The sequence below is a fragment of the Homalodisca vitripennis genome, chromosome 5 (assembly GCF_021130785.1).
Source record: "Homalodisca vitripennis isolate AUS2020 chromosome 5, UT_GWSS_2.1, whole genome shotgun sequence".
Taxonomy (NCBI): Eukaryota; Metazoa; Arthropoda; class Insecta; order Hemiptera; family Cicadellidae; genus Homalodisca; species Homalodisca vitripennis.
Window position 1 is genome coordinate 112,350,279 of NC_060211.1, and position 52,226 is coordinate 112,402,504.

At 34.2% G+C, this 52,226-nt stretch overlaps 1 protein-coding gene across 2 annotated transcripts; it reads right to left on the minus strand.

The window, feature by feature from the left end:
• Positions 1-6,905: 6,905 nt before the first annotated feature.
• On the minus strand, positions 6,906-51,955 carry LOC124362716 (translocating chain-associated membrane protein 1). 2 transcript variants are annotated; one of them, XM_046817433.1, is made up of 8 exons: positions 51,661-51,955; positions 34,581-34,763; positions 30,332-30,447; positions 20,195-20,410; positions 16,563-16,672; positions 14,613-14,915; positions 11,956-12,012; positions 6,906-7,201 (listed from the first exon to the last, which is right to left on the minus strand). In XM_046817433.1, exons 1-8 carry the CDS (start codon positions 51,787-51,789, stop codon positions 7,104-7,106), a joined length of 1,212 nt encoding a protein of 403 aa, XP_046673389.1. In that variant the 5' UTR covers positions 51,790-51,955; the 3' UTR covers positions 6,906-7,103. The 2 variants fall into 2 exon arrangements, with proteins under 2 accessions (XP_046673389.1, XP_046673390.1); XM_046817434.1 differs by lacking the exon at positions 11,956-12,012 and having other exon boundaries at positions 51,661-51,953.
• Positions 51,956-52,226: the final 271 nt, after the last annotated feature.

Consider the following 52,226-nt stretch of genomic DNA (forward strand, 5'->3'; position numbering starts at 1 on the left):
CAATGACGTTGTGACAATTGGATCAACGTTTTGTGGTGCCTTGCCGATGGAAAAACCATTCAAAGGTATGACAGAAAAGAAAAGCAATATATTGTGATACAATGCCCCAAAATTGTCAAAATCTACAACAAGCACATGGGAGGTGTGGACCTGATGGACCTCGCATATAGGGAGGCACCACATAAAAATTAAGAGTAAAAAGTGGTACTTTCGCCTCTTTTTACCATATGAATTGATATGGCCGTTGTGAACTCGTGGATACTACATAAAACTGTATCAAATACTTCTCTTAGCCAAAAAGAGTTCAGAACTCAGGTAGCATTGGCTCTAATGCAACTGGGAAAGAATGATACTCCAAAACGTGGAAGACCATTCAACACTCCACAACCAGAGGAAAAAAAGACCGAAGAAATCAGCTGCGGTAAGACCACCTCACATAGTTTACAAAAGACAAAACTGATCATTGGCCATGTGTGGGAGGAGAAGAGGAATCGGCGCAAAGTGGAAAACTGCAAGGGAAAACTAACGTTGTTTGCAGCAAATGTAAACTGAACTTATGCTTCCATGCAACAAAAAATTTGTTTCAGACTATTTCACATATGAAAAGTGTGTTTTTAAATTTACCATTCACTTATTTTGTTAGTTTTAAAAAAATATATCCTTAGAGAATTGTTTTAAATGTATTCAGTGTGCTTTTTAAATACAACTTGAAATTAAGTACAGAATGTGTTACTTTATTTCATAATGTCACCCAACTGGAACATACAATATTTTGTATATTTAGCCTATAAACGCATGATGTCACTCAAAAGGGACATTTAACAAAAATTAACTATTTAGGGATTAAAGTGAATTATGATTTTTTTTAATTATTTTTCCATGTCTTTGTACTAATGTTTTACAACATTTAAAATTTTTCTGGCCTAAAAGAAAAAGTCATGCATAAAAGGGTTAAAAGAAAGTTATAAAAATCAAATAAAGCAGAACTTTCAAATACAGAGAGAAATTTACATTTTAGAATTTAAATTTGTATCAAACATATAAATAAGAAGCTCAAAAAACCTCACAAGAAGCTCATTTGTAATAAATTACAAGATAGTTCATAGGCAAATCATTATGAGCTGTCAGTGAAACTGTTTTCTTGTTCTCGTATTCTCTATTACGCTTTGAAACTTGAAGACATTGATGAGGTGGGTCATGTTATTCAGAGGTTAAAATCCATGTAACCAAGCTAATCGGTCATTATTCTTTTGAGAGGTATTTTTTTATTATCTCTAAAAAAAAAAAACAAAAGTGATTCTCTTTAAAACATCTAATTACAAAAAAATTATACAAATCTTCCATCAAACGTACAATTTTTTAACAAATTTCTGTTTCTAAATTCAGAATAATTTGGATAAAAAAAAAACAAACCAATTACTGCTGCAATTGTCAATCATGTTGATTTTGTTTGTGGATTTCAGAATGAGAGCATGTGCTCTGCATATTTCTTAATCTCTCTAAAGCTGTGATTGCACCTAAAGTTGGTAACATAAGTTGAGAGCAAATGTTGGCAACTATCAAAGGTTTGTGTTTGTTGACATTTTAGCTCCCTTTTTGCACACTTCGACAGTTATTTCCAAGTTGCCAACATTGTAGGAGCGTGCGTTGGCAGCAGCAACAATTGTAGGATTTGTGTAATTGTAGGAAAGAAGAGATGACCTAGATTTGGTTAGGGCCTTCTCTTAGGCAAATATATATCATTCCATCCAGCTCTTTAGGTTTTTATTATGTAAATCAGGGTCAATGAGGTTCCAGAGAACATGCTTCTCACAATACAAATTGCTCAAAACGTTATGCATATTCATTAACAAACTAAACTACACTTCAATACTTAAAACAGCAATTAATTTTCAAATACACTACAATAAATTTCTGATTTTTGAAGCATAAATCGTTTTGTGTTCACATCATTAATCACCAATGAGGACACTTCACACATAACAACAAATCCACACAACTGTATGCACAGTAGAATGACCTGACTATGTGGACACTGTCTAGATTAAGTTGGTTGGGTTGGTAGCACTGTGAGAATGGGAACAGCCTATTGTAGCCACCAATAACTGTAATAACGCTCTTTTATGAATAAAAGATGTCCATTGGTTCAATGTACTTATAAAATAACAACAATCGACCGCTAAGGTCTGCTACTGGGAATAAAAGCAGTCTTACAGTACACTTTAATTGATCTAAGTGCACTTTGGAGCTGGATTTTGAAATTCATCAAAATAAGACTAGGGCAACTAGAGTTCAGTGACATAATTACTAGCTTCTGAAGATTTAGTTTCATAGGCTGGTGCCAAACTGATGATTAGTCTTCCTGGAGGCATAAAGCTAACAGATAACTCTTTCCCATTAGTGTCCTGACTAACCTATGTGAGCAATACATGGAGCAATACATGTGGAGAATACAAGTTATGTATTCTCTATCAGAATTCACTGAAGATGTTTTTAGCCAAACACAACATTCCTGTCTTAGACCATCCACCGTACTCACATGACATAGCCCCCCTGGTATTTATTTTATTCCCTAAAGTCAATTTAGCTTTAACAGAAACTAAATTTGACACTGTAAACTAGTAAAAAAAATGTGCTGGAAGTCATGAATGGACTTCTGCAAAATGATCTGCAACATTGCAAACACATAGTGGAAAATTCACATAAACCAGTGTAGAGACTGAGGAGAGGAGTATATTGAAGAGGATAACATAAAATTGTAAATATTTGTAATTGAATTTGTTTTTGGCCCAGTCCGGTTTTGTTTAGACACACCATGTATGTGTTGACAGGCCTGTGTCAATATTTAATAAACTACGTTGTTGTATAGTTGTTCTATTTATTAAATGTGCAGTACTTTTATTTTTTCTAATGTGTTATATTTCAATTCACCTGATGATGCCTACTGATTAATGTAATGAACATACTGATTGTAATGTAGTTGCATTGAAATATGTCCTGAGCAAACAAATTTAAATGAGCTGAACAGCAGTCAGTAAGTAATCTAGTTTTATATATCAGCCCAATGACTACCTATTCAAATTCAAATATTGTTACCCTCAGGCACCAAATTAATTTTTGATTTATAATGTAAATTGTAAGGTGGGGTTTTTTTTTCTCTAGGACAAGCTCAGAAAATTGCACCTAGTCCAGTGCGCTGCTTCCGGAGTTATAGGATATTTTGGATGGGTAAGGTTGGGAGTAGGGGCCACCTCCTGTCGAGATTCATGAGGAAAAGTTTAGGGCGCTAATCTCAAGTAACGTCCCCTAGGAAAAAGGAGAAGCCAGCTCTGAAACAGCCTCTCCTGTCAAAGCAGGCAGGGGAGGCACACTCTTATATCTAGACTGGCAAGAACCTTTGACCCTTCGGGAACAAACCCCACCAATTCCAACAGTCATCTCCCGCAGTAGACTAGACCTATCGAATTACCCTTCCGCCCCAGAATCTCAACATTTGCTGTTAGTGATGTGCCACTCGTGGACGTCAATTAGTCTACCCAGATTTAAGTAACACATCGGTTTAATGGGTTCAACTGGAAGGTATAAACCAGCCAGAAGTGAACCCTCCTGGGGAAGGGTGGGGGCTTCAGATCAATTAACCTTTTAACCACTGTAGACGAGTATACACGCAAGCAGAGCACTTGCCATCACGCTTCTGTCGAGTATTCTTGCAATGCACTCTGGCAGAGTCACGTGAAGTATCTTGCCATGCCAGATAGCTGTATGATGTGTGTTCTAATTGGAAGAGAGTCGGATCGAGATCTTATACAGTGTGGGGGGGGGGGGGTTGAATTGCAGGGAAGAGTTGTTGGCTGGAGGAGCAGGAATAATTTGTTATTAGAAATGTTGTTTTAGCCCAAGTTTTATCCCGCCAACCGAAAAATGTAAACACAACATGTCACGTCTGTAGCACAAACATAAGGCGAGAAAACGAAATGTGAATCTCGATACATGTGTGAGTTTTACAACGTCACTTTAAGAATTATTTCATGCTTTTCAGAATACCATGAACTTTTAGAATTATATGCTAAAATTGCCATATAATAAACCAAATGTAGAATAAACCGTCTTAATTATATCCTGATAAAAACAGGCCAATACACTTCAAATTATTTCTTTAGGGGTATAATTTAAATACAATAGAAAATAACAAACAAAAGTAAAAAAATGTTATATATAACATATAAGTATCAAAGGTAAATTAAAAGTCCTCAGCACCGTGGCCGTCTCTGCCATGTGCAGGTTCGGCTAAGAAAAACTCAGTGGCACTGTCACGGCCGGCTGAACAATCTACAGTGGTCAAAGGGTTACAATTATTAAACATCCATATGACATTAACCCTAGAACTGGCAATGGTGTCACTCTGTACTGGCGGCTCTATTTTAACAGCCTCGCAGACGTTTCTTATAATGTATCACATTTCATAACTGTTAGTCCAAATATAAACTATTATATGTCAATGTATTCACAACTATATGGAGAGCATTATAATAACAATATCTTATTGTTTCCATGGAAACATATTTTTTTTTTACAAAATATAATAAAACTTTTTTTTGACATTATTTTTGTAAATATTCAGTTGTGTAACTGCTTAGCAATAAGCTTTACATCAAAACTGTAAATGTATAACCTATTCAAAATTTTGTCCTGATTCCAAAAAATATATAATTATTGTAACTTTTACCTCAAAACGTATGTGGTACAGGGCTTTGTATGAAAAATCACGCGTATTTACTTATTTTCAAAAATGCGTAGATTTCTAAATAAATATTATTTTTCGTGGGTAAACATAATCTCATCACTGCATTTTTACTTATATAAGTATGACAGATAAAACAAAAATAAAGTAAAATAATAAATTTTAATCTTACCTTATTTACATATGTACAATATATACAAAGTTTCATTTTTCACTCAGCGTCACTAGATTTATCGGTCTCTAAAGTTTTCACCCATACTAAAACTATAACCTAAGAAAGCTAAAAAACAATAATAACAACACTAAAACACTATAAAATACAATTTCCACAAATACTATTGGATTCGTAACCTCAAAACACAAAACCCGCCACTTGTTTACAGTTTCACAACAATGTGGTTGATCCGTACTACGTTCACGTCAGCTGTCCATAGAAAACAATGTTTTACGGTAAACAAAGAAGACAATAATCAAAGTAAGAACAGTAAATCAGTACTATAGTTAGTGCTGTTCCAGAATATACCAAATAAAAATCATTTATATGACCTTAATTGCCTAAATTCTCAGTAACTGTACATGTCTACTTTGGCGACGAATATCCGTCGTTGCCAAATCGGACGGGCCTTTGGCGACGAAAATTCGTTTCATACCAGCTGGAGGGTTAAAATTGTATTTTACTACCTTGTACTTTAAGTATTTAGTTACCCAGCAACAATCAGATTTATACCAGATCCACCCCTAAAAATAAAATTATGTGGCCATTTGCTTGCTTTGTCCACTACCAAGTTTGAAGGTTAGGCCTTGTCACATATTTTCTTCAATTTCTTCATTGCAACTTTCACTAAAAATATCATCATCAAAGTTACTATCACTCACTATTTTCAATATTTAATTTCAATTATTATATTATATCATTCAATATTTTCTATACAAAGTTATTGAAATTCTTGGAAAAGCGTGATTTCGCTGATAGCAACAATCAATCAACAGATGTAACAGTAAACAACAATCAATTTTGAGGGAATTGAACATGCTATATTTTAACAGACCATCAATATAATATTATAGACAAATGTCAAAATATCAATATAAGAAATATTTTTCAATTCCAAAATTATGAACTTATGATCTACGGTAATTACGCTGACGCTAACTGATGTCAGGCAATATATGTAATTGATAGCCAATAGGTTAACACTTTAACTACACTAGCTGTAGTATACAATATGGCGACTGAGTGACACATTCTCTGTCATACACATCACACTGCTACAATGCTACTTTAACCTTAGGGAATGAATGTGTTAAAAATAATAACTCATAGTTATTTTTGTATTATTAATTTGGCCAAGATAACATACAAAAGTTTAACACTAATCTTAGAGTATTTTTATTTACTTTATTAGCTCTTGTGCATTGTGGTTTCCTATTTGTACTCCATTAGGTTTTTTTAAACGTTTTGTGCATTTTCCCAAATATTATGTATGACTTTAATATGTACGAAAATTAAAATAGTATTTAAATCAGTGGTAACCTAGGTACTTTTTGAAGATATGTATCATCATAAGGATTTTTGTAGATGTGTAGCTTAGCACTTGTCTCAAACGACCCAAACAGTTTTTTTTTTTCCAAAAAAGTAGATTACACTCAGATGGGATTTTACCACAGAAAGCATAGATACTAGCTTAATACATAACCAAAACATGTGCACTTAAACAACTGCTAATTTTACTACAAGTTTAAATGAATCCAACCTTCTCATCTTGATCCTTTGGATTTTAATTTCTTGTACCCTTAAGCTAGTTTTATCTTTAATAGAGGTATTCAAACACCTTTATCAGCTTGATTCCTTATTCAGTTGTGCTCTCTACTCTATACTCAGCTGAAAAACATAAATTTCAGTTGAAAGTGAGAAGAAAAGTGCCATTGGTTTAATCATTGTTCATATAGACTAACTAAACATCACTCTTGATACCACTTTGAAAATAAAAATTATTTCACACCAAGATTTTTCAATTTACCCATGGTACTTTTCCAGCCTAATATTTAAATCACACCTAAAAATATTTTATTGAATATATTTCTCAAAAAAAGTTTATGATTGATAAAAGACAAAACTATTTAATGTAGGGAAGGGAATTTTGTTAAACTTAATAACACAAACTTTATCCGCCTCACACGCCAATCCTTTATTTACCTGAAAATGTTTCTAAATATTACATAACCACAATAAATTAATTTGTTAATATAAAATGTAAAAAAATCTATTAAAAATAAATTAAGTAATTTATAACAAAATTTGAATGTAAAACAATGAACATTTATGCATCTGACAGCATTCATTGTGCATATACTGCAGTCTTTATTTTGTTTTATTGGCTCGGGATCTGAGAGACTTCTTAGTATTCTGGTCAACCTCGGGCAACTCATTCACATCGTCGTCAGCACTGGACTTCTTGCCTGCAACAAAAAGAATTAAATGAGTACTATAAAACAATCCAGGAAATACAACGCACATCCAAAGGTTTGTTTTGACCCTATCAAAGTATTAATGTAGTCACTTTGTGCATGTGCACTAGTTTCATTGCTTCACTAACAATTCACTGATCTCATAACAAATTATTTCATGAGTTTTTCTAATTCCTATGACTCACCCGGCTGTGAGATTTGTTATTAGGTTTTGGAACATTTTGGAAACTAGATAAAATGTATCATCAAGTTCAAAATATTTACAGTACAAATGGTGCAAAACTTTGGGGAAGAATTAAAATAAAAGAAGAGGAGTTACTAATTCATTAAAGTTTATTGTTGCATGATGATGTTCAGCCACATGCTGTTTGTTGATGACATTCAAAGCTTAATTCAACAGTTCAATTGAATCCAGTTTTATTATCCATTGTAAGGCTCAAATGTGGCACTGTATGCCTACATATGTTCCTGCACATGAAGTGTAATCGTGGTGATGAGCATTTTTTCAACAGTTTATTCAAAATACTATGTTGGCGTGTACATATTTGAATGAAAGATTAAATGAAATAGATAGAAAATTGTCTAATTATTTAATTCCATTATATTTAATGATTTTTTTTATGTGTCAGAAAAAAAAGTACTATAATTTTATAGTACTTTCTTTCTTATACTTTTATAGTACTCCATATCAATAAAAAATAAAAAAAATGCTGACACTGAAAAAGTGAATCTCTGAAAATTTCAGTAAAAACAAAAATATGTGTTATGACTTTTGTTATTTACATTAGGCATATCATTAGGATTTTTGTGGTTTAATCATAATGATACAAACATTTTGAGGAAATATTAAAAAAAAAATCATTTTTAAAATAATCGAAAGAACATTTATTTACAGTAATTTTATAGTCACAGTAAACTTAGTACAACAAGGCATAAACATAAACGTTTTCAAAGTAATTGGATATGTGTGTATATATAACTACAACAGAGTGTACCTATGAATATGTGTTCTTTGAAACAAACAGATGTCCGGTGTGAATAGTGAATACAATCAGTTGCACATTGATCCTTGATGGAAAGGAGAGAGGAGGTTAAAAGTGGTGGAATATTTTCTTGAAAAGGTTTAAATAAGTTGGTCACTTGGGATGATAATAGAACTAGAGAGAAAAAATTGCTCTCTAAGGTCTGTTGTTGCAGCCAAAATTCAAATTAGCTTAAAAGTTTGTTTTCTTTTCAAGCGTTAGTTTTCAAACCTTATAATATGCTCCAAACATTGCCCTGATTATTTTTTTCACCATACATACATATATTATTTTGTTTAAAAAATACTTAATACATGTAGTTATTTTCAAACAATTATCACTAAACCATATCTATAACAACAAAGAATACCAGCCATAGATAGACTAAAGAGATGGTAAGCATGCCACCAATAAAAAAAGAGTGATTTTGCTAAACCTAAGTGATCAAAATTTTCCAACCAAACATATAGCGTGAAGAATTTTATATATTTGCACCAGCTGGAGCAATGTTTTATTAATTTATTTCTTTTTCCTGACAAATCCCAAGACATATTTTCTCTTTATAAAAGAGAGCCGGCTTTTAATAGTTAGATTAAAATTTCACTACATATGTTTCTAGCATTGTCTAATTGTTTAATCTTTTTTTATTGTGATATTTCTCTTACAGTGATCAATAAAATTAATAAAACTTATTTTGATAAAATATGTGGTATGGAGGGTTAAGAAGGATCAATTCAGACCAATCCAAGTGGGTGAGCAATTTTATTCTTCAACTATAATAGACTTTAAAAGTATTCCTAGCAACCTGACTTATAACTTTCAGTCAACATTGGTACCTTTACAATGTGCGGCTACAGAACTACCTGACCGTGTTACCTGTTACGATCTTACTCACCTTTCTTCCTACTCACAGCTGTCAGATAGTCATGTAGTCATGTTTAATAATAAATTGTTCAAGAATAGAACAAATACAGTGTTTGTAAGCAAAACAATATTATTTTTTATTGTGACTCATTATTCAATTTTGATACATTATATCAACACAGCCAATTGATTATTTTTGTATCTAAATAAATGACAATTTTCTTGAGGTGATGGTTGTTGAAATCAACAGAAATCCTGCTCAAGTACTAAGACAAATTAGGCGAAATAGCAATAGCACCCTTTAAAGTAGCTAAAGGTATGAATTACTACTTTCTGAAAGTTGTGATCAAGAGTCTTATTTTAACAGGAATGCTTCTGAAATGTGTGAAATAAGAATTCACACATTCCTGGTGATTAAAGAATGTTTTATATATCTTTATTTTTATAAAATATTAAAAATAAACTAAAATAAAGAGAGGGTCAGTCTTATTTTACTATAGTATTCAATATAAAACAATGTGTAATGTAATTTATAACATAATGAAAGAATCAAGAATCTTTATTTCCAAAGTACATTACAATCATTTGCTCACACACAAAAATTACATAAAAAAGTAGATAAAAGTACAAATGGATAGGCACCTCTGAGCTATTAGCTGAGTTGAGGTTTCCAACAACCCAACTAATGCAAATCTTTAGTTTAATATTTTAGGATAATGATACACAAAAAAAACATATATGACATTATAAATTTCGCTTCTACATAGTGTAATGTACAAAAATTAAAATATTTTTCTTAAAAAACTGTCATCTGATTAAAATTTAACACTTGACATCACTTTAAGGTATTAGCACTAAGCTATAAATACCTAAACTTCAATGTTTTCTTTATGATCAATTATATCTATATAGACAAAGACATTTATTTGCCCCTAAAGACAATCCAATGCTAACAGTGGCAATAAAGTTTACTGATATGATAATAACTGGTCAAATTTGCAGAATACAACGAAAATATCACTGGTCTGGTAGGGTAGGCATGGTAACATACGAGGGTAAACTAAATATAAACAATAATTTTGCTATTGTTCTTAGAATGCAGGGAATGCAGGTCCTAATTGGTTAATGCTGTGTGGAGTAGATGTTTAGTTTATGAGGAGTGGGAGAATCATTCTGGTTAGTGTTCAATTCGGCATTGCCGTCAGTACAGCCATGACCGAGCAAGAAGTTTCTTTGTCTGTTGCACAACGAATTATCATAAGTTTTTAACCAATGAAGGCGTTAAACCATCTGAAATTTGAACTCATTTGCAGGCACAGTTTGGGGACAGTACACTGTCTCAGAATTGTGTGTTTACATGAGCTAGAGAATTTAAGGGTGGACGAGAACGGCTTGAAAACGAAAATAATGACTGACGCCCAAAAATATGCCTTACAGATGGCAATATTCATGCTGCCTGCCGAGCTTATTGAACATGATCGCTGGTTAACCGTAGAAGAAATTTCATCAGAAGTGCATATCAGCTATGGATGTATTCAATCCATAATTATTGATGAGCTCGATTTCAGAATAATTAGTGCTCCATGACCTGGACCAGAGTTGACAATTTCTTAGCAGTTGCTAACCTCAAAGGTAAGAAGTTTCTTAAATCACTTCGTTTACAAGCAGTAACAAAGGCGTCTGGAACAACTAGACCTATAGGCCTAGTTGAGCAAACCTATTTTAATCTCACCAATCTTAACAGTTGTTTTAACACATTGACTGCGGCGTAGTTTCACCCCGCTCTAGCAAGTGACTACACCACACTGAAACGGTAAACAAGCGGTAGAGCACGGGGTCGCCGGCGACCCCCGCCGGTACCCAGTGACGCCACGCGGCGGTCACCGGTGACCGCGCCGCACCGAATGTTGACCTTAGTCCTAATACTAGGTTTTATTCACTTCATCCAGTACATCCAGTGTTAGAGAGGGCTTCTTAGCCCTAACTTCGCCTGGTAAAATAAGACATTCTTTACTTTTTTTTTACATCACTATAAAAATCCCATCATTAATTTTTATTTCCAGAAAGGATCTTGTGTTGTGTTACCTTGTCAAACCAGATCAAGACAAGAAGATTGCCAGAAAAACAAATCCTCAGGAGCTCACCTTGCTTAATTTTCTACTAGCAAGTAAAAAAGTGAAAATCATTCTGTTCAGTGAAAATCCAAATATACCACTAAAATCACTACTTCTTTAATATGAAATACAGAATGGCTTCTTATCAAACATATAGTGATTGTACTGGTAGTTTTATGTTAATCATCATAATTAATTAATTAAAAATAGTTTTTACTTCATTTTCTGAATAATGAGATATATTTAAAGAAAAACATGGATTGGAATATGAAGACAAATCGTGATTGCAAAACGTTATTAACAATTAAAAATTAACAATCTTAACATGGCAAAGTAAAGGAGATTTCAGTCGGATTATTGCCTATACCAAATTATTATTTGTAGAGTAACTGACATAAATTTAATGAATCAGTTTTTGTAACAAGGTATATTAATTTATTCCTGTTGATTTCTTAACAACTCAACATGAACTTTTTATAACTTGATAAAGAAGCCATATCTACAAAGTCCCACATTCAGAAAAGATGAAGTTACAACTAGTACTTTTTCTAGAAATGTACAATTCTCACCATGACACACTGTATAAACAGTGAACCCATGAAACCAAGCAATGTGCAAAAAAACAAAAATACAAACCCCGAATAGAATATGAACTTGACTGTGAAAAAACACAAAAACAGTGCACATTCATAAAATATATGTAGAGGGTGAAATTTTTAGCTAATCCCATTGAAATTTTTCAAACCTTTAGGTTTAGGTCCAAAAATATTTGTCCATATAGTTGTCAGCAAAGTCCGAGAACCTAAAAAAGTTTTGGAATATTATTCTACATAATTTCTACATAATATATTCAGAGAAATGTATTTTAATTTGATGTACACCAAAAATAATGTAACTGTATTAACCCTGGAACTGGCAGTCAAATTTCTATCAGTGACGGAATGGTTCTGGTAACTTTTACATTGACCCAATACTTGTTATCATATGTATGGTATAAAATGAATATGTCATGTTATATATAATCATTGTATTCAGTACTTCTTAGAAACAGTTTTCCTACAAGAAAATAAAAACATCATATTTTTTTTATTTACAAACAAAAATTATTATTAAAAATTTGTAATTTTAAGTTGTTGTACCCAATTTAACACATTCGAGTCTACGCTCGAGCCAGACTCGAGCACCGTTGTTTAATCACCCGGCTGGCGCTCGAGCGTGACTCGAGCACAGCTTTGCCGATTGATATACGGAGTTGCCCGAGTGATATTCGAGTGCCGTCTGCTGCATTAAAAAGCCAGCTTTGTTGGTTAGTTCAGAAAAATTCCGCTAGGCGCTACTACGTCATACCCGCTTGAGGCTTTTGTTTATCGACTGACGTGGCCTGGCGCGTCGTCAGTCTGTCCATGACAACAATAATTTTTTTAGCATTTGGAATTTTTTTGGCAAATAAAATAATTATTTGTAAATATGTATATAGTAAATGCCTTTAAAAAAATTGAAATTACTTATATTATTTATTCAAAAGTTAATTTTCAAGTAATACAAGACATGCGGGAGTTTTTATTTTTCTTCAAAAAATGTAAGTTTTGAAATTTTTTAAAAAATTTATTACATTTTATAGGAATAAAGTTTTACATATCAATTTAAAGAGGAAAGATAGAACTTTCAAGAAAATATAATATCATATACATAATATTTAACAGTTTTCTAAAGAAAAAATCTGAAAACCCAATAATTTGTGCAGACCAGGCTATTAAAACAGCAAATAGCGAGCCAGACTCCAATGTGTTAATAATAGTAGTATACAATAACTAGAAGATGAAAAATTTAAAGAGTTAATTAAGTTAATTTTGTGTGAAAAATATACAGTTTAGAATGGTTTATACAAGTTGAAAATGCAACAATATAACATAGAGGTTTTTTAAAAATTTTTAAAAATTTTAAAAATTTCACCTCAGCTTAGAGTAAAAACTTCTAGCGTCACGAGCTTATAAGTACATAAAAACATTTAGTAGGCTACAGCAGTTCACAAATAAAGTCATTAAAATTATGAAATATATCAGATCTATCCTGATTTTCTTTTGCTAGTTAGTGTTATAAAAAGAAACAAATATGTAAACAATCCCAAGAACACAAAGTTATTCATACTGCATAACACAAACATATTGGTTTTTATTGGATTGTACAATCTTGTTCTAACACCGATTCACTTTCTGTAATGTCTCACGAAGTGTTCTCTTCATTTTAAATTATTACAGTCTTCTTGTAACAGCTCTTTTTAATTTTTAGAACATCTTTAATCCATTTTTAAGAAAAGCTATTACATAATAAAAAAATCACAAAATACAATACAGTAAATAAAGTGGATGCTACAGTAACTAATGTGGAAAACTTAAGACAGTTGTTCAAGTAATATTTGGTACACTTCCAGCCAGAAACACTACAAAATAAAGCTGTAGTAAGTATAACTAAACACATAATTCACTTAACCCTTTGCATGCCACTAAAGAATTCAATAATTTTCCTTTAACGCCAAGACAACTGTAAAATATATTTTTCTTTAAGTTCAAAGCTAACTATTATTATAAGTATGATATAAGAGATAAACATAAAAAACTCAAAATAACTATTTACAAAACTGTTAATTTGATCTGAATTCAAATTCATGGTACAATCCAATAAAACTGAAAAATTATATAAACTACAGTACTAAATTATCAGAGCATTTTCTAAGGTTTCTTAGATAAGATCTATCATTTTATCCATTTCATCACATAATCAAATTCTACTCATAAAATAAAATACACTTCATCGCCACTACAAAACAAGATAAAAAATGTAAAGAAATCACAACCCTATCACACGATGAAGAAAAGTAACGAGATATGTAGTAGACACATTCATGATAGCCAACAAAACAGTAATGCACGCCAACGGATATATTTGTTTATGGTTCTGTAGGACGCTCAAGGCAGACAAGCAGGTGGATGGAGCTAGACAAAGGGTGTCCCTTTCCCCTTGCTGTGGAATGTAGGTCATCTAAAAATACTCCCTAGTCAATTACGATAACTGCAGCTAAAACACTCAATATCAGGCATTTACCAGTTCCAGGATTAAGATACAGAGTTTTCATAACAACATGTTCAAATAAAATTTAATAGGGCTGTTGACTTGCAAACCACAAAATATTTACCAACGTGTACTGTTTTGAATTGGTTGCAACACACATTCAATAAACAAAATGAGTCAATTCTCTCACTGCGCAAATAAAGTTGTGTAAACGTAAATTCAATTTTTTACTTCCAAGGTTAGGTTATAACACATTTTAAATGTGAACAAGACTTCTGTTAAATTTTTTACAGTGATTTATTTAATGTAAAAAAATTTTGAATTAATACTCACTGTCTTCCTTCTTCTTTTTCGGAACAGCCTTCTTAACCGGTAATTTTCTAGGCTGAATCTGCGGTGCCTGCTCACGCAGTTGTCTCAGCTTGTCGGTGATGAAGTGGAACATGAGATATGCCTGGAGTAGCGATACAGCAGCCAGAGCAAATAGTCGGACGGCAGGAATGTTGAAGTTGCCAGAAGGCAGATCCAGACCCTGAGTGTCACTAAGAGAGAGCCCATACCAGAAAGTCAACACTGACAGGATGATGGAGGCCAGACGAGCAAGCACAAAGACAACGTCTGACACTAGGTAACCTGCTGCAATGACATCACACAATTAAAAATTTATAAATATGTCATGGCAAGTTATTTTTCAACTCCTTCACTAAAACTACAGTCTAATGGAGCATAATGTTTTCACATGTATTATTAGATACACTACTTCACAGACCAAGCAAGCAAAAAGACAACGTCTGACACTAGGCAACCTGCTGCAATGACATCACACAATAAAAAATTTTAAAATATGTCATGGCAAGATATTTTTCAACTCCTTCACTAAAACTACAGTCTTATGGAGCATAATGTTTCCACATGTATTATTAGAGACACTACTTCACAGACCAAGCAAGCACAAAGACAACGTCTAACACTAGGTAACCTGCTGCAATGACATCACACAATTAAAAATTTAAAAATATGTCATGGCAAATTATTTTTCAACTCCTTCACTAAAACTATAGTCTTATGGAGCATAATGTTTTCACATGTATTATTAGAGACACTACTTCACAGATAAAGTAAATCTTCCTAATATCTTCCTCCTCTTCCCATAATGAAAAGTCTACTGCTATTTTATAATTTAAAGACACCAATGGACACCTATACCAGATTTTGTGATGATAAGTTTATCAATGTTAAATTAAAAATTTACATATATCAAACCTAGGAGATTAATGGTAGTAAAAAAGTAGCTGCTCAAAATAAATTAGGGATACATGCAATTATTATGATTGCTTATATTTATATAGTCTGTGATACACGGATTGTCCAAGTTTTTAGTTATGTTACTTCACTTGTTAGGTTATATTTAGCAAATAAAACTCTATTTAACACTTTCACAATGACGGCTTACTTTTAGACTTTTTATTTCTGGTCGAATTTTCCAATAACAGTAAAAACCGTATTTTTTTTGTTAAACACCTATTTATAACGAAAAATGTATGTAAACTTCGTAATTTTAAACAAAATTAATTTTAATGTTTTTTTCCATTTTTTCCCATATACTCCAAGGGATGCTTAAAAAATTTATAATTTACCTTAAAAATTAAGCAATTGTGTGAACAACGGGTTACATGATAATTTGATATATTTATTTAAGCGTGGGATCAAATTTAACAAACCACCAAGAGAGGCAAACAATAAAAAAGCAATAAGGAAATGCACAGCAACGTGCACCCTATTGGACGCACAACGCGCTTTATTAAAGCCCAGTGTATAACCAATTGGGTACACAATGGTAGTTGTGTAAGATAGCGTGTACCCGACGGAGTATAGGTTGTCATGAATGTGTTGTAACACTAAAATATCTAATTAATATGAGTTTTCAGGTTTATATTTGTGATATTTAGTACTATTTGCTATTGGAGTTTTCATGTATTGGCAATAGTTTTCAAATCAAAATGTTCTCTCAGATCTGATGGCCGGGAGTTTTGGCCACCGCCATTCCTTCACCAGCTGTTTGGCCAGCAGTGCTGGCCCTCAGACCTGAGAGGATAATTATTGAAATGGTGATGAGACTGCAAATGATTAAGAATAATGTACAATTGTTACGACAATACATTTTTGTTGCAAGAATTTCCTAATGTTAATTTTAATGTTACTTCTGTACACATCAACAGACATAGTGACTAATAAGAGCCATAAGCGTATCACCCAGGATTTCAGGTGGTAATAAAAACTTACCTTTGCTTCCTTTCTCCTCCTTGTCAACAAAATCTATCAATCTGGCAACGTGAAAGAGTGCTTCTGAGAGGTAATGAATCACCAAAAGGCAAATAGCGACACGATTGAAACTAAAACATAATGCATTCATATTATTTTAAATTACTAATATATGTAAAAAGCATAGAATTTTACTTAAGAAGTAGTAAGTATACAATAATATAAATATATATTTGATTTATATATGATCAGTTTCTACGTTTGAATAAGAAAAAACAGACTTTCAAGAGTGTTGGCATACTGGTAATCCTTTTTAACAAATTACTGCCAAATGTACAGTTAATGTCTTTAAATATTTCTTTCATATCTGACTTCTAATTCCTCACATTGCATACAAGTAGCAATTTTATCAATGGTTGATCTCAGATGGTTAACCTTATTTTTCTCGTAAGACTCAGATCAACTTGTTCTACTTTATCAACTTAGATGATAAGTGCTGGTCTCTAGCAGTGATATACTGAATTGCAACAAATAGTTGGTGTGTATATATATAGAATTTTAAAATATATATAGTATTTTAACCCTTTTAGGACCAACTAACGATATATCGTTAGTTTGTCTTTTAGGCTAAAAATACTAACTAATGATTTATCAGTAGTTTGCTTTTATGGGTATAAGAAAATAATTAATAACTTTGATTCAACCAAATTTTGACTCCACATCTATTGATAGTTTCTACATTCAAAATCGTCTTTGAATTTAGTAAAATTTTAATCCACGGAGGAGTGGGAAATGGTAAATTGCGCAGTTGGTAGCGCTAGCTCTCAGCCGCGACCAACACGCGATCGCCAGCGCCAGCTGACTGACGCGGCCTGCCGAGTTTGTTTACGTTTTGTTCATTGTGTTTAGACGATTATCGTGCTTCAAAATGACTAAAAGACATTTGAACGAGGATAGTATTGAAGATTTATTACGTAGTGATGCCGATCTAAGTGAAAGACCAGAAAATTTGACAGACTCTTCTGACTTTGTCGTGAGTAGTGAAAGTGACGAGTTTGTTGATGATAGTGATGCCGATCATGATTTCAATCCCGATCAACCCTCCACCTCACATGGTAGAAGGTTTTCACCATCAAGAATTATTAGTTCATCGTCATCGGAAACAGACTATAACGAGCCACCTAGACGAAAATCCAAAGGTAGGCCCATGGTAAATAAGGTTAGAGGACGAGGCCGAGGTAGGCCTAGAGTTGTAACAAGGCCTGTGCCAATGAACATAGAGGCTGAAATGTCCGATTCTGATGATGGCAATGATATGAATGACTTAGTTTGGAAAGAAATATATGAAAACTCAGATTCTCCACCCAGTCACCTATTTTCTTTCAGTGAACTTCCAGGTCCCAAACATTGTCCGCCTCCAAATGCTAGGCCTATTGATTATTTTTGCTTGTTCTTTACCACAGCCTTTTTGCAAACTATTGTGAAAGAGACAAACAGATATGCCCAGCAGTACACAAATGACAATGAAATCAGTATTACCAATAAAATAAGAAACTGGACGAATGTTACTGTTGGTGAAATCAAAGCATTTATTGCAGTTTTACTAAACACGGGACTGATCAACAAACCAACACTGAAATCTTACTGGAGTACTGATATGACCAAAATACACCCTGGTTTGGTCAAATGTTTAGTAGGAACCTGTTTGAATGCCATTCATATGTTTTTTCATTTGACAGGACAACAGTAAAATTGGCCAAAAAACACTGATGCTGATTATGACCCACAGCAAAATTCCAACCAGCTATAAACTCTTGCCAACAATGTTTCACGGCATCACTATATTCCTAACAAACAATTATCAATTGATGAAAGTTTGGTTGGGACAAAAAACTACACTACATTACTACAGTACCTACCAAACAAACACCATCACAAATGGGGTATCAAATTGTGGGTAATTTGTGACTCCATTACAAATTATTGTTTGGGGGTTTACATGTTATAAAGGGGCTTCATTTTCTGATGATCGAGAAGAAATTAAAAAGTACGGCTTAGGGCTACTATGTTGTCATGAAAACTTATGCAAATGGGAAAACTATTTGAATAAAGGCTTCCATTTATTTGTTGACAACTTTTACACCAGCTTTGGACTTATACAAGACCTGTACAGAAAACAAACCTTCCTCACTGGTTACCATAAGAAGAAACCGGAAGAACTTACCCAATGATGTCAAAAGAAAATTTGCTGTTGGAGAAAAGAAATATTATAGGAGTGACTATGTTTTAACTCTAGCTTATCGTTGAAAAATCATCACAGTCAACGACCAGTAATACTTGTCTCATCTGATTCACAAGCCATAGATGTTCAGACCAGGCGCACAAAATTTGGTTTTGAAAGAATAAAAAAATAAACCAAAAAGTCATTGATGAATATAACAGATACATGGGTGGAATTGATACAAACGACATGATGCTGTATGCTTATCTGGAATGAGAGGCGTACAGTCAAATTTCTGGAAAAAAGTTGTATTCAACGTTTTTGGACGAATGGTTCTAAATTCGTATATTCTGTACAAACTAAATTGTTTAGGTAAGCCTATGACTAGATATCAGTTTGTTGTGTCAATTATTAGAGACATAATGAGGAATGGCTACGGATGAAGACTCCCAGTGGTACTGGTGGTGGCGGTGATGCTCCCAGACAACCAGCCGGCTGCCAGCTCTTCTACTCAAACTTATGGAATATTCAAGTTACCAGGGAAACAACAAGAAAAAATGTTGTGCTGTATGCAGTAAAATTAGTCTTCAAAGTGGTGGTAAAATGAAGAGATCCAGAAACTGCCTGTGTCAAATGTAATTAATAGCTTACATGGAGTGTGCCTCACCAAACATGTTTGTTAGACTTGTCAGCAGTTCTGTAACATTTCTTCTGTGTGCAAAATAATTTATTTTTAGTTTTTTAGTATGAGTAAGTTTTAGAACAGTTCTCATGAACTTTCAAACTTAATAAGACCATGAAATAACTGAGTTAGAGACAAAATATTGTTTCATTTACTGCTTAAATTGGCTTGTTCTCTGTCGTTAAGTTATCTTTTTCTGCTTCTATCTATTTTCTAATTTTTTACCATTATTATTATTTTTTCCTCGTATCAGCCATTTATTGAAGAAAAGTATTGAAATAAGTTGCAATCTCCTAAGCAATAACTTGTAAATTACATGTATCTATATGTGTGGACTGTTCTATTTTTTTTAGATTACACAAAATTCCTGTAAACCAAAAAAAATTTTTTTTTTTCAAAAAAACTTTTTTTATTTATAGGTGTTAACAAACCTTTTTTGATTTGCACAAAGTATAACCTATTTTCTTATTGTTAGTCACTTCATGCAGAAAAAATTGTTGAAAAAATTATTGAAATATCTCCCACTACTTTAGAATATACAATTTTTTCCCCAAAACCCTTACACTTTTTAAAAATACAAGGCGGTCTTTTAGGCATAGAAAATCTGAAAACGCGCGGTCCTAAAAGGGTTAAGACATCTATTAAATTTATTAAAATCACATTTATTTATCCAATTGATTACAACAATGAATACTCGGATACAATACAATTATACATGTTTAATAGAACAAATACTTGACAAGAACTCACTTGAGTAAGTAGCCTGCCGCAACATACACCAAACCAACAGTTGCGTAACGAACCCTTGCGGCCATTTCTTCACGCTTTGTCCTCTGGAAATAGAGTTCTGGGTAGCAGTGTAGCCAATAAGACATCTGAATTATGAAGAAAAACTTAAACATGAAAGTCATCTCTGTATGTGGATATCCTTCCCATAGTGATGAGATGTTCAACACAAGATTTTCTCTGTAACAATCGATCATTAGTAAAAACATGCTACTGTACATATTTAATAAAATAAAATAATTAATTACAAACATGTCTTATTCTTCACTGCAGTCAACTTTAAAAAAAATGTAAAGCACACATAAAAAAATATACAATGAGCTGAAAAATAAAAATGTTTCTGTAGTCCGATCAGTATTGATTTAACATAACAGAATTTATGACATTTTAATATTATTTTCATCACCTTTATAAATGACACTGGAATTGTTAAAACATTAACTCTTGAATTATTCTTGGATATAGAAACCAACTGAATAGTATTTATACAAACTTTTTTTATGTAGCTCTAGCTATGCAGTCAGCTCTAATATAAAGAGAGCAAAATTGATATGAGGGGGTATCCAAAAAAAAAACCGGAATTGTATTGCTGGCAGCCGGCAGCGTGTAGTACACATTCCTGCCGCTAGGCGTGTGTCGCACAACCCATTGCGAGCTCAGTGACCCCAGTTCCGTTGTCCTAGTGCATTCTGTTCGTTCGTAGTGACTGTTTTCGCTAACCCTGTTTTGTTCTTGTTTCGTTTTTTGTCATGGCAAGTTTAAGTGAACAACGTGCAGCTGTGAAATTTTGTTTTTTTACTTGGTAAAAATGCTGCAGAAACTATTTTAATGTTCAATACAGCTTACAAAGATGATGCTATGGGGAAAACTCAGGTCTACGAGTGGTTCGCTCAATTTAAAAATGGCGACATGTCGATTGAAGACAAACCTCGTTCTGGACGTCCATCAACCTCTCGAACGGACGAAAATGTTGAGAAAATTCGTGAACTTGTGCTCACCGACCGTCGACAGACAATTGAGGAACTATCAGAGAGTAGTGGGTTAACTTGGAAGCTCGGTTCAGCAAAAAGTTCGCCAGAAAAGACCCGATTTGTGGCAGACTGGAGACTGGTTCTTACACCACGACAACGCACTGGCACACACAGCCGTCTCAGTTAGGCAGCTTTTAGCCAAAAACGGCATGGTTCCGCTGCCCCACGCACCTTACTCACCTGACCTCGCTCCATGCAACTTTTTTTTATTTCCACACATGAAAAGAGGCTTGAAAGGTCAACGATTTGACAGCGTTGAAGAGGTTAAGAAAAAACGAAGCTCGAGCTTGCAGCCATTTCTAAAGATGACTACAAAAAATGTTTTGATCAATGGAAATACCGTTGGGACAAGTGTATTAGTTATAATGGAGATTATTTTTGAAGGAGATAAGGTCGTATTGTAAAAAAATTTGATAATATATAATTTTTATAAAATAATTCCGGTTTTTTTTTGGGTACCCCCTCGTACATATATTCATCAGTGGTAAAATTTCACAAAAGAACAATTTACATCATACATAAAAATAAAAGAAAGCAGTTTTCTCACAAAAGCTATTACTTAAATAATTTGTAGTCCTTAGCAATAGACAATAGACAAATTCTTTATTAACATAACATCGAGAAATGCAATGGCGTCAATTTTATATAGGTTTTTTTCTTTCAGTGGATGTGTTTCTTCATTCTTCCTCCAGTACAGGAACTCGTCAATGGAGTAAAATGGTCGGTCGATGAGCCAGTTGGTCAGGGCTGTCTTCAACTTCTTCACGTTCAGCATCTTTTAGATCTTCTGGTAGGAGGTTAAAGAGTTTCCTCCCCATGTAGGATGGTTTCCTCTCATATGTTGCAGTGTGATGTAGAGGGAGGTGAAAGTTTGATGCATGACGAGTATTGTGTGTGTGTATATCAAGGCCTCGTTGAAGCTGTTCGATCGTTACATACAATATGACTTCTTTTATGTATAGGCCGATGATAGTTAAGACATTTGTAGTTTTTGAAGACCTTTCTGCAGCTCTCCCTTGGGCCAAGGCTGGCCATAATCCTGATTGCTCTCTTCTGTAGAAGTAGAATTCGATTAAGGTTTCCTGCTGTTGTACCTCCCCAAACTGCAAGGCCATATCGTAAGTGAGACTTGAACAATGCATGGTAGGCAGTTTTTGTTGTGGCATCGTCACTGACGAGGTTTACTCTTTTTAAAATGTACAAGCAGGAGTTCAATTTTTTGGAGAGTGTGTCAACATGATTGTTCCAGGATAGTGCATGTTGATAGTCATTCCTAGGAATTTTGGTCTGGCTTTCCATTGATACTTCTGGTAGTTCTGGGGACTTCCTCCTGTCTTCTCCCAAAAGCTAATTGTTTGGTTTTTTCAGCATTTACAACTAAGCCGTTTTCATGACAGTATTGATATGCCTTATTTAGTGCAATGTAAGAGTTGATGGCCACATTGTTTGGTGATGACTCGGAGACTAGAGAGTGTCGTATCATCAGCGTACATTAGGGGAGTACAGTGCATTTCTAGATATTTGTGGCATGTCATTTGTCAGGAGAATGAATAGGGCTGGTCCCAATACCGAACCCTGAGGTACACCCCTTGTAATGGGTAAAGGGTCAGATCTTACTTCTTGGCATATGTTTTTTTGTGTCTTGAATCTCAACAACCTGACTTCTTCCTTCCAAATAACTCTTGAACCATGTGTAGGCTTGGCCTTTCACACCAAGCTGTTCAAGTTTGTTGAGGATCAGTTCGTGTCCCAAGCAATCAAAAGCTTTGCTGAAAATCCAGCATAATTCCAGTAATCAGATTTTTTTTCTTCCAAGCTATCAATGATGAATTCCGCAAGTTTGATTATGGCAGATGTTGTGGATCTTCCCTTGATGAAGCCATGTTGGCTTTCTGTTAACAGGCTGTTATGTTCACAGTGATCCATTAATCTTTTTAAAACTATTTTCTCAATTACTTTGGAGAAGGTTGAGATTAATCATATGGGTCTGTAGTTTTTGGCTTCAGTTTGGTTTCCACTTTTTAGCTTGGGGTATACTTTACTTTGTTTAAGTGCGGTTGGAAAGTGGCCATGAGCGAGGGATAAGTTTGTTACTTTTGACTAGTGGTGGAGTTAAAGCTTTCTTACAGTGTTTCAGCATCTTTGCTGAAATTTCATCTAATCCTGACGAGGTTTTGGGTTTAAGGTTATCGATGATCTCTTCAATTTCTTGTTCATTAGTGAAAGGTAGCTGTGTTAAATCATTACCTGAGGTTTGTGGAGGTGCAGGTTGTTTTGTGACTTTTGGCTGGTTTTTTAGAGTGATTTCTGCATATTGGTGAAAAACTGGTTTAAAGTGATTAGCAATTGTGTGGGGGTTAGTGATGATTTCCTGTCCTATAGCAATTTGTGGTTGTGTTATTTTTTGGTTGATTGTTCTTTCTCTCACTCTTTTTATGACCTGCCACAATGCCTTTGATTTTATTTGCAGCATTTGCTATGTGATCAGCTGATGCTTGGCGCTTTACTGATTTTCAGCCTCATATCATAATCTTTCTTTGCCTTGCTCATTTTATTTTTATCTGATAGCGCTCCAGTTAGTTCATATTTTCGAAGACATTGTAAATAGTTTTGCTTCAGGCAATTTGTTTTCTTCGTCAGCAAAAACCATCGCCTTCCTCCTCTAGGGCGGACATTTTTTCTAGGGCAAGTTGAGTTCAGGTTGATTACCACTGTTGACAGAAGATTTTTGTATGCTGTTTCTGCTGAGTCCGTGTTGTGTATATTTCGCCAGTCTTCATTTTCCAAACTGAACCTTTAGTAAGTTAAGGTTTCTTTGGTTTAATATTCTGCGCATTTGTAACGAGGGTCTTCCAGAAAGTAAAGAACGTTTTGTTATAAGTCAATAAAAACAAAAGATAAGAGCATGAAAATTTATTTATAAATACTTATAAACTTACTCTATTTTTCTACAAAAATCGCCGGAACTGTCAAGGCACTTGTTGTAGCGTGGCACCAGTTTTTCTTTATACCGACGTTATACTGTTCTGCCGCCAAGGAATGAAGCCACGTTTTTACTCCTTCTTTGAGGTCTTCGTCACCCAAAAAGTTTTTTCCTCCTAAAAACACTTTCAACTTTGGAAACAAGTGATAGTCACTCGGAGCCAGATCTGGACTATACGGAGGGTGTCCGAAGATTTGCCATTTGAAAGAATTGAGTTCTGCTTTGGTTCGTGCACTGCAATGAGGCCAAGCATTGTCGTGGATCAGCACCACTTTCGACGACAGCATTCCGCGTCGTTTGTTCTGAATAGCGCGCGGCGAAGCCGATGCAAGGTCTCGATGTAGGCCTCTGAGTTGATTGTTTTCGCCTCTCGGCATGAACTCCACATGGATTAGGCCTTTTCACGGTCCCAAAAAACTGTTGCCATCAATTTCCTGGTGTTCAAATTTGTTTGGTTTTTTCTTTCCTGTTTTTTGTTGGTGAATTCGAGTGATGCCATTCCATTGACTGGAGCTTTGTTTCCGGGGGTTCGATAGGAAACCCAAGTTTCGTCACCCGTTACGATGCGGTCAAGAAAACGCATCACCCTTCTTCGTCATACTGAGTCAAAAACTCAAGAGCTGCTCCCATCCGTTTAGTCTTGTGGACATCAGTAAGAATCTTAGGCACCCAACGAGCACACATTTTCTGATAACCAAGACGTTCAGTCACTATTTTCGTGCAAAAGCGACCTTGAAATTTGTGGAAAAAATTCCACTAGACCACTCAAAGTGAAACGACGGTTTTGTTGAATTTTTTCCATCAACTTTCGCTGCCCAACTCGGTCAGTAACGAGTGTGACGGCCTTCCACTTCGTTTCCTCGTCGTGCACATTAGTTCGACCTTCCTTAAATATTGAATGCACCATTTTCTCACTGATGACTCGTTCATCGCATTGTCACCGTAAACTGCCTTAATTTGCCTATAAATTTCAATAGGTCGAACATTCTGTGCATTCAGAAACCGTATCATACTACGCAGTTCACACTTGGCGGGATTTTCAATTAACGCCGCCATTTTAAACTTTCACAGGAGACGCAAACGTGACCTCCACGGTACCGCTACTCAGCTCACACTGAGCAGAAGGTGTGGCTAACGAACAAGCTATCTACCGCGGTGGTGGGGGAACTGCGCCGCCCGTGATGCGCAATCGTTCTTTACTTTCTGGAAGACCCTCGTACTTTGTTGTTTTGTAGAGTTGTTGTGTGTGTTATTTCACAGATTGAGCTGAGTGGTCAGAAATTCCAGCATGGATCACGTTAGTAGTTATTTCATCCGTGACCATATTTGTACAGATGAAATCTATAGATGTCTTGGATGTTGGGGTAACTCGTGTTGGAGGGAGTGGTAGTCTAGTGATGTTGTGGCTGCTTAGGGTGTCATTAAGCATTTCATTCTCCCTGTATTTTTTTCAGACTATTGACATTTATGTCTCCATAACAAGAATCGGGTGATTCTCGGCCCTCGTTTCTTCAATTGTCGCTGAGAGTAAGGTTAAAGCTTCTTCAAGTTGTCCTGCTGGGGTTCTGTAGACACCTAAGATGTATAGCTGCCTTTTACCTAGCGATATTTTGATCATGCCCATGTCAGCTCTTTGTTGTATTCTATGATTATGGGTTGCGCAGCTGTTGCTAGTTCATCTTTGACAAAAATAGCAACACCTCCTTTCTATGGTCTTCACGGCTGAAATGTGTTTTTTAGGCAGTACTTTGGCAGTCTGGTGTTTTCCATTTGATCCTTTTTAACCCCGTGCTTGCTAATTATGATTACGTCGGGTTGGTTTCTTCTATAAGGTGATTTAGCCGGTTTGATTTTTTACTTAATTCCCTCTACATTTTGGTGTAAGACGGAAAGTTTATTTGGGACATTTTTTTATACTTTGAGTTTTTGTTTTTCCCTGTTTTTGTTTGGTTAGGGATGTAAGATTTTCACTTTGGCATTGTCTAAAAAAGTAAGTGAGCAGTCAGGATGTACTGTCTTGAGTGTTCTGTAAAAATCAATGTGTTTGAGGAAGAAATCATAGTAGCTTTCATCCTCTGCTTTTAGCTTAGCATGTAGCGGGGGTCCATGAACTTAGTTTCATCGTGGATTTTTTTTTAGCCACTTTAGCAGGTGAGGATATTTCAGGTTTCTTAAGTTTCTCTTGGGCTTTTGCGACTTGTAAAGAGATGCTTTGGAATGTTTTCCCTTGATTTTTTTAAGGGTTCTTTTGTGCTGGTCTCTGTCCACACATTTTTAAGATTTTTTGTGCATGTTTGGATGTTTTCTGCAGTCTGTGCTTTCTTTGAATTGCCATTAGTCAGAGAGGTGTTCGGTTTTTTAGAGCAGGTTTGGCTATTTTCTGTGAGCATAATTTTGTCAGAGTCAGTCAAAAGGTCATTTGTGTGCTGTAGCCCAGATAACTTGTTGTTGTTTTAAAGAATGGTTTCAATTTGGGCTGTCATCGTTTTAATTAGAGTTTTCCATGCATCTCTGTTTTGTTTTTAGCTGTACAACTTCATTTAGAAGGGATGGCGGAGTTTGAAGCTGGTTGTGATTGTTGGTTTACGTTGGTGCTACTGTTTGTACAGAGACATTAGCAGTCCTAATATTGGAAAGAGTTGTTTCATCACTGTTCCCTACTTTACTTTTTAGGAGCTTTGGTCTCTTTTTCCAGGTCTTTTATTTTCTTAGTGTACTCATTTATGGCTTGGCCAAGTTTCCTATCATTTTTCTTCGTAAATGGTTTGTGATTCTAGTGTGAACTGTTTTTCCCTCTCCAGTTGACTTTAAGTTTGCTCCAGTTGTTGAAGTAAATTTTCAATTTTGGTGATACGAGTTTCCTCTGTTTTTTCTAACTCTTCAATTTTTTGCTTCAAAACTCGTTAATTTAGCTTCTAACCTTAGGTTCTGTTCTTTCAGGATCTTATTTTCTTCAAGCAGTGCAGAGCCTATTTTAGCGGCTAGTTCTAATTTGTCATGTTCATTCTCTGTGTCTTCAAAGTAGTTGTTTTCAAACCAGGCTGTTTTCAAGCTCTTTAATTGTAAGCCTTAAACGTGGTTGGTGCTGTCATGTTTAAGATAGATAACTCTGCTTAAGTAAAGTTTTTCAGCTTCAAAGAGAGCTTCATTGAGTTTCTTGTTTCTAAAATTATCAGTCTTTGTCTTCCCAAGGGTTAGTTTAGTATTTTCGTTGTAAGGGTACAGATCACATTCCTTCACGATGGCTGTTTTTTTCCATCGCCAAAGAAGGTGACATTGTGCTTGATAGGTTTCCCGCTTTCATCTGAAATTAATTCTTTAATTTCGGCTGGCCAATAAGGATAGCCCTTAAGTTTGGCAAAGACCATGTCTCCACTGTTGAACATTGTAAGGATTAGCCTCTTCGTTAATAGATGTGGATTGTCAAAGATGAAACTGTTTTTTATAGTGAGGTTTGTCAGACTCCTCTGTGTTAAAAATTACTGGTAATCCTTTGTGGTAATCCAAAATCCTTAGTGTAAATGGTTGGTGTCAAATATAAAAATAGGTTCAGTGATTTTTTAAAAGGATTTGACTGAATTCCTTTGTGTCAAATGGTTGGTGTCAAAAATTAAAATGAAGTTCAGTGCTTGTCAGTATTGTATAAGAATGTTTGGTTGACTGACAACCAAATGTCGTGTCAATGGTAGCCTACACAATACAGGCAGCTGATGAGAGAGACGTAACGTGTAAGGTGCTGATAGTTGAGGCAGGCTCTGTAGGTATGCATGCCAGTGCACAGCACAGTCACAAAATACTCTAGCGTTAATGACACAATTAGCATCATCACCATTAACAATCACTCCAAAATGTAATTGTTAATAAAATTATAATAAAATATGATGCACACTGTAAAATCTATGTACAATAATAATATTACAAAAATAAATTAATTTTCATTAATAAGATCCCATAATATAATTTAGTGGCACATATCTGTTTATGATGTTAAAAACTTGCATAAAGTATATTACTGGTTGTGGTTTTGAAACTGAAGACCCTCAGGTTATGAGTCTGTTATTCAACCAGGTAAGCCACAAAGAACTCTGACAACAGAAGTTAATTTCATTCAATCAAAGTTTCCCCACTGATTGCAAGATAACAGATTGACTGTTTGATATTGGGTTGGGTTGTTAGCAAGTCCAAGGGTCAGTTGTCTCTGATAAGAAGGTAGACATTTCTTATCTATAAAGTTGCAAAACACAGGAAATTATCACAACTGTTTTTTTTTTAAGTTCTTTGAGATTTTACAATTAAAAAAGAGTCAAACGTCAAAAACAGCACCTTCCAATTGTAGCACCTTAAAAACTACACAACTTTACCTGAAAATTTTCACACAAAAACACTTTTTAAATCACTGTAAAATCATAAGTTTTGTGGAGCCAAATTAATACACAACCTGTCTCATACACTCCTCTCAAAGAGCCTCTACTTTTGTACACATTACTGAATGAACTGAGCTTTTATAGCTCTACTACTTTGTCATATATCCAATAGATATTCATACAGTATGCTGTGAATTCATTCTAAGGTACAGTTTTAAAACTATACCTTACTATATACATTATGCAACAGGTCAGTTTAATTCAAATTAAATTTTCAAATAGTTTGTGGCAAGATCAGTAAACAGAAATAAAATTGTCTATTACAAATACCTGATTACATGTAAGATTAAAATAATTAATAACAAAAAGCATGTCAACTTTACATTGGAATAAATTTCAATTATTTAATTGCAAAAGCTACTAAAGAAATTCATAATCTATGAGTGGTATTTTCAAACATTAAACTCAAACATAGTAGATTGGGTTGGAGGCTAAACTCACGACTTCTGATCTGGTCAACCTGATCCCTGAGAAAGATTGCACTACCTCTTTCTTAACTTGGCCATTATAATAGAAAAACGTGAGTCGCTCTTCTTACGAAAGAGCACATGTTTAAGTTGAATTCAAACATATATTCAAATTTTTTAATTAGTGATTTAAAGTTACAAACTGTGTACAGATATTAATACATGAATTCTATTTGTGATAAATGCCAACTCTGTGAAAATATGAAAAACTGATGCGTTTAACTACATGTGTCTATAATTTGTGCGTGAATAAATCTTATGTAAACTAAAGTGTGAATAACTTTTTAAAATACCCAAAGTATGTATTGATGGTGGTGAGTGTACTAGAATATTGAGACTGTGCTGGGCCTGTATGGATTGACAAATCCACATGTGCAGCTTTAAAAGTGAACTACATATTATAACATGTACAAATTTGGTCAGTTAAATTTAACCAATACATCTGAACCTAGTTTACATGACCATGTGGGGTTATTATTCTCACAACCCAGGACTTTCTACATATAACGATTAACCTTGGAGGTATTAAATGAATGATATGATCTACTTCCGATACATCCGCACTTGAGTTACCACGTAAGGCACCACCATCGTGAGATAATTTATTAGTCCGACATCTGAACATCTATATATCACACCACCAACATGGGGCTGTTAATCCAACCCTGACATTCTGAACTTTATTAACTAATACATCTGTGCTGACTTAGTAAATTTTGCAAATTAGATGGGTGATAGTTGCCAGTAACTTTCTTTAATATAATGGTTACTTATTTGCTATTACAATATTTATAATTTTTTAACTGTTATTTAAATATGTGCATTATGTGTGCAAATATGTGTTATTTAGAAACACATTCCTTCTGCATCAATACACTTAAGTTGAGGATACAGCAAATCAAAAAGTATCGGGACTGGTTTGCTGTATCCTCAACTTAAGTCTATCAATGCAAAAGGAATGTATTTGAAATATTATTAAGTAATTGTAATGATACTTGCAATAAATTTTGATTTTGGGAAATGGTGCCAACATTTATTGAACAGACCCTGTATGTTGCTCCCCATTGTTCATTGTGTTGCTTTGAAGAACATAGTTAGAATAGATATAAGTATATCATACATTAAATTGTACACTACACTGTTTACTATACAAAGTGTTCAAAATTTTTAGTAATGTAGTAACAAATAAAACTTACTTCAGAATGGCATCTCCTCCCCAAAGAACAGACATTATGTAGAACACCAATAGCTGTCCAGACTCATTAAACTTGCTGTGTTTCACTTTGGATAGATGTAGTTTTCTGCTAATTTTCTAAAAAGAACGTCCATACAATAACTAAAAACAATATATAATTTATTTTACATTTACTATGTTACGATAACGAAATGACGATATCTTGTACAAGCTTTTATTATTATTTTTATGTCCAGTTTTGTATTCTATATAATATTATAATACTGACTGGCAATTCATTTTTAAAGTTACTTTGTGGGAGCTGTGAGCCGTATTAAGGGGGATGATACAACTGAAACTCACAAATTATTATACGAATATGTAAGATAACAGTATTTTACTACATTGTTATTTTAATAGTACAATATTATTAGGTTTATAAAATCACTTCAGTTAAATACACCTTAAAAATTCTATATACTATATACTTTTAAATATATAAAAAAGTATGTTATTCCATCGACCAATTTTTTATTAACTTAATTCGATTTGTCCTTACAATGAACAATATTAAATTTAACGACAAAAATTATCCACAAATTTCTAGTACAGTATGGGCACCAGGATTGCTACCTCATGTGCTAACCTATTCATGGACGAATTTAAAAAGAAATTTCTAGCCTCACAAAATCTCCAACCACTAAAATGGGTATGTTTCATCGATGATATATTTTCATATGGCATTATGGGATGGAATCTTTGCAAGAGTTTTTGAAAAATCTTCTAGAGTTCTCTTCTTTCAAATTTACAAGGAACGATTGTGATGTAATGATCACTTTTTTTAGATTTAGACATTTTTTCGAATCAGACTACATAAAAACAAAACTACATGTTAAAACAACAAACACAATGAACTATCTAAATTTTTCAAGTTGCCATCCAATGTACATAAAAAAAATCTATTAAAAAAAGTTTATCTATACAAGCCAAGAAGCTATGCAGCAACTATATAGACTTCTTTAATTACATTGAAAAATTAAGCAACACTTTTAAATATTTAAATTTTTTAAAATCAAATAAACAAACCAAAACATACTTTTAAATAAATTTGTCTCTGATGATTGTTTGCTATGTCTCTCTGAATTAATAACTTGCCACAACGCTTTAGGTTTGTTTGTGACATCCACCAAGTGGCTTTAATTATACAATATAACCAAAGTTTATTACACAATTTTTCCTGGACTACACAAAATTAACAGTATTATGAAAATTGCCCATAGTGTTTTACTTTCCTCTCCAGATACCCAAAATTTTTATGGCTAAAGCACCTAGAGTAATATTTCGCAAACCTCCAAATTTGAAAAACAAACTTGTCCAACCTAAACTGTCAAAAGTATACCAACCCGTTAATGGATGTGAACCGTGCAACAAACCACATTGCGGTTCTTGCAAAATTATGATAAAATTTAGGGATTCAAAAGTAGCATAACTGGTTTAACATATCCCATCATTGGTAAAGTAAACTGTGACTCTAAGAATGAAATTGATCAAATTGTAAATTTTGTCACAAACAGTAAAGTTTGTTAAAGTGTGTGTTTGTTTATGTACAAACAGTACATTAGGCAAACATTTAACCACCTTAGAGTCAGAATAACAGGGGACAGATTTGATATTTTTCATAAAGACAAGAAGCCATTAGCCAAACATGCTGCTGAGCACAAAAAAAAACAAAATTGAAGAGTGTTATGATCTTAAAGGGTTATGATTAATAAGGTCTTCCCTCGTAATGAAGAAAATTGAAATAGGTTAAAATTTAAAACTATCGAACAAGCTCACCAGTTACTTCTAAAATTTAAATACCCAAATGGTTTAAATTTAAGATAAAAGTAACTTTTCCAAATTTCCTTCTGTGCCATTAATGATAAAACAGCTGGGTCTTATGTTTTAGTTGTGTATTTACATTTTCGGTTATTTTCTTCTTGTGTAAAATCATGTTTCAAAAAACTAACATTACCTTTAATTTTGTACACTTTAGAGTAGTTCCAAATATGTACTCATTTTTGTATAGTCTACGTATTCTGAGTTATACGTTATACAAATTATGTCATAGTATAAATAGAATATATAAGTTTATTGGACACAAAATATTTCAAGCAAATACAAAGGCAATTAGTAAAAGTCATGTTAAAAATTATTTATTACCAGTTTAAAAATGTATATTTAGTTCATTGGCTCAATATAAAAACTCTTTACAGAATAAAGTGCATTACTTAGCAAGAAATCCTATAGTTTTTATTTAGAAGAACAATCACTTAATGTTTTAATTTTAATTGTCAACTTATTTATTAACCTAGATGCAATATGCAGAGGGTTTTTCACTTCTGATTTGTTGAGGAAAATTTATAAAATGTAAGTGGATTTCATTTTTGAGCATCGTTCTGTTTTCATTATTTCAAAGGTACAGCAAACATTGCATTATATAAAAACAAGGCAGGGTGAGAATCTTATGACATCTAAAGATATCCCTACAATGGGCAATAACATGGACAGCCTTTTTCTGCATTATAAATACTTCTTTGGCATGGGGGGCTTCACCCCATTCAACTAGACCATAGGTAATATGTGCTTGGAAGTTACCAAAATAGGCTGTGAGGATGCCGTTCTGCTCCAATTCACCACAAAGGCGTTTTAGAGCATAAATGCTTCGACTGAGTCTACTTTTGAGACCAATTATATCCTGATGTCAACAGAGTGTTAGTGTCAAGGGTGGTCAACATAGATAAATGTCAGTGTATCTGTAGTACACATGATATTATGTAACTTGTTGTTTGTAGCTGGTTTTTGTTAATTCATTTCATTTCTGACAGATTCCCAAAAGTAAAAATCCAGCAAATTTGGTATTCCACAGCATCAAGTACAGCCTGACATCTTCAATCTTTTTGAAAGTGCCAAACATTTCATTGCCATTCAAAGCTTGCATGGCAGATCCTTTTCAAGGTATGAGTGGCAAGTTACTGTATCCTCACAGAAGAAGGGGCAGTCAAACTATGTGATGAGAGGTTTCACCAAACAGTAAGCCCCGTTAGATTCACTGCTTGGTCTACATGGACATGAGGATTATGATAGTTTAAGAAATATTCCTCATCTCTGTGAACCGTATGCTCGAAAATTGCTCAATCCTTACACATAGATCGTCTTCATTCATCATGTGAAGTAGTCATAGAATGTCACTTTACTTAAGAATGCGTTTTACATCCAAACAGCTCATCACACCTTCAACAATCCTGATATGTTGATTTTTGAGGCAATCAGGTAAATAATTGCTACACTACAACACTGAACACTGGTCTTGTAGATGTTCATGGTCAGCTAGATCTTAATTTGTGTACATCATTCTTTGTTGTACATCATTGCCTGTCAGCTTCGAACTTACACGAATACAGGCAATTGAATGATGTGTTGCTAAAGATGTTCCAAACTCATTCTGCCACTGTCTTTGTATCTCTTGAACGTTGTGGGATTGCACATCTCGTCTGAATCAAAATTCCAATACCAATTCCATACAGCCTTGCATCCAGCATGTCACAACTGTACCGTAGACATTACTTCATTGCATCTGTCGTTCACTTTTCTTGGTTACAACCACTCGCGCATGCGCGGGTATTTACCAGCGTTGCTAACCTATGACAAACGTAACAGCTAAATTATACCAAGTTAATTCATAAAATTATTGAGTTATGGTAAGTACATATTTCTGAACTACCCTGTATATGCAAATCATTTCACATTAGTATTTTCCGTACTGTGTTGAAAAAATTATGTATTAATTATAATCATTCATAATTATTGGTACAATAAATTATTTATTATTAAAAAGCCTCTTTAGAACCCAGAACAGCGTATAATTTAAAGTGAAATGATTGCCACTATTAAAATTCATAACCACAACAAGATTTGACTGAATAGTGTTGAAAGAAACAAACGGTATGTAAAAAAATCCAACCTAGGCTGTAAAGTACCGGCTTTTGGTTTACTTATGGAAATTAAAACCAAGTAGGCTATAGTATAAATAATTAGAACTAAGTATTTAATTAACCATAGGTTTTTAATTTTGATACATTTTCCAAGTCCAGAAACTTGTCTTAAAAACAGATATCATTGTCATTTCAGTAATTCATTAAGAGACGTGTTTGGTTTTCTCCTCCGTAAGATATTTTATTTAAAGTTACTCCCTAACAACTTACTATACAACAAAAATTAATCATACTTACATCCAGCACATATTCTTGGATAATAGCATGCATAACAATGCAAATCAGGAAATAAAAGAAGACAGCACAAAGATCTTTGTAGCCATAGGTGTAGCGAGTTACATCAGGAACAGCTTGTGACGGTTGCTCAGAGGTCACGTTGTGATGGACAGCAATGAACATGTAAGCCAGAGGTGAAGTTACCTGAAATTGACACAAGAATATAATTCAGTTAGATTATCATTCATATTTCTTTTACTCTAATCTAATTTGTTTTCACAATTAATGATTAGTATTTTTTTTTAATTATGGGGTGTTTTTAATAGAATGGCTGCATGATCACCGTATCTGTGCGACATTCAAGTTTTAATACAATAAAACAACATTGAAATATAATTGACTAAATATAATATCATATATTACACTTCCAGTATATTGAATAATATCAGCATATCAAGCAAAAGTAAAGACCAAATACCAAGTATCCGTATGTGTGATCAACCAGGTCAATTTTTTAGGGGTTACTCTAGACAGTAACCGTTCATGGACAGAGAATGTAAAAAAATCTGAAAAAAGATCAAGTTTGGTATTTATGTGTTATGTATGAATATTCTTTGTATCATTATCTAGTAAGTTTAGATATATTTGCAACATGTGCACCTCACCCCATATGGACGTAATGTGTCGGCTGTTTTAAATCGTATGATTTTGAATAAACGGCATTGGCTACTCGAGATCACCTGACCCCCCTCTCCTTTGTTGGTCACTGCCTCGTCCGAGCATTCCTTGAGTTGGTAGTGAGTAAACTCCCAGTCTCGCTGGCCACACCACCCCTCGTGTGGCCGTGTTTTAAGAAATGTAAAAGTGTTCTTTATATCGATTCACCCGCCCCCGGCATATAAGTACTGTTATTTAGAACAAACATAACAAATGGCGACGAGGTCGGTTAAAATTTACATAACGGGCAATGCAACTGTTCGATTGTGCCGCATAGTGTAAATTTCGGACAACACGTGTAAATGTCGGATGACGAAGTGGATTTAGCGCCGTTACTACACAATATCGAACTGCCGCCGGGCAACACAAAAATGTCGGGAATAATCGCGGCGGAATCGGTGAATACGATCAAAATAGTGAGACGTGGTCGTCTTATATCGAGCGCTTTCGAAACTATTCATCGAGTGCAACAATATTAAGGAGGAGAAAAAGGTTTAGCACGTTATTAACTATTGCCGGTGTAAAAACGTATAGTCTATTACGGATTTATGCACCCCCAATAAGCCGTCTACAAAAAGTTTTGACGCATTAGTATCTTTGATTCAAGATCACTTGTATCCAAAACCATCGTTCATACCAGCCGAGAGGTACAAGTTCAGCAAGAGGATTCAGCACGAAGGCGAATCAGCAGCAGACTACATCGCCCAGTTAAGAAAGATGTCCACCCATTGTGAATTTGGGGCAGTTTTAAACGATTACCTGCGAGATCGTTTAGTCTCCGGAATTAGAAATGAAGCAACAAAACAAAAACTGTTAGGAGAATCCAGCTTGACATTTGACCAAGCAGTTTAAAATCATCACGTCAGCAGAAGCCGCTGAGAAGAATGTAGCAGCCTTGGCGATCAACGGAAGCCGCAACGCCGAGTGACTACAAAAGATGACAGCTCACCACCGCAGTGTAACAGCTGGGAGCAGAGCATCGGCGGGGTGCCGGCGGCGCTACCCATACCTGGAAGTCACCACCACAACCCCAAAAGCAGCGCTTTTCGCACGACTACAAAGTGAAGTGTTCGTTTTGGTGGTAATCTGGGCCATTTGCGCCATCAGTGTCGATTGTTTTGGTGTCACGTGTAACGCGTGTGGAAAAAAAGAATCACATTGCTAAGGTTTTTGTCGATCAAAGGGTAAGCCCCAAAACCAACAATATAAGTTTAAACACTTTAAAAATAAAAATGATAGTAGACATAAATTATGTAGAAGAAGTTTGTAGTCAAAACACTGATAGTAATGTTGAACCTGAAAGCTATGAGGAAGATATTTCAAATTTTATTTAGAAATGAATGAAAGGGAAGTTGAGCACATTAAAAAGTTAGTCCCGGTTAAATTAGAATTAATAGTTAAGGGTAAGCCAATCTATTTTGAGGCTGATACAGGCGCGTCAGTAAGCGTGTGCAGCGAGCAATATTACAAAGAAAAACCTTAATAGTTGTAAATTTATTGCCCACTGACTTATCTCTAAAGTTCGTATACGAATGAACCTATAGTTTTCCGTTAGGGAAAATTGAAGTGGATGTTCAATATCAAGGAGTTAGCAAATTTTCTTGAATTGTTTGTAATCAAGAAAGAAGCTCACCTTCTCATAGGACGAAATTGGCTTCAAAGTCTCGGTGTGGAAATATCTTTCAAAAAAATAAAATATTTGGCATAAGCAATAAAGACAGTAATCCGGAATGTTACGAGTAAACATTAGCATTGAATTAACTAAAGATTTGATCAAAGAATTTCCCGGAAGTTTTCAGTGACAAATTAGGTCAATACAAAGGTGAACCAGTTAAATTAAAGTTAAAACCTGACGCCACAACCAAGGTATTTTAAGCCACGGTCCATTCCCTTTCACTTAAAACTAAAGTCGAAAAAGAACTATAAGAAAGGTTAACTGAGGAAAAAAAGTACTTGTTTCCAGTAAAAAGTAGTGACTGGGGCACCCCATTGTTCCAGTAATAAAACCAGACGGAGGAATACGCATTTGCGGAGATTTTAAAGTTACCTTAAATCCATGTTTAGAAGTTGAAAAGTACCCTATCCTCAGAATAGATGAAATGTTTACTTGTTTAACAGAAAGTGGCGAGAAATTCAGTAAAACAGATTTATGCCAAGCTTATATGCAGCTAGAGTTAGATGAAGAATCTAAGAAAGTATGCACTATCAGTACCCATAAAGGGTTATTCAGTTATCAAAGAAATGCCCGTTCGGAAATTTCTTCCGCAACGAGTATATTTCAGTACAGAATCGAACAGTGTTTACAAGACTTGTCCAATGTTGTTGTATTTTTAGACGATATATTGATTACAGGTGTAAACGATGATCTACACTATCAAAAACTTAGGGAAGTTTGCAAGCGCCTAAGCGAAAAATGGTCCTCACAGTAAAAAAGAATAAATGCACAATTTTTTTTCTCCTAAAGTGGAGTATTTCTGTATTGACAAAGAAGGGTTGCACACTTCCGAATCTAAGGTAGAAAGCAATTAGGAATGCTCCCATACCTAAAACAGTGACAGAGGTCAAAGCTTTAGTAGGTCTAATTAATTACTACTCAAAGTTTCACCACATTTGTTTCCACCATACTAAGTCCCATGTAACAGTCTTCTTAAGAAGGACACACCTTTTAATTTTTGATAAGAATTGGTATAGCAGCTTTTGACAAAGTAAAAAGAGTTACTTTTCAAACGCACCAATTTTGGCGTATTATGACACTAATTTGCCTTTGAAGTTAGCCGTAGATGCTAGTTCAGTTGGCTTGGGAGCCGTCTTAAGTGTTAATCTCACCAGGTGGTATAGAGAAACCAATAGCCTATCAGTCACGCACACTCTCACAAGCTGAGCGGAACTATTCACAGATAGAGAAAGAAGCTCTGGCTATCGTATTTGCAGTCAAAAAGTTTAATCAATACTTGTACGGTCGAAATTTATTTTGTACACTGATCACAAACCTCTTTTAAGTATCTTTGGAAATAAAAAAGGGTTACCGAATCTTTGCTGCCGGCCCGTATGCAAAGATATGCTTTGTTCCTGTCCGGACTACGAATTTGACATTCAATATGTAAAGACGGAACTAAATAATGCAGATATGTTTATCTAGATTGCCTTTAAGTGTCAATCACAACAATGCTACTGACGAATTTGCGTGGCAAGGTACATATTTACATTGTATTCAAGAAAGCTCATTACCTTTGACTTTTGATCATGTAAAATCAGATACACAGAAAGATCCAGTTTTAAGAAAAGTGTATGGCTACATTATACACGGTTGGCCTAATGTCATTCCTGAGGGAAGCGAAGAGCTTACTCTCCGTATTTCCAGAGACAGAACGAACTGACAGTTGAATTTGGAGTAATTATGTTGGGGTTTATAAAGTAGTCGTACCAGTAACTTTAAGGGATTATGTACCTTAAAGAGCTTCATTCTAGTCATTTAGGTATTGTGAAAATGAAATCGGTAGCACGCAGCTACGTCTGGTGGAACGGTATTGATGAACAGATCACAAATATGGCTAACAGTTGTTCTTCCTGTCCCTCCGGGAACGGAACACACCCGTCAAAAGAGTCAATTACATGTTTGGCACTATCCTTCCGCTCCCTGGGAACGTATTCATGTGGACTACCTAGGACCTTTTAAAAATAAAATGTATTTAATCGTCATTGACGCTCACTTCAAAATGGTTAGAAGTAGGCGAAGTTAGTTCAACTTCCGCTAAACTAGCTATAAGTTTTTCTAAGAGAGCTATTTAGTCGCTTTGGTCTACCTGATAATTTTACATTTCTGACAATGGACCACCCCACCGCTTTACTTCATCGGAGTTTTTAAACAGTTCATGGAAATGAACGGTATAAAACATACTTTCAGTCCTGTGTATCATCCAAAAAGTAATGGCCAAGCTGAAAACAGCGTGAAATTTGCTAAAGACAAATTAAAGCGAGCATTTCATGACAATGCAGATGCTAGCGTAGCCTTGAGTAGGATATTGTTTGACTACCGTAACTCTGTACATAGTACTACCAATGAAACACCAAGCAAGTTTAATGTTTGGCAGGAAACTGCGCACCCCGGTTGGATCTATTGAGACCAAACATTACCCAGTTTGTAAATAAAAAACAAGAGGAGAGCAAAAAAATAGTTTTAATAAAAATATTACTAGGGTAGTTTATCCAGGTCAAACTGTATTAAATGCGAGATTACAGGACAAACAACAAATGGTTGCAAGGTGTTGTAAATAAACAAATCAGTCCTGTTATGTATGAAATAGAGTTAAATTCTGGCATTGTAACGAAACGTCATATAGATCAACTGATCGGTCTGAGTGACAGTTCGCTAGACAGAGACTCGAGTGCAGTAGCAGAAAACTGTACCGAGAAACGTGACAACCCCTACTTCCGCAAGCGCAGACGTAGACTTGGCAGTGCCGCAATACCAATCGCAGTGTAAACTCTCCCCCCTCCCCCCCTGCACATGACGTAAATCGATCGCCAGTTGGCATGGCAACCACTACGGCGAGTGGTGGAAGGTCATTCTCTTTCCCCCTAAAACTCTACCCCGCACCGTACTACAACACCCGTATCAGCGCACGTAAAATCAGCTGTTTCTTGACAGCACCTGTCAAAGTCGGATGCGACGCTATCCTGAGCGCACTAGAAAACCTGTAAATAAACTTGACTTATAATAAAGAATGTACTTATTCAGTAATGGTTGTGTATTATGTTATATTATGTGTTGTATTTTCCTTTTTATTATACTGTGGTTTTTATCAAGCGTTTATTTGAATTTAAACTTGTTTTAGTGTTTACTTTTTGTCAACTTGTTGTTGTTAATTATAGAATCATGTCAGATCAGTACTTTTATCAATTATTACTTTAAGAATCAAGAGGAAGCATTCAACTATTGAAGGACAATTAATTTTTAAATCTGATTTGTTTGTAAATTTCTGAATTTAATAGGGAGGAAATTGTTATATATGAATATTCTTTGTATCATTATCTAGTAAGTTAAGATATATTTGCAACATGTGCACCTCACCCCCATATGACGTAATGTGTCGGCTGTTTTAATCGTATGATTTTGAAATAAACGGCATTGGCTACTGTCGAGATCACCTGACCTCCCCTCTCCTTTGGTCACTGCCTCGTCCGAGCATTCCTTGAGCCGGTAGTGAGTAAACTCCAGTCTCGCTGGCCACACCACCCCCTCGTGTGCCGTGTTTTAAGAAATGTAAAAAGTGTTCTTTATATCGAATTCACCCGCCCCCGGCATAAAGTACTGTTATTTAGAACAAACATAACACTATGTTGTCAAACGACAAATGGATTGGAACTCGGGAAGCTGTGAAACTTAAGTATTCTTTACTCATGACACTATTAATGTACATGTAATAAAGAATTTTGATTGATTTATTGAAGTAATATCAATAAATAGAACACTGTGGTAAAGACTGAGACATTTAATAATAATATATAAAAATAAACTTCCTTTGTCCTTTTCACTATAAGTTTGTCATCTTATCTTGGATTGTTTAATGTGTTAATAAAGCATTTGTGATTTTGAATAGATTATTTCTTGGCAACCCATTTTAAGTAGTCTTACCTTACTTCTTTTGAGGAGCCTATGCTGAGAAATTATAATTTGCATTTATTCTTATGTTTTATTTGTGCCATTTTATTTATTTTATAGAGAGGAAGATAATTTGAACTAGTTATGTTTAAAATGCATATATGGATGTTAGGGTAAGGATCTGGTTTCTAAATATAACAGGTTTTGTATTGTTATGTGGGAGCAGTTCATGCATGTTTCTCAGCCATAATTATACAAAAATGTTGTTTGTTTGTTCCTGTCCGCAGAATAACTCTATACCAAATGTATGATACAAATAGGGTACAATAGCAATGCAATTAGAGTTGTTTCCTTGACAATTACGCTTCAATTCCTCTGAGTAGAAATAATTGTTTCTTAAGTTAATTTCCAAAATATATATACCTTGGTCATTTAAATTATTGTCTTTGATAATACCTACTGGTCAAGTTTCAGATGGGTCATAGTTGAGTCCTTATTTTTTGGAGTGAATTTTATATAATTGCTTTTAATTAATATATTTGGAAATGAATATTATGATTACAGTTATTTGTATATTGTAATAGGGGGTTTTCAGTTTTGGTTTGTTTATTTACAAATTTATGAGTGTAAGTATGATTGTGTCGCTGGTGCATACTATTATAAATACAGGTACTCCTTTATGTTAGGCTTAGCGGAGCGGTTATTACGAATAGAAGATAAATAAATAAATTTAAAAACAGGATGATCATAATCTTTCTTTCATTTCACTCATACATAACATGATAAATGTGTGATACCACAATATTACACAGCACCTGTAAGTTATTTTTTGTACAGCCAACTTCCAAATGGTTGAGGTTTGGAACTGACTTCATTATGTTGTGAATTATCAACAAAAAACAATCTTCAAAATATTATCAAAAAAACTGGAATTGATGGTCTACAACAAATTATTAAATACCACAAAAATAACTCACCTTACCTTCTACTGGACATCATACACATTTCAATTAGATATGCCAAACAATATTAGTAAGAAAAATGTAATGCAGCTATCTTACTGTCACTAACAAATTGACAATAATCGTCTAATTATTAATAAGGAGAAAAAATTCCAACCATCAATCTTAATAACTAACTCTGGGATATAGCAGCATCACCCTGTACTAGAACCACCATTCATCTTAGTTTACTTATTTCCTGCCCTACCCTAAGAAAAAGCAGTACATGTATTTATAATAATATGTACCAGCGACAAAACCATACTCATAGGTACCCACAAATATGAAAATAGACATAACCAAAGCTGAAAACCCCTTATTACAATCACCAAATATTTGTAATCATAATATTTATTTCCAAATCAATAAATTAAAAGCAATCCATATAAAATTCATTCCAAACAATACGGACTCAACTATGACCCATCTGAAACTTGACCCATTAGGTCTTACCAAATACAACAATTTACCATTACAAAGTATAAAAATATATAACTCAACAACATTTTATAACTTAACAGTAAACAGATCAGATTAACAAACCTTGGTTTTTAAAATGCTTGTAAGCCAAAAACTTTAAAATTTAATTTTCTTCATCCAACAAATAGCCAATACTAAACACAATAGAATAACTTACATTGTTATTATAAATCTAAGTTATATCAATAATTTATAATGATTGAATACATAAAACAATTGCATGAAAACTAATATTGAAGTACACTAACAAAGTATGAAAATTATAATTAAAAAAATAACAATATAGGTAAAAGATAACAACAATAAAAGCAAAAGAGCAACCATTAAAAAGGGGGGAATAAACAAACTAGATTATTTGTTCTTGAAGAAACAACACAGAGAAAAAGTCAATTTTTGAAATTGTGTCACTTCCAATTGTCTGAAATCTTGCTGAACCACTGTTTTAGGAATAGCTAATATACAGAAACCCATGACCGGTGGCTACCATGGATATTGTACCCTTGAGATATAAAGATTGATCCTAAGTAGGAGCTCTACTAAGTCTACAATAGAGCATTAACAACCTTTTAAAGAAGTAATAGTAACATTTTAAAGCAAATCCCTTCAACACGACTACCACAATGTGTAGCCAGGTGAGTACCTAGTATGTTATAAACAAATTTGGGCTCTTAACAAACTGATGGGGCAAAATTGAAAAGATGATCATAAAAATGATCCTTATAACCAACATAGGCCAAACAATTTTCTTGTTGAGTATTGTTAGGAATGGGGTAACATTAAACTTTTCTTGATCTACCAATAAGGGAGAGTAGGTTACTGAAATAACTTTAGAAACTTGTTTTGATGGATTCAAGGTTGAAGTATATGCAATCCTCAAGTAGGCAGTTGTTTTAGAGTAATATATTTAATATAACTGTCATAGACAACAGGAATTGCCATACATACAGGAGATAATATGAGACTTGGAGATGTTAAATTCCATTCCATTTATCAATATAAAATGTTGACAAGTTGCTCTTGTAGGTTATCCTGGACTGATATACAATGGACCTTAGCAAAAATATTTGGATCGTCAGCAAACATAAGACAAATAGCTAACAAGATATGGTAGATGCCATTGATAAAGGTGTTGACAAACAAATCCCAAGTGTGAGCCCTTAAACTCTGGACAAGACTGAAAATTTGCAGACATGGCTTTGTAACATTTGACAAACAAGTGATCCCTAAGATAAATACTGTATTTAGCAACTTGTGACTATCTTAGATCTTAGAAAGAGGCCAAAAATTAAATTTTACTTTACTTATTTACCCTGTTTTTCATGGGTTTTAAGTGTATAGTACAACAACATATGTAAAGCAGGTGCTACTTGACTTATTAATCCTCCTAAGGTATATTCATTTTATGGGAAATGTATCTACTTCATTTATTTCACAAATGAATTGTGAATATAAAGTAAGTACTAAACATTACAAGGTAACTGAATAATGTAACAATAGACGACTAAAAATGGTGCAGTATTTCAAAACTGTGGTAGCCTTCTAAACATTGTCAACTTACATACAGTACTGATGTAAACACCAATAATTATAACTTTGTAGACTCTTAATTACTAGTACTTCAATATATTACAAGAGTTAATAGTTGACCAACAATGAACAAACCCATGTTGCTTACTAGAAAAAGAAGTTTTTTAGGATTTTGGCAGTAGTTTATTTGTTAATCTGAAAAAGAATCTTTTGGAGATATTTGTGGTCGTTTATTTGTTTATTAATAATTAATAGTTAAAAAACCGTGAAATACTTGTTTCTCGTTAGAAATGGAGTTTAATGGATATTGGTCGTAGTTTATTTTTTAATTAATAGGCTCATTCTATTTCAAATCAACGGATGGCCTGCACCTTTACCTCTCAGGTGTTGTTTTTTTTTATGTTAACTGTACCAATAATTAAAATGCAAAATTTTACATTTATCTGCATTTTGGTTTTTAAGACAAAAATATAACATGTATAGAGTAAACGTTTTACAGCCAAAAGGTGTGTACCAAGAGATGTATTAACGATGTGAAACACTTTTGCAATTAATGTGAAAGGTTTAAACAATTTCATTTTATTGTTCACCAAAAGGAAAAAAGTGTATTGCAATAAAAGCTTTGAAAGATTTAAGGTTAGCACATTATTAAAACATTTATTATTAGTTTTTAAGGATATTAGCGAGTTTATTTGTTTATTAATAATTAATAGTTTACCAATTGTGAATAAAACCCACCTTGCTTTCACAAAAATAAGTTTTTAAGGATATTGGTGGTAGTTTATTAATAGTTTACCAACTGTGAATAAACCCATGTTGCTCATCACAAAAATAATTTTTTATGTGAAAGTACGGACAAGGGATATGTGTTTCACAGCATTAATCCAACATACTGATTCCAATAGAAACATTTTTTTGATAAACCTTGTATCCTCTTAATTTTTAACAACAATATTTATGAATTATATATTATGAATTTACATCCAATTAAATTTATTTTATCTACTAAATACTGATACTATATTTATTGATTGAACTGCAGTATAATAAGCGTCCAACACTTGAATTATCGATATTCATGATTATCGAATCATCAATATTCATGAGTAACGAATCCTCGATATTAATACTTAGACCAAATTATGTTATAGATTTAAAGTTACAGTATAGTTTGGCTATTTTAATATTTTTAAAAGTAATAATTTGATGAATAATAAACTATCTAACTTATGCTATATCCGATTGATAAAATTTAACAAATGAAACAGTGTAACATAGTGTACTTTCTCAACCTCTGATCACGGCCCAGATTGTCCAACTTCCTGACATCAGATCACACTACATGAACGTAATACTTCAACATGTTATTTTGTAATAAATTATTGGCAAATAACAGTATTTCAATTTCTAGCAGCCATTACTCTAATACCATGCACATGATTTAACTTTCTTTGAATTAAATTGGAACATATTGAACTGAATTAGGGTAGGGTACGATAAGCGGAGCCGGTTTTTTTAAATCGATATTGACAAACGATATTACTCAATTATAACTTTCGATATAACTAACCGATACTGATTTTTAACAATAACTAACTTTTAGCAACTATAAACACTTTTTCATATAATAAATGTATTTTCTTTTATAGATAATAACAGACAGTCGAAAGCTCGTGGAATTTTTTCGCATTTAAAAATTGGCGTATCAGCCGACCTGCTTGCAGATAATCTCTGTGAGTATTTGTGAAGAAGAGAAGTACGGTTTTCTAGACAATATGCTTCATTAACTTCTCGGCAATGGTCAATCATTGCTATATAGGAGAAAACAAATAATTACACATATTTCGTATTTCCTGTTATAAATGTTTTTACGTTATCATTTCATTATTATTTATGAGTTTTTTTCCTATTTTCAGTTCGTCATTTGTTTGATCATTAGAGCTCATTTATTATTTATAAGATTATCACTATGTGCGTTGTATTAGTTATTTTAATTTAAAATATGATTGTAATTATGGTTATAGATATGTTGATATGATTTATAAACGCGTATTCAATAAATTAAGTATTGATGATTGTACTAATCTACATAAAAATCCGGGGCCGCTTATCGTACTCTACCCATGAATTACGTTATAGACTTTACGTAAGATGGTACTAAAGTCGGTATCTATGAGGTTAAAGGCCGACCTGGCAAATTCACGAATTTGACGTTATCAACGTATTCTGCTCATCCTCCTGAATAAAAATATATATGGTTTTAGGGAATGCAAATGACAAATAACATGGTTATAACACATTCACGACGTAGGTGATAACTACCTTCGTACTTAAGTGGCGTGTTAAAATCAGTAAAATCTGTCAGAAATGCGTATGTTGTTTTTTTTTTCTTAAATCACTAGACAGCAGTTATAAAATATGTGCAAAACTATCAAAACGTAAATTAAACAATCTTTTGATGAACTTTTATACATATATGTGTGTGTACCACGTGTGGCACACAACGCGCTGAACTAATGAGACATTAATCCACCGCGTCGTGTGCCACACGTGGTACATGTGTTGCTTCTAACCTACGTCTAGCTAGACATTTAGCAAGCATCGTTTGGCGCGCTTTTGTTTTTCTTCTGTCTGTCTCATGTTTAAAAATGACTTCATAAAACAGGCTATGAAGAGAGAGCGGTTTGAAACGCTTCTTCGATGTCTTCATTTTCATAATAATAAACAAGCAGTAGGCGAAGAACCCAGGATGAAAAAGCTACAAAAACTGCAGGTCATGTTAAATGATAGATTCAAAGCTGTCAGGATTCCAGGTGAAACTGTAGTTATAGATGAGACCATGGTCCCGTGGAGAGGCAGGCTTAATTTCCGGCAGTACTTGCCGGACAAATCGCACAAATATGGTGTAAAAATATACAAGCTATGTTCTCCTGATGGCTATACCTGCAAGTTCAAAATATACGTAGGTAAAGGTGACATTGCATCTGGAAAAAGCCACAAACAAAAAATAATGCTGCATCTTATTCATGATTTCTTAGGCCATGGCCGTTTGCTGTACGCTGATAATTATTACAACAGCATTGAGTTAGCTGAGGCCCTGCTTAAAAGAAAAACTTACCTTTGTGGTAACTTGAGAAAGGATTTGAAGTCTAATCCGAAGACTGTTATAAGCAAGAAATTGAAAAAGGGTGAAGTGTATGCGCAGGAGGACAAACAAGGTGTAAAATTAATCAGCTGGTTGACAAAAGGCGAGTAAACTTGATAAGTACTCGACCTGAGGATGGGGACAACTTATTGCCCAGTAAAAAAACCAATAGAAATAACGAGCCAATCATGAAACCTAGCTGTGTTTTAGCTAACAATGATGCCAAAAAGGGTGTAGACATATCAGACCAAATGAGTTCTTATTATAGCCCATTGAGAAAAATGTCTAAATGATACAAGAAGGTTACACTAGAGTTATTGCTGGGTACATGTGTTGTGAACGCCTTTGTGGTATTCAACAGTGTTAGGGAAAAGAAAGCTAAATGGGATCTGCTAAAATTCCGATCTGTTTTGGCAAGAAAGCTTGTAGAAGAAAACAGTAACTGTAATCCTGCTTCTAACCAACTCTCAACACCTCCGATTTCAGGTAATCTTATTTATAACTATTTTATTTCATTTAAATGATATAATCTGAATCTGTATTTTTTTAGGAAACAGAACAGATAGTTTGCACGTAAATTAGGCCTCAAAGTCTGTACAAACAATTTTAATTATAAGCTTCTTGAACACTTGACTTTAACAATTTTTTCAACATTTAATGTGCTTTTTTCAGCAAAACGATTACCTACCCAAAAACACGAATTAGTTAAGAGAGATGGCCTGGCTAAGCAATCATGAAAACGATGTTTACCTTGCTATGAGTCTGTAGTTGCCTGTCATGGAACAACAGAAGCCAGAAAATGTTGAAAGAGAGTTACAACTTTCTGCAAAGACTGCACAGATAATCCAGCTATGTGTTTGGACTGTTTCAATAACAAACATTAGACGAAAAATGTCATGTAGATTTAGAGGTTTTTTAATACTTAGTTATTTTTATTACTTTATTTAAATTTATGAAGTATTTGTTAGGTTAGACTTGTCACTTTCTGCTGATTAAACTCATAACTTATAACATGTGAGCAACTTTTTTTATCTACCCGTAATAACTACTCTAAATGTATGAACATATATTAAGTTTAAGAACACAAACGTTTACAGATTCATCTTTGCTGATAGGCTTATTAGCTATCACAAACACGGCAAACAACTATTCAGATACTATATAATTTTTTACATCAATTTTGGGAAAAAACGAGTTTGCGTTGAATGAAAAATATTATAAGAGTTTAATAGACGGCGTAGACAGAAATGCAGAACCTTCTAGGCAAACGTTAGTTTCAGAGAGCCATTTGAAAATGCATTGTTCGTGTACCACGGGTGGTACATGACGCGCTGCTTCTGCTGCAATGTGGGCCGTGGGCCACACGTGGTACACGACGCGTTCGTGAGAAGATCGCCGTGTACCACACGTGGCACACGTCGTCGTGAATGTGTTAAGGGGTATATTCATAAATAGTTAAGTTTTTAATGTTTTGTGTCGGGATATCTGTTTACTTCAATGTTATCTGGGGCTGAGACTAATAGCGTATCTGTTATCTGAGCTCTTCGGGGTTGTAGTCAGTGCTTCACAATATATTGTGTACTATAGTTCGGATCGAGTGAGTGCTTGTCAATCATGGATCGTGGATCAACCATCCACTAGTTCGACGAATTGTAGTGAATTTTGTGTGTCGGAGTGTTTTGTCGTGCATGTTAGTTTACGTTTTGACCGAAACGAGATTATTTCTTTTTAATGGAACATGGCATTTTTAATAATGAGTGTATTTGTACGTCGTGTGGTCGCGGATTGTTTTTAAACTGGGAGACTGATGTTTTGCTGCGACAGAAAATTTGTAAAAGTAGTTAAAAGAAGTTTTAAATGTTGTAATTTTTAAAAATCAGCCCGGGCAGGTTTCTTTTTTAAAAGAATGCGCTTGGACATAGAGACATATTTTGGTTTGGTGACCACATTTTTGCATTTAAAGCCACAGAGAGAACACTATATTTCGTTGGAGTTTGGCATTTCTGCACAATCTATGGGAGACTGATATTCTTTCTGGCGTGAAGTGTATTTCCATTACATTTCAACGACTTCGAAGAAAATTAGTGGTCCTCTGACAGTCATTAAAATTTTATTGATGAGGCCAAATTTTGAAGGAGAAAATACAATCAAGGCAGAAGAATTCAGGGAGAGTAGGTTTTTGGCGAATCGAAAGGCAGAGCAGAGATTCCTTCCTTGTAGGAACAAAGGAGCTGAACAAAGTGACAGGGACACCCTCCTTTAAGTAATTAAAGAATGGGTTCTGCCAGGTACGACAATTGTTAGTGACTGTTCGAAGGCCTACTGCCTCGATGACAAGGGATTCACGTACTTCTCCGTCAATCATTCCATTAATTTTGTTGACCCTGATACTGGTGTACATACAAACACTATTGAAAGACACTGGCGAGAAGTCAGGGCGAACATCCCTCATTATGGTCTCCGGGGTGACCATTTTGTCGGGTACCTGGCAGAATTTCTTTTCAAGGCCAAATACCCCCACCCACATACCAGGCTCCACCACTTTTTTGTTGCTACCGCTCAGCTCTATCTGCCAACACAATAATGGTAAGTATTCTCTATTAATGTCCATTTACATATTAATATGAGGGTTTTTCATGATTTATTAAGTTTTTTACACTTTACATAATTTCCTTTGCATTATATTTCTGATCAGCCCCACTAGAATTTGATATTTTACTGATAGGTACTATCTCGAGGGATGTTTTTCTTTTGTTGACATCTGTGCTGATGGCTGGAGGCACTCATCTCAATCCGATAACAACTAATTAATTTGTAGCTCAAAATTAAGAAAAATATTTAGCGTTCTAATCAATATTTGATTCCATTTGAGTGCAGGGCGCTTATCATACAACTGCCCTTGATTGTTACAGTTTGATGTTACTAACTATTGAATAATGAAATCTATTAATTATAGGGGTAACTCAAACTGAAGTCTACAAAATCTGTAAAAAGGAACTGCCATTAAGTTAATGATCTATGAATTTAACAGTTAACGTCAATTTTTTGTAGTTATGATGACAGGCAGATCCTCCCCTATTTACCTTATTTCCTATAATGTATTATGCAACATATCAGTAATTGTCACATTAACGGCCGGAGCGGCAAAATACGAGTTTCACGTTATTAACTTATTGGAATCGTCCTACAGAACAAAACAATATAAGGTTTGACGGGGTGGAAATGAGAAAGAACGAAGTTCTAGAATACCAAAAATGGAACAACTGTTCAAGCACGGAGCAATATTTCCATGTTCTACATCCACATCGGGCATCACATGACCTTTTGTGACCATGATTCAACCTCGTGATGACGTCATCGGATGCAGCGCCATCTTTGCAAACGTAAATGAAAAATAATACTGAAATGAGCAGAATTTTGATTCAAATGAACAATATTTTCTTAAATTTTGCGCTACAAATTAATTAGTTGTTATCGAGTTGAGACGAGTGCCTCCGGCCATCAGCGCGGGCTTCGGCAGTACCAAAGGTGCTGCCAAATCCCACGCTGATGTCAAGGAAAGAAAAACATCCTTCGAGATAGTACCTATCAGTAAAATATCAAACTCTAGAGGGGCTGATCAGAAATATAAATTGAATTGTAATGGAAAGGCAATTATGTACCGTATAAAAAACTTAATAAATCATGAATACCCCTAATATGAATACGTATATAAATGGACATTAATAGAGAACACTTACCATTCATGTGTTCCACAGAATGTACAGAAACTAAAATTTAGTTTCTGTACATTCTCGTTTCGGTCGAAACGTAACCTCTTAACATGCTCGAAAAATTCTCCGACACACTAATTCACTACGATTTGTGGAACTAGTGGATGGTTGATCCATGATCACTCACTCGATCCAAACTACAGTACACGTTATCTCTGACTTCTACCCCAGAGCGCTCAAATAACAGATACGTTATCAGTCCCACCCGCAGATAATATTTACAGATATCCAAACACAGCACACAAACAGAACATTAAAACATTAAGAACTTACCTTTATGTATATACCCTCTAAAATAACGTTATTTGTCATTTGCACCCCATAAAACCATAAATATATTTTTTGTTCAGGAGGATGAGCAGATTATGTTGATAACACCAAATTCGTGATTTGCCACCTCGACCTTTAATCTTATAATTTCCAACATATCTTACGTATCTTATCTTACATATCATGAAAATAATATATCGAAGCATAGCCTACTTTATATAGCTTCAAAATGAAAATTGAGATATCAAAATGAGAAGTGATTGAATGTGTTCAATAATAACTTGAATAAGTCTACTTTAATTATTTACTGAAAATGTAAACATTATCCAAAATGTTACCAAGCTGTTACAAGCTTGACACATTTCAATGTAATACCTACAATCACTTGGAAATGTTTTTTTTTTTTTATTTGTTTATAAATGGCAATATTGTATTTACCGAAATATTTATTAAAATGATAAGGTAATATAAATTAATGAATATTAAGAAAACATTCAATAGATTTTAGTGTAAAATTGTTAATTTCTAGTTATTTATTTCACAGTTTATTTGCAAGATGTTTAATCAATGTTTACCAAAAACTTACCTGAACCATTAGCCCCACAACAAATATCATAGCAACACAAGAAACAATATCTGCATGATTTTGAATAACAAACTCATGACTGAAAAACGGAGGATTTTTAGTCGACGATTTTCTTCCTTTGAAGGCCATTTTAAAATGTACGTATATTTTATATTAGAAAATAGTGTAGGCCTTATACGTTATGACAACATCCACATCTCACGCAAACAGAAATGAGAAGAGAAGCAGGCCGTAACTCCAAAGCTAACCCCAAAGAAACTGTAGTGTTGGCAGTGAACTTGATGACATGGATCCCAGTCGGATCGAATCAGCGAGCACTTAGGAAACTACTAAAAAAAATCTACTTTCAAAATTTCCAATGTCTCGGCTTCTGATTTCCATGATTTACCAACACATTAGATAGTGGGGTAATATATATAATGTAAGTGTATTTTTTTTTTTTCGATTCGAACAGAGTTGATACTAACTTTGAAATTCAAAAACTTTCTTTTTGAATTATTTTAGCGTAGTTATTTTTTCAGTCAGAAGACAGGAATTTTCGTAGAATAACTGTGTAAAACTATTAC

Excerpts from the sequence above, each read along its gene's own strand:
- LOC124362716 (XM_046817433.1), bottom strand. The coding sequence starts at position 51,789 with ATGGCCTTCAAAGGAAGAAAATCGTCGACTAAAAATCCTCCGTTTTTC. Across the intron at positions 16,673-20,194 it reads GCGGCAGGCTACTTACTCAA|TTTCAATCGTGTCGCTATTT; the intron begins GTGAGTTCTTGT and ends ATTATGTTTTAG. Across the intron at positions 12,013-14,612 it reads GAAAAAGAAGAAGGAAGACA|GTTCTCGGACTTTGCTGACA; the intron begins GTGAGTATTAAT and ends AAACTTTTTTAG.